The sequence below is a fragment of the Aegilops tauschii genome, chromosome 3 (assembly GCF_002575655.3).
Source record: "Aegilops tauschii subsp. strangulata cultivar AL8/78 chromosome 3, Aet v6.0, whole genome shotgun sequence".
Taxonomy (NCBI): Eukaryota; Viridiplantae; Streptophyta; class Magnoliopsida; order Poales; family Poaceae; genus Aegilops; species Aegilops tauschii.
Genome location: NC_053037.3, coordinates 226,856,196 through 226,928,284, shown reverse-complemented (window position 1 = coordinate 226,928,284; position 72,089 = coordinate 226,856,196).

The window sequence follows — 72,089 nt, the reverse complement described above, 5'->3', positions numbered from 1 at the left end:
GAAGGTTGAGATTGCGGTTGATAAGAAATCAGCTGAGACAGTCAAAGCAGTGGTAGCTACCGCATAAGAGGAAATGGCAGCTTTGTATGGTGTGTTGATTTCGGCTATCGTCAATTGGAGCAAGCAAAATCCAAATAAAGGGGCTGCGGACTTTCCCCTTTCCAACTTTTTCAGGAGCAGTGTAACGCCCACGATGCGGCTATATCTCCCACGTGTCGAGGCACGACTTAGAGGCATAACCGCATTGTGGTTTTATCGCAAGAAGGGTCATCTTCACACAATCCCATGTAATGAACAAGAGTGGGATAACGAGAGTTGGCTTATCGCCATTTCACACAATACATAAATATAATTCATACATCATCCAAAATCCACACATATAGACCGACTACGGTCAAAACCAAATGAAAATAAGATAACCCCAAACGCTAGATCCCCGATCGTCCCAACTGGGCTCCACTACTGATCATCAGGAAAAGACACAAAGTAATGACCACGTTCCTCGTCGAACTCCCACTTGAGCTCGGTTTCGTCATCTGCACTGGCATCGTCGGCACCTGCAACTGTTTTGGTAGAATCTGTGAGTCACGAGGACTCAGCAATCTCACACCTGTGAGATCAAGACTATTTAAGCTTATAGGAAAGGATGGTGTAATGAGGTGGAGCCGCAGCAAGCACTAAGCATATATGGTGGCTAACATATGCAAATGAGAGCGAGAAGAGAAGCAGCGGAACGGTCGCGAAGCTAGAAATGATCAAGAAGTGATCATGAAACTACTTACGTTCATGCATAACTCAAACCGTGTTCACTTCCCGGACTCTGCCGAGAAGAGACCATCACGGCTACACGCACAGTTGATGTATTTTAATTGGGTCAAGTGACAAGTTCTCTACAATCGGACATTAACAAATTCCCATCTTCCTCATAACCGCGGGCACGGCTTTCGAAAGATAATACCCTACAGGGGTGTCCTAACTTAGCCCATTATAAGCTCTCACGGTCAACGAAGGATAAACCTTCTCCCAGGAAGACCCGATCAGTCTCGGAATCCCGGTTTTCAAGACATTTCGACAATGGTAAAACAAGACCAGCAAAGCCACCCGAATGTGCCGACAAATCCCGATAGGAGCTGCACATATCTCGTTCTCAGGGCACACCGGATAAGCGAAGCGTACATATACCAACATAACCCAAGTAGCCAAGGGACGGTTCCGCACGGTGCTCTAGTTTGGACCAGCACTCAGAGGAACACTGGCCCGGGGGTTTAAATAAAGATGACCCTCGGGCTCGCGAAAACCCAAGGGAAAAGGCTTCGGTGGCAAATGCTTAAACCAAGGTTGGGCCTTGCTGGAGGAGTTTTATTCAAGGCGAACTGTCAAGGGGGTCCCATAAATCACCCAACCGCGTAAGGAATGCAAACTCAAGGAACATAATACCGGTATGACGGAAACTAGGGCGGCAAGAGTGGAACAAAACACCAGGCATAAGGCCGAGCCTTCCACCCTTTACCAAATATATAGATGCATTAATTAAATAAGAGATATTGTGATATTCCAAAAAAATCCATGTTCCAACATGGAACCAACTTCAACTTCACCTGCAACTAGCAACTCTATAAGAAGGGCTGAGCAAAAGCGGTAACTTAGCCAAACAACGGTTTGCTAGGAAAGGATGGTTAGAGGCTTGACATGGCAAATATGGGAGCCATGATATAGCAAGTGGTAGGTAGCGCAGCATGGCGATAGAACGAACAACTAGCAAAGAAAAGATAGAAGTGATTTCGAGGGTATGGTCATCTTGCATTAACACAGCACCGAGACCTTGAAGAGAAGCATCACAGAAAACTTCGAATGGCTTGGATTTATCAGGAGGAGTTAAGACAGGAGCTGTGACGAGTTTCTCTTTGAGAGTGTTGAAAGCAACGTCACACTCAGGAGACCAGACATACTTCACATGCTTCTGGAGGAGGTTGGAAAGAGGCTTTGCAATCTTAGAAAAATTCTCAACGAATCTTCGGCAATAGCTTGCAAGACCAAGAAAACTGCGAAGCTGCTTGACATTCTGAGGAGGTTCCCAATTCACAATTGCAGACACCTTCTCGGGATTAACAGTGATGCCCTTGGCAGAGATGATATGACCAAGGCAAAGAACTTCATCAAGCCAAAACTCACATTTTGAAAACTTCGTATAGAATTGATACTCTCTGAGCTTGTCGAGCACCAATCGCAAATGTTTGGCATGATCCTTCTTATTCTTCGAGAAGACCAAGATATCATCGAGATACACCAGAACGAATTCATTGGTATAGGGGTTGAAGATGAAATTCATCATTCCAGAGAATGTTGGAGGAGCATTGACAAGGCCGAAAGACATGACAGTATATTCATAAGAACCAAAGCTTGTTCTGAATGCTGTCTTGGGAATATCTTCTTCACGAATGCGAATATGATGATAACCCATACGAAGGTCAAGCTTGGAGACTACTTAAGCACCTTTGAGTTGCTCGAATAGCTCATTGATGTTGGGAAGCGGATACTTGTTCTTGATTGTCTTCTTGTTCAATGGACGGTAGTCGACACAAAGTCGTTCCGTGCCATCCTTCTTCTGGACAAAAAGAACACCACAACCCCATGGATATGAACTTGGTCTGATCAAACCCAGACGCTCTTGTTCATCGAGCTGGTTCTTCAATTCCTTCAGCTCCTTGGGTCCAAGCTTGTATGGACGCTTGCAAACGGGTTCCGTGCCAGGCTCTAGATCGATAACGAACTCAACTGGCCGGTGAGGAGGCATACCCGGAAGCTCTTCTGGAAAGACATCTTGGTACTCACAAACGACTGGAATTTGAGAGATGGCATTCAACTTGCCCTTCTCATTGAGAGAAAACAACCGAATGGTTTCATCACGAGCGGCATAAATGATAACATCCTCAGAAGAGTGTGTCAATTGAATTTCCCTGGCAGCACAATCAAGTTGATCCTTGTGCTTAGAAAGCCAGTCCATCCCGAGAATAAGATCAATATCCGAGTCACCAAGAACAACTGGAGAAGACAGAAATTTATAGTTTCCCATCTTGATGGAAACATCAGGAACTAATGAGTTGGCTCTCATTGACTTCCCCGGAGAAACAACACCCAATGGTTTATCCAGATAAGACCAAGTAAAATCATTCTTTGCAAAGAATGATCTCGACATGAAACAATGCGATGCACCAGTGTCAAAAAGAACTTTTGCAGGAATATCATTAACTAAGAGATTACCCATTATCACATCAGTAGATTCCTCCGCTTGAGCTGCATTCATCATGTTCACCTTAGCAGACTTTGGATTATGCTTGACCACTGCATTGCTGAAAGATCTGACAGGAGGAGGAAGCGGAAGACGCCTTTGGTTGAAGCACTTGTTAGCATAGTGACCTTTCTGCTGACACTTGTTGCAAGTCACCTCTGAGATTGGACGATGATAAGGAGCATTCGACTTTGGAGCTTGATTCTGAGACTTGTTCTGATAGCCAGAGTTGGAAGAGTGGGAAGATCGATGGCCACCTTTGTTCTTCTGCTGATAAGGCTGGCAAAACGGAGGAGGAGGAGGCAACCAGAACTTCTGTTGCTTAGCAGCCACTAGTGAGGAAGAAGAAGACTGAACCGCGTCCCTGACTCTCTTCTTAGAAGCCTCACACTTGAGCTGAGCAGCCTCTTGCTTCAGTGCCATGTTATAGAATTGATCAAACTGAGTAGGCTCAACAAGAACGAGAGCTAACTGCAGATCCTCTCTAAGGCCACCTCTGAAGTGATAGATCATGCTCTTTTCATCAGGAACGTCTTGTTTAGCGAAGCGAGCAAGTTTCTGAAACTAGATGTTGAATTGATACACAGACATGTTGCCTTGATTGAGATTGCGGAACTCCTCACGCTTTCTCTCAACAACACTTTGTGGAATGTGGTGCGCTTTGAAGTCCCGACAGAAGTCAGTCCAAGTGATCACACGACCTCCTCTAGAATCTTTGTATTGTTGATACCAATCAGCAGCTTGGTCCTTGAGCTGAAAAGAAGCGAACTTGACATAGTCCTCAGGCCTGACATTGCTACATTCAAAATGCTTGTTGATGTCCACGAGCCAATCATCGGCATCCGTGTCCTCGGCACAGTAGCTGAAAGACCTGGGCTGATTTGCGAGAAACTGGTTGAGGGTAGCGAAGTGAGGCTGATTGTTGCCTTGACCTTGATTTCCTTGATTGCCTTGCCCTTGGGTGCGTTCTTGCAGGAGTTGCAGAATCATCTGAGCATTGGCGTTGGTGGATGCCATGATAGCTTGCCATGCCTCCGGAGGCGGAGGTGGTGGCGGAGGGTTCGCCTGACTCCCTTCATTGCGTTCCGGATTCTGACACGTTGGCGGATCCATCCTGAAGAGGGTGACATCCGTTAGCATCTTGATAGACAAATAGTCAAGTTGAATCAACGAATAGAAATTGCAACATATATTCTTCACAATAAACATTCGAACCAGGATGAACGAATGAATTCCATAGTAAATCATCACACTTCCATTAAGTTGTGAAGCCACTTAGAAAAAAGTATGGAATCAACATTTGACTTCGAAGCAACTCGAATACCACAATTCAAAACAAAACAAAGTATTGACTTGCAGAGTAAGCCGGAACAAACATATGATAGAGATTTCGTCTGAAGTTTTCGTGGTGGGGCCCACACGGGCTCGATCGTACAGCACCATCATGTACAAGGCAGTGCACATGACATACGAAGCGTCCCCGAGTCGGCATAGCCAAGGACTCTTTAAGACACTGCGAGACCATTGTAAAACCAACCGTGGAAAGGCGGACCACTAGACGTCGAACCCCAATCTCATATCATGCGTCTGTCGGAAAGATATCCTAGGAGCTACTTGAATTCCCACTTATAAACTCCCGAAACTTTCTGATTATGCAATCTGGTGTTGGGGATACAGGGGACACAAAATATATCACCCAAACTAGCAATCCCTAGATCCAGCTGTATCCATCCGTCAACACATAACCAAGAAACCTTCAGAAATCGTGTACCTCAACCTTCGAAAAGCATCCATTATACTAGTTATGGCAATACTCCCGAACTCCCGCCCCAGTACTGGGTGGCGTCGAGGTGATCTCACCAACAACTGCATAAAAGAGATTTCGATGTCGGTAAAACTCAGGTATTCCAGAACTGCAACGATAAAATTGTGACGACAACACCTCGGGGCTCAACTCCCCGGGACACTGCCACAACCCCTAAATGTCAGGAGGCACCAAGAACAATGTTCTCGTCACAAAACCATCGGAACGATTCCAAGATACCCGCATGATCCGAAATTTTTTTTAGTGAAATTTGAGGAGAGAAGAGTCAAAACTTCTACGTCAGGAGGCCTCACCAAAGCGACGAAGGGACTAAGGAGTAAAAAGAATCCTACTCTCCGATATATATAATCCTAAGACTCAAAACATTTTTTGTTCTAGACTCAACAACGCCAGCGATTCGATCAAGCAGGGGGCTCCTAAGTCGGGGATGGCTCTGATTACCAACTTGTAATGCCCACGATGCGGCTATATCTCCCACGTGTCGAGGCACGACTTAGAGGCATAACCGCATTGTGGTTTTGTCGCAAGAAGGGTCATCTTCACACAATCCCATGTAGTGAACAAGAATGTGATAAAGAGTTGGCTTACAATCGCCACTTCACACAATACATGAACTTGTAACGCCCACGATGCAGCTATATCTCCCACGTGTCGAGGCACGACTTAGAGGCATAACCGCATTGTGGTTTTGTCACAAGAAGGGTCATCTTCACACAATCCCATGTAATGAACAAGAGTGGGATAACGAGAGTTGGCTTACAATCGCCACTTCACACAATACATAAATATAATTCATACATCTTCCAGAATCCACACATATAGACCGACTACGGTCAAAACCAAATGAAAATAAGATAACCCCAAACGCTAGATCCCCAATCGTCCCAACTGGGCTCCACTACTGATCATCAGGAAAAGACACATAGTAACGACCACGTTCCTCGTCGAACTCCCACTTGAGCTCGGTTTCGTCATCTTCACTGGCATCGTCGGCACCTGCAACTGTTTTGGTAGAATCTGTGAGTCACGTGGACTCAGCAATCTCACACACGCGAGATCATGACTATTTAAGCTCATAGGAAAGGATGGTGTAATGAGGTGGAGCTGCAGCAAGCACTAAGCATATATGGTGGCTAAAATACGCAAATGAGAGCGAGAAGAGAAGCAGCGGAACGGTCGCGAAGCTAGAAATGATCAAGAAGTGATCCTGAAACTACTTACGTTCATGCATAACTCAAACCGTGTTCACTTCGCGGACTCCGCCGAGAAGAGACCGTCACGGCTACACGCACAGTTGATGTATTTTAATTGGGTCAAGTGACAAGTTCTCTACAACCGGACATTAACAAATTCCCATCTGCCTCATAACCGCGGGCACGGCTTTCGAAAGATAATACCCTGCAGGGGTGTCCCAACTTAGCCCATTATAAGCTCTCATGGTCAACGAAGGATAAACCTTCTCCCAGGAAGACCCGATCAGTCTCGGAATCCCGGTTTTCAAGACATTTCGACAATGGTAAAACAAGACCAGCAAAGCCACCCGAATGTGCCGACAAATCCCGATAGGAGCTGCACATATCTCGTTCTCCGGGCACACCGAATAAGCGAAGCGTACAGATACCAACATAACCTAAGTAGCCAAGGGACGGTCCCGCACGGTGCTCTAGTTTGGACCAGCACTCAGAGGAACACTGGCCCGGGGGTTTAAATAAAGATGACCCTCAGGCTCGCGAAAACCCAAGGGAAAAGGCTTAGGTGGCAAATGCTTAAACCAAGGTTGGGCCTTGCTGGAGGAGTTTTATTCAAGGCGAACTGTCAAGCGGGTCCCATAAATCACCCAACCGCGTAAGGAACGCAAACTCAAGGAACATAATACCGGTATGACGGAAACTAGGGCGGCAGGAGTGGAACAAAACACCAGGCATAAGGCCGAGCCTTGCACCCTTTACCAAATATATAGATGCATTAATTAAATAAGAGATATTGTGATATTCCAAAAATATGCATGTTCCAACATGAACCAACTTCAACTTCACCTGCAACTAGCAACGCTATAAGAAGGGCTGAGAAAAAGCGGTAACTTAGCCAAACAACGGTTTGCTAGGAAAGGATGGTTAGAGGCTTGACATGGAAAATATGGGAGGCATGATATAGCAAGTGGTAGGTAGCGCAGCATGGCGATAGAACGAACAACTAGCAAAGCAAAGATAGAAGTGATTTCGAGGGTATGGTCATCTTGCCTGCAAGGTTCTCAGAGTTGTCGAAATCTTGATCCTCGTAAGCGTACTCAACAGGTTCCTCGTTCACGAACTCGTCTCCCGGCTCTACCCAAAACAAGGACACAAGCAACGGAACCACAATCAATCACGGGGAATGCACAAGCAACATGATGCAATACATGAATGATATGCAAGATATGATATGCGATGCATATGCGTGCTCCGGACGAAAAATGATGAACAAGGCAGTAACATGGAAAACCAAGCATGCCACTGGAAAGATGAGATGATTTCGGTCGAAATCGATATAAAGATCACCAGAAACGGATGCACGGTTTGCAAATGGCAAGCAAAACAAGAATGACACGAATCTGCGATTAACAGTATGATGGCACTTAGAATGCAACAAATAACAATACTACAGCACTCCAACATAGCAACAAAGAATATGGAAGTAATCTACAGGAGATGCTTGACAAAATATGAACACTGAGCTACGGCTAGATCACAACATAATAAGCTCAAACAAGCATGGCAATAGTGCAAAAGATAACAGGTTCACAGACTTGGTGAAATTACTGGACATGGCTGAAACAACATCAGGTAGCAATGTACAGAGCAAGAAATCAACATGCTATATGAACTTAACATGGCAAAACGAGGCATGGAATTATTCTACTAAATGCATATGACAAAAGTCCCTTACTGACCATAAGGAAAAAAGGACCAGAAGATATGATGGTAACCATGTAAACATAGCAAGTTTCGTTAACAGGTTTCAGACTTAGCAGAAAACAGAGCATGGCAGAAACAGTATTATGAAGGCAACTTGGTGAGCTTGATGCACTCAACACAAAGCAATGCATGAAAAAATAATCATGCCTACAGAAAGATGGCATGTTTTTGAAACTATCCAGGGCAAGAGCAAATACATAGCAGGAAAGGAACAACTACAACTAGCTTGGCCAAATTGAATATCATGTTAACAATCTGCCAGAAATATTTTATAGCAAAAGTAGAGCAAGATTGAGTCATGCTATGGCACACAATAATTGCAAACAAGGGAATTAATGGACCAATTACAACAATATCCACAAAACATACTTAGTGAACATCTCCAAAAGGAGCATGGATCTCTCCGTAGACACATGGATACAAGGCAACAAAATAACAGCAGTCACAGACTTAGAGAAATTACTAAATTACTAAGTCCCTGAAATCAGAAACATCACGAAGCCTAGTTTGCATGCTTGTGCTAGTCACCACATAAATTAAAAAAATACATGGCATACACCCCTGTAAAGATGGCATGGCATACATCAAAACACATGTAGAGCTCATGCCCATAAGATGCACAGATTAAATGCAACAAAAATAACAATCACCAAGATCTGATAAATAACAGCAGATAACAGCAACTAGCACTCTTGAACCAGAGATTTGGGCATCAATATGGGCTCAAATGAACCTGGTGCAATGGAACAAAGTGAAGAGCATCTCGAGACGAACATTTTGATATATTACACGCATGAAACGGAGCGATATGCTGAGAGTTATGATGCGATGAACATGAGCATGTACTGTAAAATGCATGGGACTTGGAGAAATTTCGAGGGAAGGAGAGGAAAGTCAACGTCGTGCTTGGATCGAGATCTGGCCCGAGCTGGAAGGGCGCGGCGGCCGGAGATTGCCGGAGCAGAGGCTGGCGCGGCGGAGGAGAGGAAGGAGGCGGCAGCGGAGGACGACGGCGGCGGGGTCGGCGACCGCGGGCGGAGGAGGCGCGGCGGCGGCCTCGGGTGGCGGGGCGCGGCGGCGCCGGCGACGATGGCGGCGGAGGCCGGGCGGCGACCGGCGTCGGGCGTGGAGGACGCAGACGGCGGTGACGCGGGAGTCGCCGGGCGCGGGCTTGGCGCGGGAGGAGCGGGCCGGGAGGGCCCCGCACGGGCTCTCCGGGCCGGCGGCGCGGTGAGGGCGGCGGTGACACATGGCAGCCTGCAGTTGGCTGCGGGCGGCGGGGCGATTCGTCCGGCGCGCGGAGGGAGAGGCTAGGATTTCGGGGATCCGGAAATTTCGGGGAGTCTCACATATTTATAGCTAGAGGGAGCTAGGAGACTCCAAATGGAGTGCGGTTTTCGCCCACACGATCGTGATCGAACGACCTAGAGCATGGAAGTGACTTAGAGGGGTTTTGGACTGTTTAGAGGGGAGTTTTGCTGCAACACACAAACGGACTTTGCGGTTACCCGGTTAACCGTTGGAGCGTCAAAGGACCTCCAAATGGCACGAAACTTGACAGGTGGTCTACCGGTGGTATACCAAGGCCACTTGACAAGCCTCGGTCCATTCCGAGAACGTTCAACACCCGCTCACGAAAAGAAACAAGAGGGGTGCGCCGGAGGAGGTGGGAGTGCCGGATTGCAAAACGGACAACGGGGAAAAAGCTCGGATGCATGAGACGAACACGTATGCAAATGAGATGCACATGATGACATGATATTAGATGCATGACATGAACAAAATGCAAAACGAAAAAACAAAACCCGACCACGAAGGGAATATCATAACACATAGCCGAAAATGGCAAGAGTTGGAGTTACAAATATGGAAAGTTACATCCGGGGTGTTACAAGCAGCTCATTTAGCGTTGCACCAGCACCTGCTCACGCAACCACACCTGCTCCCGCACCTGCTCATAGCAGCCCATCCTCCATCTGTGGCGTGCTCGGCGGGGCTTCGTCCTTGGCTGAGCTCGACGCCCTCACGGTACATGTAACACCGGCCCTCTTCAATATATGTATAATCTCACGTTTCCATTGCCTTTCGAATGTCTCACGTCGCAGACATGTCTTTGCAGGCCGACGTAACCCCGTGCACCATACTGTACACCATCAGCGGCTAGAAGGTGGACGTGGGAAAGGCGACGATAGTGAAGCCGAAGGAACAATTGTTCCACAGCCGGCCGATCCCCCGTGACGTCTTCAAGATTTCCGTGGCCAGTGTCGAACCGGGCCACGAGAATTTGGCTCCTCCAGTAGCACCAGGGGGAGATGACGACGAGACCCCCGGGCGGCTTGGCGATTGCAATTGTTGGGTCCTGTTGTGGCCGAAGAGTCTGCTTCGTCTGGAGGCGCCGTGAGCACACCCACGACCAAGCAGCCTTAGCATGGTATGAACACCAACACCCCACCTACCCAATTAGCATCGCTTGTCGTGTCAGGTGAGGAACAGGCTCCATTAGTGGCTGATGACGTTGCCGCCGTCAAATAAGCAATGCATGATGCCATCAACGAGGATGACGATGACCCTCTACAGTATCTCAATAAGGGTGCCTATGACGACGGAGGATTCACTACTAGGAAAAGGGCTATAGCTAATATGGAGATATGGCACACCACATATCTGGTGCGCCAGTGCTATATAGCAGTGGCGCACCATGTGTAGGTACGCCATTCGTGTCCATATCACTAATGGCGCACCACACCCTCGGTGCGCCACTACTAACATTTTTTTTCCAAAACTAGTAATGGCGCACTAGGGGACAGTGCGCCATTACTAGTTTTAACTAGTAATGGCGCACCACACACTCTGTGCGCCACTACTAACAAACTGTTTTACTTTTTTTTTCAAAACTAGTAATGGTGCACCAGGGGATAGTGCACCCTTACTAGTTTTAACTAGTAATGGTGCACCAGGGGATAGTGCGCCCTTACTAGTTTTAACTAGTAATGGCGCACTGTCCCCTGGTGCGCCACTACTAACATTTACACATCACACGTTTGAGCCTTACAAAAAAATCACCAAATGCACACCCCCCACATGGACCGCCTTTTCAGTTTAAAAAAATGATTGAAATGTCAAAAAAATAAAAGAAAATAAGATTCCCATTTGATATGTGGTCTAGTTGTTAGCAAAATTTACAAACATGAATTTTCGACTTTTTTGCAAAATCTCTCGAGAATTTGTAAAATGGGCATAACTTTTGCATACGAACTCTGATGAAAAAGTTTTTTATATGAAAAATCATCTACTCGAAAAGTTACATCCGATTTCAAGATCTGGGGAGGCAAAAAAAATTCAAAAAAAAATAAAAAAATCAAACTCAGTAATGGCGCACCTGCCCATGGTGCGCCATTACTATCTTCCCGCCTTCAAAATTCAAACTATATCAAAAATAAAAAAAGTTAGTAATGGCGCACCTGCCCAAGGTGCGCCATTACTATCATCCCGCCTTCAAAATTCAAAATAAATCAAAAAAAATAAAATTAGTAATGGCGCACCTGCCCACGGTGCGCCATTACTATGCCGTATATATGGCTGGGCGGGGTCCTCTCCTCCTTACCTCTTCATTGTTCTCCTCCACTCCACCTCTCCTCCACTCCATCTCCTCCTCTCCTCCACCATACTCCCCTCCTCCTTTCCGGCGACCTCCTCCTCCTCCTTCTCTTCGGCGACCTCCTCCTCCCTCCTCTCCTCTCCTTCCCTCACAGTTTCTCATCCCTCCTCTCCGGTGAGCTCCTCCTCCCTCCTCTCTGGTGATCTCCTCCTCCCTCCTCTCCCGTGATCTCCTCCTCCCTCCTCTCCGGTGAGCTCCTCCTCCCTCCTCTCCTCCCCTCCCCTCACGGTTTCTCCTTCCTCCTCTCCGGTGAACTCCTCTCCGGCAACCTCCTCCTCCTCTCCGGCGATGTAGGCGAGCTCCTCTCCGGTGACCTCCTCCTCCTCCTCTCCGGTGACCTCGGCCCTCCTCTCCGGCGAACTCCTCTCCGGCAAAAGAACGTACAAGATCCAAAAACGAGAACAAAATTTGAAAAAATATCGTGCAAAAAAACGAGCAAAAAAAGGGCAAAAAAAATCGCGATCCAGATCCAAATTCAAAATTCAAAAATAGCAATGGCGCACGGTGGGGGTTAGACGGTGCGCCACTACTATTTTCCCGCCTTCAAAATTCAGAAAAAAATCAAAAATATTCAAAAAAAAAGTTACCAGTGGCGCACCTGTAGAAATAGTAATGGCGCACTACAAGGTGCGCCACTGTTACCTGCAATACTAATGGTGCACCAGAGGTGCACCATTAGTATTTGTTACTAGTGGCATGGTAATAGTGGCGCACCTATAGTGCGCCATTAATGGCCAAAACAGGTGCGCCACTAATTAGCCTTTTCCTAGTAGTGATTGATGGCTCGGCAGTATGAGTACTCAGGGTTTGAACGTGATGAGTTGGTGCCTGAATTGCCGTAGGATGAACGTATTAGAGACTCACTTCCAGTAGCAAAAAGCATAGGAAGAGACCGAGGAAATGCAACAAAGCTGCTTCTATGATCTAGCCGCCTCCGCAGCCTCGAGTTCAAGACCGTATACTTATCATAGGTGCGGCAAAATGGCATAGCCCCGGTGATCTGATCCTACCTAAGGCAGCGGTAGATGCCATATACAGCGACCTAAAGAGACTTCATGACGATGTGCTGCGGAGAGAGAAAAGCATGATCGCCTTGAAAAATCTAGGATACCCGCTCTACGTGATTAACGTGCCGCAGCAAAGGTTGTACATCGACACATTCCCCACGGAGAAGTTCTTCCTTCGATTCAATTACATCTTCGACATGTTTCACTTGAAAAGCCGGATTTTATGTTTGTGTGCCTTTTTGCCTTGTACATGAACTACATCATCAAGATTGAGCAGATACCTTATATCTGTGTCGCTGGCCCGTACTTCATGCATGAGGGCTTCTTGGCAGTCTACCCAAAGCACCGTGAATACGCGAGTAACTACATCGCTGATTTCATTGTCGGCAATAAGGACAAGGAGACGATTCTGGTGCCTTATCATCCCATGTAACTCATCCGCACGGATATCCTTCCTTCGATTTCAATCATTCATTTGCACACGTGGAGGCTAATTTGAGGTGTACTTATTTTGTGCAGTGATGGGTGCGCCGTCCTCATCATCCTTTACCCCCGATTCTCCCACGCTCTTTACTTGGACTCGTCGGAGAACATGAAGAAAAAGGATTACACCCACATCAATTCTATTCTCGACAGTGCTATCTTTAGTACGGCCTACGGGGTGGAGAGATGACGCGCAAGAAGACAAGGAACTGCATGCCCGCCTTCGGCCATAAGACCGACTTCTTCTGCATCCAGCAACCGAGTGGTACTCTCAGTTATGGATTCTATGTCCTCCACCACATGCTGGAGTATAGACGGGATCAGCAGAACCTTCGCATGTCACCTAGAGCCGCCGATGCCCATATTCTGCAATGGACAAAGAACCTAGGAGATATCCTGGATCATCGACTTTGAGCGGAGTTCTATGACATCCAGCGTGAACTTGCCCAAATCATCGTGAAGGAGGTCCTCGAAAAAACAGGGATGTTCTATGAAGAATGGAAATGTCGCGGGAAGACATCCAAACACGCGTAGCCGCTCAGCATCTCGACCCGAAGCCTTTCACTGCGCTCGGGGACTATCTCCCTGACTTGGATGGATGGCACGACATGTTGGAGTGATTGACGATATATGACAATGTGTCTATTTAGTCCATACTTTCTATGTGACGAAACTTTGAGTTATGCACGACGAAACTTTATTTTTGATGTAATTAAACCATCCTCCTCAACTAGCGAAGATCACTCTAGTTAGGGCATTTTGGGTATGATCAACTTTGTTATTTATGCTTATGATATGTTGCTTTGTATTTTTCCCTATACTCTCTGTTTCTGTTTCTCAACTATATATGTTGCATATCATCGACTCATGTGACGATGCAGGTACATAGATCATCGATGGGGAAGAAGTGCTATGCCAGGAGTATACGACGAGTGGCCGGAGTGTCAGGCCCAGGTGTATCGGTTTCAGAGCGACCACCAAAGAGGGTTCGATAGCAGAGCCGAAGAGAAAAGTATTTAGTTTAGGTTCACGCTAGTGCGAGAGAGGTATACGAACCGATGAGCATACTACATTATTTATGATGAGACATGTCATGTAACTTGTATAGCTATATCGTGATTATGATGTGACGACATAATTCGTGTTGGATGATATGGTGAGACTATTATGTGTATGATATGATGAGCATATTGCATGTTTATGATATGATTAGAATACTGTATAAAGCCTATACAAAAACATCGCAAATACGTAGCAAAAAAAAGATATGAGAAAATATAGTAGTAGCGCTCTTTAGCGCTGGACAGGAAAATGCTACTGCTAAGCCACTTAGCAGTAGCGCTAGTACACACAACGCTAATGCTAAGTAGGTATAGCAATAGCGCGGTTAGAAATGCGCTACTGCTAAACATTAGCTGTAGCGCCATATCAGTAGCGCGGTGCCCCGTGCTACTGATTGCCCTTAGACCCGCGCTACTTCTAGGATTTTCCCTAGTAGTGGTGTAATGATGGACACTCGAGTGCGATAATTCTGCACTCTACATGGCACATAGTTGAATAACCAACTGTTCGCAATAATGTCAAAGATCGCTGTCGAGTCCGCTATAAAGATCATTTAGATTAATAGGGGAAAGACATTCGAGAATCGTAAATAAAATCTAAGTCCATTGCATATTAAGCTCAAAATAGCACTACCATTATACGAGTCTCATACGATGGCATTTCAATGATTGTACCAGAAAAGCCCGAAATATTACAAGGTTTGAATTCCCGAGTTATATGGCTCAAATTCGAAGATTACAAGGTTCAAACTGATATTAGAAATGAAATTCAGCTCATGCAGCTTCAAATGCCCGCGTTGATCAGCCAAACATGGACATAAGAGATGTTCAAACTGATATTATCACTTGTAACACTTGTTTCAAAACCTTGTCATTTCTACGAAGGGATCACCCACTGAGAAGTCATGTATGGGCTTGACATAATGACTTCTGATTACTCTGCCCACTGAAGTTCCAAAATGAAATTTAGCTCCTTCAGAGCCTTTTCCATTCTGCCATAGCCGCCGGCACTGATCAACAAACCATTCATTTTTTGTGAAATAAATGTAGGGCAAACCTCATTACCTTTAGCACCCTTGCTCTCACAACAAAGAACCTAGTGAATATAATCTCGAGTAAGGTTCCTTGGTAGGAGTTCAAAGTAATTTCTGAGATGCGGATCAAGGCATTCGATGTGATTGTTATATTGTATCACATTATCGACTACCGGGCCTAATCTTATCTGCAATAGAAGAGAACGTAGTAGTATCATGTACTCCCTCCATCCAGCTAGGGCCTAAGATGGTCACAATCCAAACCACCCTTACGTACGCCTACGCCCTCTCCCTCGCCCACGCGTGCAGTGGCTCGTAGGACGAGGAGATCGTTTTGGCTACAGCGCCCTCTCCCTCGCCCTCGCCCTCGCGGTGGACGTCCAGCCTTTCAGCAGTATGGGATATGCAAGTTGCTCAAAGCATACCATCAATTTCGTACGTGAAACGGTGAAATGATATTCAACTGATATAATTTTCAACTTATATAAAATCTTATCAATAGTCAAAGGCAACCTTGAAGAATACATTAGGCCCTATATATATGGATGAAGGGAGTAGTATTAATCGCAACACATGAATGCATGAGGAGTACTACAATAAACAAGAACTCTTGGCATAATAATAGAGTACAGTAATTTTTTAGAATGGACCCACTCACGGCACGACACGCCTATCTCGTTTGGTCCGTCGGTCAAAGCGATTCCTCTTCTTGGCAAACAATAGAGTACATTAATTTTTTAGAATGCTCTTGGCATGTTGCTAACATGTGGAAGTGAGTGTGAGTTAACCAACCTTGATAGACGGCAAAATCGCCAGCCCGCCGCACTTTGAGAGACACGAGTAGCGAGAAGCGATATGAGCTGGTGGATTACTAGAGCTAGGTGTCGCACGGAGGCGAAGAAATATGGTGATAGTGTGAGGTGGGTCATGTATGATGTAAACTACACTGGGCTGCCGTGTTTCAGAGGTCTGGTGATGTGGAGAAGATTGGGTTGATTTTATATTGCTGAGTATATAAAATATATTAAGAGTCCAGAACGCTCCACCGCGAGGTTCCTTGCTCCTTCTTGGTCGTTGGAAAGCGTTCTTCTTTGTTTTGCCGACACGTGGGACATCCAGCATCCAGGTCCACGGGTCATGCAAGAAAATGGAGTACGTAGTAGGAGAGACTCACCAAGGGTCACAAACGTAGGTCGAGTACGTGCATGAATCATCCGAAAAAAAGGAATACGTGCACGAAGAGAAGAGGTGGAAGCACCGACGCAGGCAATACTCTTTTGGCGAGTGTAGTAGTTGTCAGTGGTGGGTCAGGAACTAGGTGTGAACGAATCAAAGTTCGACCATGACGCAGTGGCATGTTATTTATAAATGAAGTTATTCTATTCAATGGCATGTGCACAACATTATTTTCTTTGATGGAACGTGAATTGTGCACGCACTCAATGGCGGAGCAAGGATGGTAGTACTCCCTCCGTCTAGGTGTAGATCAAAAGGGAGTTATCCCAAAACACTGGTGCACGGTGCATTAACTTTCACCTCGTTTCTTGTTTCTTGACATAAATAAAGTAATCAACCAATAAGAGATGTGGGCGTGTATGACATCAATGACTTAGACTTTCAAACACGAAATGCAGAGGTCACTTCATTGCATGCAATGCTATTAATTAGCAAATAAGCATTAAAATCTCTCTTTTTTCCTCCGTGGCCCTCCGTCCTTCGGAGTGTAAATTGTTAAGCTAATGACATGTGGGTCTACCACAAGAGGGCCCATATGTTAGTTAAGAAAAGAGAGGTGCGTACGCGTATTTGCGGAAGGGTGCTCCACTGGCAAACATGATGGCAGTACAGGGTAAGGCTGATTTAGTAACACCAACACGCTGGCTCAGCTTATTAATTGAGTGTCCCATCTGCTGCAACGTGTATTGTCACTTCACGGACTAGGTTAATAAGTAGTTATCTCTGACCGAGATGGGGAATAATGGATCGCCAAGACTTCCTATCTACAGTATCCCTATGCCTCTACTCTCATCCTAATCCAACAACAAGAACCATTGGTCAAGGCACACCTACTCCCTCCTTCTGGTTTATATGCAGGTCAATAAAAAATCATCAACCAAGGTAGTAGTAAATGATGAGTGCGCGAAAGATTTTTTTTTCAAAAGTATAGTACTCAATAATGGGTCGTTTTCCTCAAGAAAATTGTGTTTATGAATGTATTAATTAGAATGCATGTGTGCATGCCTGAAGAACAAAAGACCAAAACTTTTACATGCATCGATGAGTTCTCTCTTAATCCTTGCAGGCAATTAATAGTACAGCCAGCTGCTGGCTATATGATGTTGCCATGTCAACCATAGCCAAGCTTATAGCCGACAAGTATAATAGTAAGATGTAAAAAAGTACTACTTCAATGATATATGACCCACCCCCTCTCTCACAAAGTCTCTAGGAGCACGTGCTACAGCCGACTGTTAGTTTGTAGCCCGCTTGTCTTTTCTCTTCTCTTCTCTTTCTTCCAACTCAGCACAAATATATTATTTTAAGTCTTACAACCCGCCTATGTCACCTTATTATAGTTGCTCTAATGAATCTTGAAATATGAACATGTCAATGGGAGGGAGTAGAAGCCTCATGCATGCATGCATGCAAGACTCACACGTACACATGCACACATTGACACTCACGCATCCATGCGGCACACAACACACGACGCAACACACACGCTCGTGTTCTCAACCTACTCCCTCCGTCCGTGAAATACCGTACATATAGAGAATTACACATTGACTAAGAAGAACAAAACTCCACATCATTTAGAGCAAATACTCCCTTTGTTTCTTTCTTTGAATCGCACATCATTTAGAGCAAGTACTAGGATTCCTAAAACGTAGGAATAGGAAAAACAAAGGATTCGAGTGGCATGTCGACTTGAATCCCATAGTATTAGCACTGAGTGTTTGATGGCACAGGAGAAAGGAAGTGAAAAAAAAGTTGGAGCAGATTCTAGATTTCCAATGAAATGTTGTAGTAGTACACGTGATTCCATACTAGTAAAAATTCCTATAGGATTCAATCCTATGAATCAAACAACTAATGCACAAAGGTCCATAGTTAAGGCGGCACAGGGCAGACGCGACCTCTCACTACGTCTGCCATTCAAGCGGCGCGCTGGCCGAGGGCGCCGCCCGCTGCACGCCTGGCTAAACGAGTGTCCTCGCCGCATTCAAATGCCTACATTAAACCCATGCAGAATTCGAGAAACCTACTCCGCGTGGAAACTGGTTATTTATGTAAATGTAAATGAAATCCGGTCGTGTTTGCACGAATTTGTTACTCGAGCACAATCTGAGTGGATTGCTTCAGTGGTCATCACACGTGAGCCAATCGATTCGCACCTTTCCGTGCTCCAATTTGTCTTGCGTTACTTCCTCCGTCCTGCACGCTGACAAGTGGGCCCCATGCTCATTAATGCCAACGTGGTAGTCAATTATTTTGTCAGAGTCAGCTATCACACCCTTCCGGTGCCACATCAATGAATCCACTAGAAACAAGTCTAGACTTGTTCGGTTCAACCGCCTCGCTATGTCTTTGGAGAGGAATTTGCCAGCGCTAGGCGGTTCTATAGGTGGGTAGGCGGAATAAAACAGGGGGAAAACGCGGGAAGCAGCTGGACGAGGGAGGGAAGCTTCTACATTCGCGGGGGACGTGGCATTGGCCATTGGGTGGCAACAGGCCGTCATCCGGGTACGCCATAAATGATACAAAGAGGCATCCTATATCAGCAAGGACCAGCTTCCCTACCGATAGCTCATCTAACAGAACTCCCAAGTTAACTGTGCTAAGGATGGAGTAGTCATGACATCGGTGACCGGATGGGAAGTGGACTCGATATTAACTAATTTGATGGGTCATTATAAAGGTTTAAATTTAAACCTTTATAGTGAGCCATCAAATTAGTTGATCCTCGAGGTCTTTGTTTTGTAATTTTTGACAATTTTCGCGTTACTTTACGACATGTTTCCAGAACTGGCGATATGACCTATGTTAACTTATAAGTCATGTTTGTCAAATTAACCTTGAGGTACTTGTTCTCAAATTAACCTTTGGGCCTTGCGGGAGTGCTGAATGTGTCGGTGTCAGTTGCAAGATGAGCCACCAAGCTAGCAGTGGAGTTGACAACATGCTCAAAGTGCACACAACATTGGGTAGAAAGAAGCATGCCCAAGAAATTAATGTATGCTTAGGGAGGCCCTTTGCTCAAAGAGCAAGTACTCTTTCAGTTATACTATAACTAGGTGTCGCACGGGCTATAAGAACGACGAGCGAGAAGAACTAGGTGTCGCACGAAGGCCGATGAATATGGTGAATGCGTGAGGTGGGCCATGTATGATGTGTTTCAGACTCTTTCGGTTAAACATGGGGAGATTTGGTTGATTCTATATCACTGAATAATGTAAAATATTATGAGTGCAGATGCTCCACAGCGAGGTTCCTTGCTCCTTCTCGGTCATTAGGAATCTATGTTCTTCCACTCTTTTATTTTAGACGTGAGCTTTGTTCATCCTTCTACCAACACGCGGGACATCTAGCATCAAGGTGCACGTGTCATGCAAGAAATGGAGATAAGCAGTGCGTAAGTAAGTCGTGCACTTCGATGGCACGTACTATGCAATATTTTTTCTCCTCGATGGCACGTGAATCATGCACGTACTCAATGACGGAACACGAGATGGTAGCCATGGACATGGTTGGCGCTTTTTGGAGAGAGTACTAAATAACTTTGATGTGTCCCATCAACTAGCAGAACGACAAGAAGCTTTCTTACAATGGCCTCTCCCTCACCCACGCGCGCGCGGTGGCTCGCAGCATGAGGAGAAGCTTTTGCTTTATACTAGCGGTGGACGTGCAGCAGTTCATTCGGTGTCGGATTGCCAGAAGTATATAGTAGTACTACTGTAGTATCATCATCGTTCAACTTCTGAAACAGGCGAGGAGCCAAGTGCAAGGTCACCTACTAATCTTTAGTAGGAGTACAGTACTATAGCCAAAGCTGGGCCACCTTTCTAGAGCATGGTTAATTTATATAGGCGGCTGTTGTAGTGGCACGTCATTTAGAGCAAGTAATCCAGAGCGGGACGCCGGCCAAGCTCCTCCTTCCATTATTTTCTCCACTCTTTCAGCGGTAGCCGACGAGCAGGAAGAGCAGTTCTCCAGCATAAAAGCCGTCTAGGTGGCCCGCCGAGCCCGGCAGTTACAAGCGAGGCAGCTCGCTGCTCCAACTACCTCGCCTAGCCCGACGGAGCCAGTTGCCGCCCTAAGCCAGCGCATGGTTCGGCAGCTGGCCGCTCCAATCCTGCTCGAGGAAGAGTGACGAGTTGCTCCACGCCGGCTTGTCAGGGAGCACGACGGCACGGGCATCGTCGCTGCCCTCGATGCCGCCGCGTCATACAGCGCCTCCAGTGCTTGCGACTACGCCATCCGCCGTCGGCACGCGCGTAGCCGCGGATGTCGACAAGGTGGCGCGGTTATGAGGACATCGATGAGGTGACGGCCATCATGTCTTCGCCCGCTGCCATCATCGAGGAGAAGTAGAACACGGGAGGCCATCGCCGATTTGTATCCCATGAAGGCCACCGCCGAGGCGACGCCGGCGAAAACAGCCGATGTCTTGCACCATTCTTCTTCAGCCGGATGCTGGAGGAGGACAAAGTGATCGGCCAGCGACCATTTAGACTAGCACAACTTATTTAATGTAAATGTAATGAAATCTGTCATGTTTATATGAAATCTGGCCAGGTTTGCACGAATTTGTGTCCACGTTCGCACTCCCGGGCGAGCGCTGTCCGTCGTTGTAGTGGGACGACGGACTCCGTCTATGACAACCCTGCAAAGTGCGTCACCACCTTTGTGATGGACATGACGCGGCGAAAGAACGACGTCCTTCATTCCGAAGGTGATGGCCATTACCGCGTGCTCATCTAGACAGCTCGGTATCTCATGAAGCAGCACCGACAACATGACTTATGCGTCTAGTACTCCATTGCAGTCCTAGTTGCTGCATGCGCAACTTGGGTTGCAGTTGCAGGTGAGCAGGGCGACGCTGCATGGTCATCCATCAATAGTGGCTAGTTTGAGGATGACTTCGCCATGTGCATCCTATTTGTACTAAAAATCATGAATGAAGAGTATGAACATGTTTACGTACAACCTGAGTGGATTGCTCCAGTGGTCATCGCACGTGTAGTGTCAAGCAAAGCTTCATTTATTAGGTTATAGAGTCATTTGTTTTGGTATGTAATAGAATGAGTAACTAGCTATAAGTCACTCAATTTACCTCTCCCTCATTAACTAGTTGCCACATAGGCGAATTTAGTGAGTTGGACCCGATGCTATTACTCTTGAAGTTACTCCCACTTTGGTTAGTCTTAGGCCTTGTTCGGTTCAACCTCCGCCCAAGGGGTTTGGAGAGGAATGGAGGGGAATTTGACTTGTACATGATTTAATCCCCCACAATCCCTGTTAATCCCCGTTAAAACCACTTGAACCGCACATGCGCTTAAGGTTAAAAATGACCGGGATTACAGAGGATAGGGTACAAACTCTAGGGATTTAAAGCTGAGGGTTTGTCTCCGACGAGCTCTACAACCTCAAGGTTTATAAATCGGACTTCACTCTCCCCTCACGCACACGCACGGGTACACTCACGGTGGAGCGCATTTGCACATGAAAAGGCAGGTAACGTGACAATTTGAGACATCTAGTCATCCAGTTAATGTGGGGTCTGGGACCAAATGTCAGCCATACCAAGTGCGACCTGACGCGGTGGCACGGTTATTGATCGAGTTTCTTTTTACTAGTACGTTAAATGAAAAGATGGCTCCGCACGTATTCAATTTAATACAATCTCTACGGAGAGAAAAACAATTACTACTCCACTAGTCCACTGCGGGACTTGCTTGCTAGGGTTGCTCTCGTATTCTCACTCTCTCACCCTCTCCAGATCTAAACAAGACGGCGGTGTCCACTCTCTTTGTCTCTCTCTCCTCTCTGGTTGACATAGATCCGGCCGGATCCATTCCGCTGGTGGTCGCCGGTGGTAGGAGGAAGATGGCGTGCGCCATCTTCTCTGACCTGGTGCCGGCGTGGGAGGTCCTCCTCACCCTTGCTCCCCGCCGTCGAGTTGGGAGATCCTGCCGCCTGCCTCGCCACATGCCGCCGACCGAAGGTATAATTATTTTAGAACTGACCTTGTTCTAATGGCCCAGCTCCCCACGTCGATGCATCCTTTTTTCATCAAGTTAGATTGCTCCCCACGTCGCTACATCTGGCATGTGGATATTCTTCTACTATTACAAAGCTCCCCATGTAGCTAGCTCCATTGGCTGGTAGAACACTCGAACACCACCTAAATTTTTACTATTGGAGGAAAAAAGGTACAACAGATACTGGCTAACGAACCGATCTCTTGGTTGGAAAGGGAAATAAAGATGCTGGCCTGACCGGTCTCTTGGTCGAAAAAGGATAGGAAGTGGGGGTGTTGGGTCGACAATGCAACTGAGAATGAGCTCGTCTAGATTTATTGTGGTCACATAGGAAAGGTCACTGACGAGAACAAAAAATGCACAAATCCACACATGCCTTGCATATTTGCCGCACTCGGCAACACCTCTGCCTCACCACTTCATGCCTCGCTGGATGTAAAACGTGCTTGTGTCTCCCCTGTCCCTATGCTCTTACTGCTGCTGTTAATCTAACATCACATGTAAAATGAAACAATACCACTGTTAATGTGATGTCGCTATTAAGTAATGCTGCTATCAATCTATTGCCATTGATAGACTGAATCAATGCCACCACCGTTTTATGAGATGCTTCTATCTTGCGTTATTTCTCATAAAGAGTGTTTTGGGACGTTACACTAAACTCTGACACCGGTAACATAGTTGCATCTCCTCTGAACTACACAAAATTTAATTACACAATGGTTGAAACGACGATGTGTTTCTCCTTTCCGTATCACCTTTTGCTAGAAAGATCATTCCTATTAACCATGCACGTACGTACTGATCAATTACTACTCCCAATCTGTCATCACATAGTAATAATGCAATTGTTATGCATGTTAATGTAAGCCCCCATTAATCTAGTGCTAGTGTTGATTTGATATGATGACACTTCTTAGTTAATGGCACTTTTTCATACTGTTACTGTAATGCCATTGATAACATATGAGATGCTGCTGCTAATCATATGCCACCGCAAAAAATGACACTGCTTAAATAACCCTGTTACATATTTGTGCAAATAGGGTTATCTATCTCCATATGGTGTCTATTTGTGCAAACGGAAGCACAAACTTCAATTTTAGTGGAACCTGTTGTCAGCTGACCTCACGGTCTTCAGGTATTCCTACATTTGTAACTAGGTAGAATGACCAACGCAAGATGAAATAAGCTTATTCGTATGTTGACTTGTTGTTTGAAGTGTGGAACGAGCATGTCATGTGTGGAGGAGCAAACAAGCACTGCAGTTGCGCCGTCAACGCAAGATAAAAGAGACCGAGTCATTGATGGCCTAGCCGGCGAGTAGGGGTCATGCCAACAGCGGTGCATTATTTTAGTGGAACTACACAAAACAAATATTGGGGTTAGTTGGACAAATTTTCTAAAGCCACACGGAAGGATTGCGCTCATCGATTGCATAGAATTTCCTATGTGCCATCATAGGAGATCCCAAGGTGGAAATCAACTCATAACCTATAAAATTATGCATAATCTTCCTCACGCAGGTCAGTATCCCCTTCGTCCAGATGATCGTGTTTTGTCATGTTGAGCTATTGATATGTGCTACTGTTTTGCGACACTTTTTAAGTACAACACTTTCCTATCTGTTCACATTCACGACAATGAAGATGATTTCATTGGTACTGCACAAAATGGTCTGATGTTGAATGATCTCTATTGCCTCCTCTATTTGCTGCAATGTGTCAACATAAATTGCAAGATGGTCCATCAAGCTAGTTGTGGAGTTGCCAACATGCTCAAAGTGCACGCAACATTGAGTAGAAAGAAGCATCCCAGGAAATTAATGCGTGCACAAGGAGGCTCTTTTCTTAGAGAAGCATCGATCGTCTTTTCTTTATTTCTACCCCTTCTCACAGCTTTGTCTTGGTTATAGTCTTGTGAATCATTTAGATGCGTAAACAAGCTAAACTTAAGTGCTTGTGAATGTTAGCTAGCATGCATACCGTATCTTGCGAAGCTTAGTTTAGTGTGAATGTTGACTAGAGTGTCAACCTTTATAATCTATGTATATTATGGGCATGTTATTTGACCCCTCATTTTGCCGCACTATGACCAGTGTGAGTGTCTACATGCAGTACAACATCCTCTAATTTGGTGGTTGCTAAGCCGACACGAGAAGGAGCTATAACTTTTTTTCAAGTTAAAAAATGTTACCGACTAGGAGCCATAATTAAGCTGGAGGTGTCTCGCTTTTTTTCTTTCGAATGGGCAATAAGCTGGAGAGCTGGAGAGTGTCTCTAATGGGCTTCCTCTAGTGTTAAGGCCCTCCAGTACGAAACACGGGCAGCTGACTAGGCCGATACAAAAGCCTATCCATCTTAAAGCCCATTTGTTTTTTTTGCAAGGAAATGCCCATTTTTCTTGAAGAGGGCGCGATCCCAGAAAAAACCTCCTTCCTCAACACTTCCACTTATACTGCAGCTCGCTGACTCTACCGCTTCCGTGTCCCCCCCAATTCCCCCTGCTCCCCATCTTCCTCACTCGTACAGAAAGCCCCCGCTCACCTTAGTCCTCACTCGTACGGAAAATGCCTGCTCCTCTTCTTCCTCGCTCCTATAGAATAAACCAGCCCTCCTTCTTCCCCACTGGCACTGCCACTAGCACTATAGGAATCAGCTTTTTTGCCGTCTGCCATGGCAGACGGCAAAGGACCACAAAGTGGACGGCAAGGGGCTTTGCCGTCAGCAGCCGACGGCAAACATGCCCGGCAAAGCAAGCTACAGTAAATAGCTTCTTTGATGTCTGTTCTCACAGTGGACGGCAAAGGGCCTTTGCCGTCGGTGGCGGACAGCAAAGAACGTGGACGGCAAAGAATAGACGTTAGCCCCATTAGGTGGCTAACAAGAGGCTTTGTCGTCCGCCAGTGGACGACAAAGATGCCCTCCCCTTTGTCGTCTTTTTTCTGATGTCAGCTGGCCCATCACTACTCCCCGCTCTTTGTCGTCTTCCAAGGACGGCAAACAACCGCTCTTTGCCGTCTACCTCAGACGGCAAAGTGACCAAATTGGTCAGCCCCGGTGCTCCCAGGTTGCACAGGTTGCTGCCACATGGCCTCTTTGCCATCTGTAGCAGATGACAAAGGACCCTTTGTCGTCAGTGGATAATGGCAAAGAGGGTGCATTGCCTCTTTTTTCTGTTTTTTCTTATATCCAAGCATTTTCACAGCAAATAGATGATATATCGATACAAAAGAAACAGAGAAAGGGATAACAAGCATTCCATCAATGCAAGCTTCCATGAAGTGAATGAAATCTGCAAAATGGGAAATAAGAAAGTTAGAAGAAGAAGATTAGAAGAAGAAGAAGAAGAAGAATAAAATGAAAAAGAAGAAAATGAAGAAGAAGAAGTATATGAAATTTATGACCTAACTTAGGTAAAAATGACATTTATGAGCTAACGTAAGTTAAAAGACATTTATGAGCTAACTTAGCTAAAAATGGATCATTTTGGAGCTAACCTAGGTAAAATGGATCATTTATGAGCTAACTTAGCTAAAATGGATCATTTTGGAGCTAACCTAGGTAAAGTGAATCATTTTGGAGCTAACCTAAGTAAAATGGATCATTTATGAGCTAACCTAGCTAAAATGGATCATTTTGGAGCTAACCAAGCTAAAATGGGTCATTTTGGAACTAACTTAGGTAAAATGGATCATTTTCGAGCTAACATAGGTAAAATGGATCATTTTGGAGCTAACCTAGGTAAAATGGATCATTTTGGAGCTAACTTGGGTAAAATGGATCATTATTGAGCTAACCTAGGTAATTATGCTATTTTTGACTTAACTAAGCATATTATGCCATTTTTGACATAAGTAAGCTAAGTATGGGTATTTATTGAGGTAACTATGCATATTAGAGCTAACATAGGTCATTTTGGAGCTAACTTAGGTAAAATTTATCATTTTGGAGCTAATTAAGCTTATTATGTCATTTTTGAGGAAAATAAGCGAGGTAATATGACATATATGAGGTTACCAAGGTTGTTATGCAATTTCAAACCTAAGTAAGATAATTATGACAATTTTGACATAAGTAAGCTAAGTGTATGTCATTATTGAGCAAACCCAGGTAACCAAGCATATTGGAGCTAACTTAGCATATTAGAGCTAACTTAGGTCATTTTGGAGGAAACAAAGCTAAGTGTAGATCATTTTAGAGCTAACTTAGGTAAAATGGATCATTTTGGAGGTAGGTAAGCTAAGTCTAGGTCATTATGGTAAGCATATTGGAGAAAATCGAGCTAAGTCTAGGTCATTATGCATTTGTTAAGAAAAACACTATAGAAAACTTACCGTCATCAAGTAGGTGAAGCACCATGGTCGCTCGTGCCAGTACCACCTAGAGAAGGATCGTGCGATGCTTATTTGGAGTTACGCTGCACCAAAGATCATTTGCAATGTCTTATTAGCATGATGATAGTGAAATGTTAAGACTAGTTACAAATGACCATTCAAATTAAACTCACCGTGGTCCCAGAGCAATCTCTGGCATCAACGGAGGGATCTGACCGGCCTTCTCGCACACAGACTGCACATTTGGTTTTGACGAGTCAGTCAAAGTAGTTAGTAATGAAACGAACATTACGTGCATGATTTGGCTAATATGCAAAAGAAACTTACCACGAGGATCTTGTGCATGGCCCGGTTCTGCATGTCATTCTGTGCCCTCTCCTCCTCTAACAACTTAGCCATCCTCTCCTCCAACTCCCACTCCTTCTCCACCAGAAGCTCCTTGGTTGCCTCTCTCTCTCTTTATGAAGAGCAGCCTGCAACACCACTCCTCGTTAGCATTGTAATCATCGATGGCCGCACACACAATGTAATGGAGAGGAAAGAAATCTGAATCCGTATAACTAACGTCGAAGGCGAGTTCCATTAGCCATGGACGAGTCCCTATCTGAGGGGCGGAGCTTTTTTGGCGCGCCTTGATCTCCGGGAGAGTTCGAGGACAGCGTATAAGTCCATCTCCGATGGCTATCGAGCCATGGGACCTCCCACCACTAGATACCATCACCAGCTCTGGATCAAACTCCTAGCTCGGGTTAAAGTCCTCCCCTTTCTTCTTCTTCCCCACATCTCTGTACATCACGAGCTTGTTGTGGGAGGAGATGTTGGTGAAGTTCTTTGGATCATCGAGGTCAGACTCAGAGAATGCCTTGACCTTCTTGTACGAGCCAGTATGGGTCACGGCATAGAGGTCGAACAACTTTGGCACCTCCACCTTATTGTGTCGCCCCTGAAAGAGAGGAACAGAGTAAATTAGTTATTAAAGGGCTCAAGCTAGCATGAAAAATGAAATGCATGAATCATGAAGCAAACCACAAACCAGTTCCGCCCGTACTGAAATAAGTTGGCGCTGCCTTGATGGTGTGGCACACCGTCCATTTGGGCACGCTGGTCCTTGGCATTGTTGTGGAGGGCTAGCCATTGGTCTGAGCACCACTCATCCACCAACACCTCCCAAGAATCCATCTGATCCGCACACCATCTCAGGGGCACCTAAGTTAGTAAAGAGAAACTTGAGCGCTACGCCTATGAATCAAATCAAGGAAACTAAGTACAAGGCCTTAAGAATAGGTAATTACAACCATGTACTGCTCCTTCTTCAGATACCACTACTGCAAGAGACTGCTAATGCGACACTACGATCAGAGACCCTTTGCCAAAACTGTGTGTGATGCAATAATCGCAAACGGTGGTGTAAAAAAACCGTCAGAAAAGGTGCAAAACGTTTGCGATGATGGATGCATCAAACACGATTAAGATTTTAGTTGCGTGTGCGATGCAGGGCATACGGTTAATCCATTCAAACTGTCTGCGATGAGGCAGAACAACAGAAACGGGCAGCCATAACAATGTGTGTGTGATGCAGGACACACGGTTAATCCATTTGAATTGTTTGCGATGAGGTAGAACAACAGAAACGGGCAGCCATATCAATGTGTGTGCGATATACGGCATACGGTTAACTCGGACGAACTGTTTTCGGTTAGGGAACACAACAGAAATGGTTCAACTTAACAAGATGTGTGTGATATGCAACATATAGTTCACATGGATGAACTATTTGCGATGAGCCAAAAGAACACAAACGAGTCATGTAAACAAGTTGTGTGTGATACGTGGCAAACAGCCGACTCGGATGAACTGTTTGCGATGAGAAATTACAACACAGACGGTCAATATAGTTACTTCGTGTGTGATTCTGTGTGTACAAAAAACTTTGAAAAATGCAAACTAGTTGCTTGCGGTGGCTAGGAGTATCGCACACGATGCGCCTGCGAGTACTCGTGTGCGATGATTAGTATGTTACACATACGTTTCCTTATGTGAACATGTGTGTGAATTTGCAATATGGACAGTTAATATGCAAATGCCTTCTGGACATAGGGCACACGCTTAAACTCAATGAACTGTGTACGATGCCACTACTTTCCGTGAAAATTTATGAACTTGGGTAACAACATTTGAGTAACATATATATAGTGGTTACACTATTCGACAAAAGGAGGATCTTCGTAACACGGTTTTGACAACCATAACTGTCACATTTTAAAAGGCTAAGGGCCAACAACCATATTGTCCATATCTACATACTTAACATAGTAACAACTGTCACATTTTAAGAGGCTAAGGGCCAACAACCATATGGTCCTTATCTACATACTTAACACATATAGTAACAGCTAGCACATTTTAAGAGGCTGAGGGCCAACAACCACAATTATCCACTGGAAGTAGCTTGATCGCGGCGACTCGGCATCTCGTCAATGAAAAGGAAGAGCCCTCCTGTGCCTTGGTAGAGCAGGAGTAGAACAGTGTCTCCAATTTTCCAATATGGATGCATTTCCACGAGAAGCGAGAACTTGTTAATTTGAATGGTTCCATTTTTGCAGTAAATGCAGTACCTTGCAATCACTTTGGCGTTATTAGCAGACACAAGTGTAATTTGACCACGCCGGGAAATCTATCCAGGAACGGCTACAGGGGGCAATTTCTGTTGACATGTAGAATAAAAAACAATTGTAACATATCGTTGAAGATATATATATATATAGTTTATGAGCATCAACATTAAAATAAGACTTTTTACCAGCGCTTTGTGCACACAATTGGTCTTGTTCAGTGTGTGCACCATAGGTCTAATTAATCCCATCCAAAATCCAGCGTTCATACGCTGTGCTATCTCTGTAAGATTATCAACAAAGTTTATGACATGCTTCAAGTCCTTCGAGTGAGATTTGGTACGCTTAGTAACATACAGATCATTCACTATGCATCCAACATATCCTGCTTAAAAGGTGGAAAGGTATTATTTATTCAGAACATGGCAAAAGAATATATAGTGCACATAAATTGGTAAACAAAATTTGTTACTGCCTAGGACGGAGTTAGAATATGATATCACAATTGGTTGCTTAAATAGTAATATGACAGCATGGAGAAACTTGAAAGGACACTAACCTCGATCAGACTATGATCGCCTGATGGCGTTGGGGAAGTAAACATCCATGTTAATTAGACGAGGCTGTGGTGCACGCACTAGAATTTTATTGCCAGCTTTCAGTTCATAACACTTAGACATTTTTCTCCAAAGGTCCGCGTTAAAATAGGAGTGACCATCTTTATCAAGTTTTACGCTAGCCATCATGGTAAATCCATGTTGCGTTGTCAATATGACATCCTGGGAGTCATCAGCAAAGTAAAGCCCAAGATTTCCTTCTACTCCTGTTCTTGCAAAGCAAGGGATGTACTGCTTGAAATGAAAATTAAGATCGTAAATTAGATATATTGAAATAACCGAGCAAGATGCAAATATGCGAGTAACTCATAGAACATATCCATATATATATGCAAGCGAAATACAAAAATATAGAATTAAAAATAGATAATGTAACAAAGATTTGATGCAAATATATAGATAATGTACCGACAGACGGTATATGTTCACAAATTTAGGCCATGTCGACCGTGGTAGGTTGAGATTGAACATACCGAGCGCTCCCTAAAGTCATCCGGAATGGTGAGATAGAATTTCGTTTCCAACTGGCCACGACCACAGTTGCCTGATTTGTGCTTGCACTGTGCACACATGAATGAACACCCACGAATCAGCTAGAACAAAAATGATTCCATGGCGATTTCCGCTGGTTGATTAATAGCGACGGACGGACTACGATAAGAGATGAGTGAATATTTCGCTAATTAAGTTGATTACCTTCTCCATGAGAAAAATCCCCGGCCCAATCCCGCAGAAAACCCCAGTCGACCAGAGTCTAGAATATCGGTGCAGATAGGCGGCGGAAAGCGGTGGAGGCGAAATCCGATGTCGTTTGGAGCGCGACCTACGCCCTCCGCCAACAGCCGTCGAGCTTAGGGTGCAGAGTTGCGGAGGGTCCAAGCTTGTATGGACGCTTGCAAACGGGTTCCATGCCAGGCTCTAGTTCGATAACGAACTCAACTGGCCGATGAGGAGGCATACCCGGAAGCTCTTCTGGAAAGACATCTTGATACTCACAAACGACTAGAATCTGAGAGATGGCATTCAATTCACCCTTCTCATTGACAGAGAAAAACTGAATGGTTTCATCACGAGCGGCATAAATAAAGACATCCTCAGAAGAGTGTGTCAATTGAATTTCCTGGGCAGCACAATCAAGTTGAGCTTTGTGCTTAGAAAGCCAGTCCATCCCGAGAATAAGATCAATATCCGAGTCACCAAGAACAACTGGAGAAGACATAAATTTATAGTCGCCCATCTTGATGGAAATATCGGGAGCAACCAAACTAGAAGTCAAAAGCTTTCCCGGAGAAACAACTTGCATAACTTTGGGTAAAACTCTGTGTCAACATTGTGCTTCGATGCAAATCGGTATGACAAGAAAGAATGCGATGCACCAGTATCAAAAAGAACTTTTGCAGGAATATCATTAACAGGAAGATTACCCATTATCACATCAGTAGATTCCTCCGCTTGAGCTGCATTCATCATGTTCACCTTTGCAGACTTTGGATTATGCTTGACCACTGCATTGCTGGAAGATCTGATAGGAGGAGGAGGAGGCAGACGCCTTTGGTTGAAGCACTTGTTAGCATAGTGACCTTTCTGCTGACACTTGTTGCAAGTCACCTCTGAGAGTGGACGGTGATAAGGAGCATTGGACTTTGGAGCTTGATTCTAAGACTTGTTCTGATAGCCAGAGTTGGAAGAGTTGGAAGAACCATGGCCACCTTTGTTCTTCTGCTGGTAAGGCTGACGGAACGGAGGAGTAGGAGGCAACCAGAACTTCTGTTGCTTAGCTGTCACAAGTGAGGAAGAAGAAGACTGAACTGCGTCTCTGACTCTCTTCTTAGAAGCCTCACACTTGAGCTGAGCAGCCTCTTGCTTCAGTGCCATATTGTAGAATTGATCAAACTGAGTAGGCTCAACAAGAACGAGAGCTAACTGCAGATCCTCTTTAAGGCCACCTCTGAAGTGATAGATCATGCTCTTTTCATCAGGAACGTCTTGTTTAGCAAAGCGAGCAAGTTTCTGAAACTGGATGTTGTATTGATACACAGACATGTTGCCTTGCTTGAGATTGCGGAACTCCTCACACTTGCTCTCAACAACACTTTGTGGAATGTGGTGCGCTTTGAAGTCCCGACAGAAGTCAGTCCAAGTGATCACACGACCTCCTCTGGAATCTTTGTATTGTTGATACCAATCAGCAGCTTGGTCCTTGAGCTGGAAAGAAGTGAACTTGACATAGTCCTCAGGCCTGACATTGCTACATTCAAAATGCTTGTTGATGTCCATGAGCCAATCATCGGCATCTGTGGCCTCGGCACAGTAGCTGAAAGACTTGGGCTGATTTGCGAGAAACTGGTTGAGTGTAGCAAAGTGAAACTGATTGTTCCCTTGACCTTGATTGCCTTGATTGCCTTGCCCTTGAGTACGTTCTTGCAAGAGTTGCAGAATCATCTGAGCATTGGCGTTGGTGACTGCCATGATAGCTTGCCATGCCTCCGGAGGCGGAGGTGGTGGCGGAGGGTTCGCTGGACTCCCTTCATTGCGATCCGGATTCTGACGCGTTGGCGGAGCCATCCTAAAGAGGGTGACATCCGTTAGCATCTTGATAGACAAATAGACAAGTAGAATCAACGAATAGAAATTGCAACATATAGTCTTCACAATAAACATTCGAACGACGATGAACGAATGAATTCCATAGTAAATCATCACACTTCCATAAGTTGAGAAGCCACTTGAAAAAAGATATGGAATCAACATCTGACTTCGAAGCAACTCGAAAACCACAAATGAAAACAAAACAAAGTATTGGCTTGCAGAATAAGCCGGAACGAACATATGATAGATATTTGGTCCGAAGTTTTTGTGGTGGGGCCCACACGGGCTCAATAATACAGCACCATCATGTACAAGGCTGTGCACATGACATACGAAGCGTCCCTGAGTCGGCATAGCCAAGGACTCTTTCAGACACTACGAGACCACTATAAAATCAACCGTGTACAGGCGGACCACTAGACGTCAAACCCCAATCTCATATCATGCGTCTGTCGGAAAGATATCCTAAGGCAACTTGAATTCCCACTTATAAACTCCCGAAACTTTCTGGTTATGCAATCTGGTGTTGGGGATACAGGGGACACAAAATATATCACCCAAACTAGCAATCCCTAGATCCAGCTGTATCCATCCGTCAACACATAACCAAGAAACCTTCGGAAATCGTTTACCTCAACCTTCGAAAAAACATCCGTTATACGAGTTATGGCAATACTCCCGAACTCCCGCCCCAGTACTGGGTGGCGTCGAGGTGATCTCACCAACAACTGCATAAAAGAGATTTCGATGTCGGCGAAACTCAGGTACTCCAGAACTGCAACGATAAAATTGTGACGACAACACCTCGGAGCTCAACTCCCCGGGACACTGCCACAACCCCTAAATGACAGGAGGCACCAAGAACAATGTTCTCGTCACAAAACCTCGGAACAATTCCAAGAAACCCGCGTGATCCTAAATTTTTTTTTGTGAAATTTGAGGAGAGAATAGTCAAAACTTCTACGTCAGGAGACCTCACCAGAGCGACGAAGGGACTGAGGAGTAAAAAGAATCCTACTCTCCGACATATATAATCCTAAGACTCAAATTTTTTTTATTCTAGACTCAACAACGCCAGCGATTCGATCAAGCAGGGGGCTCCTAAGTCGGGGATGGCTCTGATTACCAACTTGTAACGCCCACGATGCGGCTATATCTCCCACGTGTCGAGGCACGACTTAGAGGCATAACCGCATAGTGGTTTTGTCGCAAGAAGGGTCTTCTTCACACAATCCCATGTAATGAACAAGAATGGGTTAAAGAGTTGGCTTACAATCACCACTTCACACAATACATAAATATAATTCATACATCATCCAAAATACAAACATATAGACCGACTACGGTCAAAATCCAGATGAAAATAAGACAACCCCAAATGCTAGATCCCCGATCGTCCCAACTGGGCTCCACTACTGATCGTCAGGAAAAGACACATAGTAACGACCACGTTCCTCATCGAACTCCCACTTGAGATTGACCCCATCAACTGCACTGGCATCGTCGGCACCTGCAACTGTTTTGGTAGAATCTGTGAGTCACGAGGACTCAGCAATCTCACACCCGCGAGATCAAGACTATTTTATCTTATAGGAAAGGATGGTGTAAAGAGGTGGAGCTGCAGCGGCAATAAGCATATATGGTGGCTAACATACGCAAAAGAGAGCGAGAAGAGAAGCAACGGAGCGGTCGTCTTCTAGTAATGACCAAGAAGTGATCCTAAACTCCTACTTATGTCATACGTAACTCAGACCGTGTTCACTTCCCGGACTCCGCCGAGAAGAGACCATCACGGCTACACACGCAGTTGATGTATTTTAATTGGGTCACGTGACAAGTTCTCTACAACCGGACATTAACAAATTCCCATTTGCCTCATAACCGCAGGCACGGCTTTCAAAAGATAATACCCTTCAGGCGTGTCCCAACTTAGCCCATCATAAGCTCTCACGGTCAATGAAGGATAAACCTTCTCCCGGAAAAACCCGAGCAGTCTCGGAATCCCGGTTTACAAGACATTTCGACAATGGTAAAACAAGACCAGCAAAGTCGCCCGATGCGCCGACAAATCCCGATAGGAGCTGCACATATCTCGTTCTCAGGGCACACCGGATGAGACATCCTACGAGTAAAACCAGACCTCGAGTTTCCAAGAGGTGGCCCCGCAGTCTACTCAGTTCGGACCAACACTCGAAGGAGCACTGGCCCGGGGGGGGGGGTTAAAATAAGATGACCCTCGGACTCGCGAAAACCCGGGGGAAAAGGCTTAGGTGGCAAATGGTAAAACCATGGTTGGGCCTTGCTGGATGAGTTTTATTCAAGGCGAACTGTCAAGGGGGTCCCATAAATCACCCGACCGCGTAAGGAACGCAAACTCAAGGAACATAATCCCGGTATATCAGAAACTAGGGCGGCAAGAGTGGAAAAAAACACCAGGCATAAGGCCGAGCCTTCCACCCTTTACCAAATATATAGATGCATTAATTAAATAAGAGATATTGTGATATCCCAACATATCCATGTTCCGACATGGAACAAACTTCAACTTCACCTGCAACTAGCAACGCTATAAGAGGGGCTGAGCAAAAGCGGTAACTTAGCCAATCAACGGTTTGCTAGGAAAGGATGGTTAGAGGCTGACATGGCAATATGGGAGACATGATATAGCAAGTGATAGGTAGCGCAGCATGGCAATAGAGAGAACAACTAGCAAAGCAAAGATAGAAGTGATTTCGAGGGGTGGTCATCTTGCCTGCAAGGTTCTCAGAGTTGTCGAAAGCTTGATCCTCGTAAGCGTACACAACAGGTTCCTCGTTCACGAACTCGTCTCCCGGCTCTACCCAAGACAAGAACACGAGCAACGGAACCACAGTCAATCACTAGAAATGCACAAGCAACATGATGCAAAACATGTATGATATGCGATGCATATGCGTGCTCCGGAAGGAAAATGATGAACAAGGCAGTAACTTGGCAAACCAAGCATGCCACTGGAAAGATGAGATGATTTCGGTCGAAATCGATATAGAGATCACCGGAAACGGATGCACGGTTTGCAAATGGCAAGCAAAACAAGAATGTCACGAATCTGCGATTAACAGCATGATAGCACTTAAAATGCAACAAGAAAAATGCTACAGCACTCCAACATAGCAACAAAGCACATGGCAGTAATCTACAGGAGATGCTTGACAAAATATGAACACTGAGCTACGGCTAGATCACAACATAACAAGATCAAACAAGCACGGCAAAAGTGCAAAAGATAACAGGTTCACAGACTTGGTGAATAACTGGACATGGCAGAAAACAGCATCAGGTAGCAATGTTCAGAGCACGAAATCGACATGCTAAATGAACGTAACATAGCAAATCAAGGCATGGCAGTGTTCTACTTAATGCATAAGACAAAAGTCCCTTACTGACCATAAGCCAAAAAGGATCAGAAGATATGATGGCAAGCATGTGAACATAGCAAGTTTCGTTATCAGGTTTCAGACTTAGCAGAAAACAGAGCATGGCAGAAACAGTAATATGTAGGCATGTTTGTGAGCTTGATACTCTCACCACAAAGCAATGCATGACAAAATAAGCATACCTACAGAAATATGGCATGTTTATGAAGCTACCAATTGCAAGAACAAAAGCATAGCATGAATGGATCAACTACAATAAGCTTGGCAAACTTGCATATCATGTTAAGAATCTGCCAGAAATATTTTATAGCAAAAGTAGAGCAAGATTGAGTCATGCTGTGGCACTCCATAATTGCAAACAAGGGCAGGAATGGATCAATTACAACTATAGCTACAAACATCCTTACTGAACATCTCCAAAATATGCATGGATCTCTCTGTAGCATCAAGTTTACATGGCAAGAAAATAACAGCAGACAAGGACTTGGAGAAATCACCAAGTCCATGAAATCAGAAACATTACGGGGCCTAGTTTGCATGCTTTTGCTAGTCACCACAGAGATCACAAAAATACGTGTCATACACCCTTGGAAAGATGGCATGGCATACAACAAAACACATGTAGAGCTCATGTCCATAAGATGCACAAATTAAATGATACAAAAAAGACAAATCTCCAAGTTCTGTTAAGAACCAGCAGATAACAGCAACTAGCCCTCTTGCAACAGAGATTTGGGCATCAAGGTAACCTCTAATGAACATTGTGCAATTGAACAAAATGTAGAGCATCACGAGACGAACAATTTGACATATTACACACGCGAATCGGAGCTACATGCAAGGAGTTATGCAACGAGGAACAGGGGCATATATCGTAAAAATTCATAGACTTAGAAAAATATGGGGGGAGGGGTCGGGGAGAGTCAAGACATACAGTAGCGGATCGAGATCCGATCGGCTCGGGCCCGTGGCGCTCGTCTCCGGCGACGGGAGGAAGGGGAGGCCGGCGGCCGGAGGAAGGAGAGAAGGAGGCGGCGCGGCGGGGCACCGGCGACGAGGCGGCGGGGTTGCGCCGGCCGGCGGGTGGCGGAGAGGCCGCGGCGGCGCGGGCGAGTGCGGCGGCGGCGGGCGCGCGGCGAAGGGCGCGAGCACGAGGGCGGCGGCGGCTGGGCTCGGCGGGCCCGCGGCGGGCCGGCGGGCCGGCGCGGCGGCGGCGGCGGGCTGATGACGTGTCGGCGTGGGATTCGCCGGAGGGCGGCGGTGGACGCGTCCGGCTCTGCCCGGACGTGTCCGGCGGCGCGGAGGGACGAGGTTAGGGTTTGGACTGCGTTTCGTTTCGGGAGGGGATGCTCTTTTATAGCTAGAGGGAGCTAGGAGGCTCCAAATGAGGTGCGGTTTTCGCCCACACGATCGTGATCGAATGACCTAGAGAATGGAAGAGAGTTTGGTGGGTTTTGGGCTGGTTTTGAGAGGGGTTTTTGCTGCACACACAAATGGACTTTGCGGATGCCCGGTTAACCGTTGGAGTACCAAACGACCTCCAAATGGAACGAAACTTGACCGGTGGCCTCCGGGTGGTATAATAGGGCCACTTGACAAGCATCGGTCCATTCCGAGAAAGTTTGACACCCGCTCACGAAAGAAAAACAAGAGGGGTGCACCGGAGGAGATAGGAGCGCCGGATTGCAAAACAGACAACGGGGAAAATGCTCGGATGCATGAGACGAACACGTATGCAAATGCAATGTGCATGATGACATGATATGAAAATGCATGACATGACAAAATGCAAAACGAAAGACAAAACCCGACCACGGAGGGAATATCATAACACATAGCCGAAAATGGCAAGAGTCGGAATTACAAATATGGCAAGTTACATGCGGGGTGTTACATATGATGAACATAAACCCTGCTAATCACCGTGTTCAAATTTGACACTTTTCCGGGTTCATTAAAATATTTAGGGGCATTTTGTAGGCATTAATGCACGTAATTCAAATTCAAACAATTGGTGCATGAAAGGGTGCACAAGAACGGTCTGGAAAAACCATACTCGTGGTATTTAGTAATTTCTCAAGCCTTTTACAAGAAATGGGCAGAGATTTCAATGGAATGCGTGGCAATAGTCAACCACAAACACGTCATTTACTAGGTTGTCAACTATAGAACAATGAAATATGTGCTTGAAAAACATGACGGCTAGCATGGTGCCATGGTATGGCCTCACCGTGCCCTGGATAAGAGCTGAGAAGGTTTGATTTATGTCGTCATGCACGCCCTTCATACATCGAACCATCACCGAGGAAGTTCAATGCTTTCGAGAGGGAAATCACCAAGATTGAAGGGGAATCCAAATTTCCGTCCTAGTTTGTCATTCAGTTTTTTCCAACGATCAACATACCGCCTCAAATGAAACGTGTACAAATTTGACATTTTTCCGAACACATTTACCATATTTAGGGGATTGTGTGCATTTTCTAGGCATTAATTATGCACATAATTCAAATTCGAATAATCGGTGAATGAAAAGGTGCACATGAACGGTCTGGAAAACCATGCTCATGCTATACAAAAAATGAAACACATGGTTGGAAAACATGACGCCTGGTGTGGTGCCATGGTATGGCCTCACCATGCCCTGGTAAAAATTGGAGAATGTTTTCCTTATGTCGTGATGCGCACCTTTCATAAAACGAACCATCATCCGAGGAAGTTTCATGGTTTCAAGCGGGAAATCACCAAGTTTGAAGGGGGGTCCAAATTTCCTTTGTCCTTTGTCCACGAGTTTTTTCTACGATGAACATACAACCTGGAAATCACCGTGTTCAAATTTGGCACTTTTCCGGGTTCATTTGCCATATTTAGGGGATTATGTGCATTTCCTAGGCATTAATGCGCATAATTCAAGTTCAAACAATCGACGCATGAAAGGGTCCACAAGAACGGCTTAGAAAACCATGCTCGTGCCATTTAGTAAATTCTCATGCCTTTTACAAGGAATGGACAGATATTTCGATGAAATGTGTGGCAATAGTCAACCACAAATGCCTGTTTGTTGGGTTTTCAACTATAGAAAAAATGAAATAAATGCTTAAAAAACATGATGCCTGGCATGGTGCCATGGTATGACCTCACCATGCCCTGGTAAAAATTTGAGAAGGTTTGGCTTACGTCGTCATGCGCGCCCTTCATAAATCGAACCATCATCGAGGAAGTTCCATGCTTTCGATAGGGAAAATCCCCAAGTTTGAAGGGGAATCCTAATTTCCGTCCAAGTTTATCATTCAGTTTTTTTTCCAATGATCAACATACCGCCTCAAATGCAACGTGTTCAAATTTGACATTTTTCCGAACTCATTTTCCATATTTAGGGGATTGTGTGCATTTTCTAGGCATTAATTATGCACATAATTCAAATTCGAACCATCGGTGCATGAAAAGGTGCACAAGAACGGTCTGGAAAACCATGCTCGTGCTATACGAAAAATGAAACACATGATTGGAAAACATGATGCCTGGTGTGGTGCCATGGGATGACCTCACCATGCCCTGGTAAAAATTGGAGAATGTTTTCCTTATGTCGTGATGCGCACCATTCATAAAACGAACCATCATCCGAGGGAGTTTCATGGTTTCTAGGTGGAAATCACCAAGATTGAAGGGGGATCCAAATTTCCTTCGTCCTTTGTCCACGAGTTTTTTTCTATGATAAGCATAAAACTTGCAAATCACCGTGTTCAAATTTGGCACTTTTTCGGGTTCATTTGCCATATTTAGGGGATTATGTGCATTTCCTAGGCATAAATGCACATAATTCAAGTTCAAACAATCAATGCATGAAAGGGTCCACAAGAATGGCCAAGAAAACCATGCTCGCGCCATTTAGTAAATTATCACGCCTTTTACAAGGAATGGACAGATATTTCGATGAAATGTGTGGCAATAGTCAACCACAAATGTCTGTTTGTTGGATTTTCAACTATAGAAAAATGAAATAAATGCTTAAAAAACATGACTCCTTGGCATGGTGCCATGGTATGACCTCACTGTGCCCTGGTAAAAATTTGAGAAGGTTTGGCTTATGTCGTCATGCACGCCCTTCATAAATCAAACCATCACCGAGGAAGTTCCATGCTTTTGAGAGGGAAAATCCCCAAGATTGAAGGGGAATCCTAATTTCCATCCAAGTTTTTCATTAAGTTTTTTCCAACGATCAACATACCGCCTCAAATGCAACGTGTTCCAATTTGACATTTTTCCGAACTCATTTACCATATTTAGGGGATTGTGTGCATTTTCTAGGCATTAATTATCCACATAATTCGAATTCGAACAATCGGTGCTTGAAAAGGTGCACAAGAACGGTCTGGAAAACCATGCTCGTGCTATACAAAAAATGAAACACATGGTTGGAAAACATGACGCCTGGCGTGGTGCCATGGTATGGCCTCACCATGCCCTTGTAAAAATTGGAGAATGATTTCCTTATGTTGTGATGCGCGCCTTTCATAAATCGAACCATCACCGAGGAAGTTTCATGGTTTCAAGCGGGAAATCACCAAGATTGAAGGGGGGTCCAAATTTCCTTTGTCCTTTGTCCACGAGTTTTTTTCTACGATGAACATACAACCTGCAAATCACCGTGTTCAAATTTGGCACTTTTCCGGGTTCATTTGCCATATTTAGGGGATTATGTGCATTTCCTAGGCATTAATGCGCATAATTCAAGTTCAAACAATCGATGCATGAAAGGGTCCACAAGAACGGCTTAGAAAACCATGCTCGTGCCATTTAGTACATTCTCATGCCTTTTACAAGGAATGGACAGATATTTCGATGAAATGTGTGGCAATAGTCAACCACAAATGCTTGTTTGTTGGGTTTTCAACTAAAGAAAAAATGAAATAAATGCTTAAAAAACATGATGCCTGGCATGGTGCCATGGTATGACCTCACCATGCCCTGGTAAAAATTTGAGAAGGTTTGGCTTACGTCGTCATGCGCGCCCTTCATAAATCGAACCATCATCGAGGAAGTTCCATGCTTTCGACAGGGAAAATCCCCAAGCTTGAAGGGGAATCCTAATTTTCGTCCAAGTTTGCCATTCAGTTTTTTTTCCAATGATCAACATACCGCCTCAAATGCAACGTGTTCAAATTTGTCATTTTTCCGAACTCATTTTCCATATTTAGGGGATTGTGTGCATTTTCTAGGCATTAATTATGCACATAATTCAAATTCGAACAATCGGTGCATGAAAAGGTGCACAAGAATGGTCTGCAAAACCATGCTCATGCTATACGAAAAATGAAACACATGGTTGGAAAACATGACGCCTGGTGTGGTGCCATGGTATGGCCTCACCATGCCCTGGTAAAAATTGGAGAATGTTTTCCTTATGTCGTGATGCGCGCCTTTCATAAATCGAACCATCATCTGAGGAAGTTTCATGGTTTCAAGGGGGAAATCACCAAGATTGAAGGGGGGGTCCAAATTTCCTTTGTCCTTTGTCCACGAGCTTTTTCCTATGATGAGCATACAACATGCAAATCACCGTGTTCAAATTTGGCACTTTTCTGGGTTCATTTGCCATATTTAGGGGATTATGTGCATTCCCTAGGCATTAATGCACATAATTCAAGTTCAAACAATCGATGCATGAAAGGGTCCACAAGAACGGCCTAGAAAACCATGCTCATGCCATTTAGTAAATTCTCATGCGTTTTACAAGGAATGGACAGATATTTCGATGAAATGTGTGGCAATAGTCAACCACAAATGTCTGTTTTGTTGGGTTGTCAACTATAGAAAAAATGAAATAAATGCTTAAAAACATGACGCCTGGCATGGTGCCATGGTATGACCTCACCATGCCCTGGTAAAAATTTGAGAAGGATTCGCTTATGTCGTCATGCACGCCCTTCATAAATTGAACCATCACTGAGGAAGTTCCATGCTTTTGAGAGGGAAAATCCCCAAGATTGAAGGGGAATCCTAATTTCCGTCCTAGTTTGTCATTCAGTTTTTTTCCAACGATCAACATACCGCCTCAAATGCAACGTGTTAAAATTTGACATTTTCCCGGGCTCATTTACCATATTTAGGGGATTGTGTGCATTTTCTAGGGATTAATGGACATAATTCAAATTCAAACAATCAGTGCATGAAAAGGTGCACAAGAACGGTCTGGAAAACCATGCCCGTGTTATTTAGCACATTCTCATGCCTTTTACAAGGAATGGGCAGATATTTCAAGGAAATGTGTGCCAATAGTCAACCATAAACGCGTCGTTTACTCACTTAACAACTATACAAAAAATGAAACACATGGTTGGAAAACATGACGCCTGGCGTGGTGCCATGGTATGGCCTCACCATGCCCTTGTAAAAATTGGAGAATGATTTCCTTATGTCGTGATGCGCGCCTTTCATAAATCGAACCATCACCGAGGAAGTTTCATGGTTTCAAGCGGGAAATCACCAAGATTGAAGGGGGGTTCAAATTTCCTTTGTCCTTTGTCCATGAGTTTTTTTCTACGATGAACATACAACCTGCAAATCACCGTGTTCAAATTTGGCACTTTTCCGGGTTCATTTGCCATATTTAGGGGATTATGTGCATTTCCTAGGCATTAATGCGCATAATTCAAGTTCAAACAATCGATGCATGAAAGGGTCCACAAGAACGGCTTAGAAAACCATGCTCGTGCCATTTAGTAAATTCTCATGCCTTTTACACGGAATGAACAGATATTTCGATGAAATGTGTGGCAATAGTCAACCACAAATGTCTGTTTGTTGGGTTTTCAACTATAGAAAAAATGAAATAAATGCTTAAAAAACATGACGCCTGGCATGGTGCCATGGTATGACCTCACCATGCCTTGGTAAAAATTTGATAAGGTTTGGCTTATGTTGTCATGCACGCCCTTCATAAATCGAACCATCACCGAGGAAGTTCCAAGCTTTCGAAAGGGAAATCCTCAAGATTGAAGGGGAATCCAAATTTTCTTCGTTCTTTCCCCTGGAGTTTTTTTCAATGACGAACAAACACCCTGCAAATCACCGTGTTTAAATTTGGCATTTTTCCGGGCTCATTTACCATATTTACCCTACTAGGGAAAACCTTATACACAGAACTTTAGCTATAGCGCGTGTTAAAAAAGCACACTGGTGCTAAGTAGCAGTAGCGCGCAGGTGTAAATGGCGCTACAGATAAAATTTTAGCAGTAGCGCACCAGAAGATAAAAGCGCTACTACTAAAATTCCGACGGCTTAGCCGATAGGCTACACATAGTAGTAGCGATCTACGTAGAACCGCGCTACCGCTACTTGCTTTGTAGCAGCGCGTTTACAATGAAATGCGCTACTGCTAAAGGAAATAAAATGAAATGGAAAGAAAATAGAAAAGTAAATGAAAATGAAAGAAATAGAAAAAGGTGAAAGGAAAAAAATAAAATGTGAAGAAAAATAAATGAAAAAGGGGAAAAAAGAGAAAGGAATAGCAGTAGCGCGTATCGAGGAAAACGTTGTAGCTAGCTTAGCAGTAGCGCAATTCCTGGAACGCGCTACTGCTACTTCTGACTTAACCGCGCTGTCGTTCTTCCCCACGGCCACTTCCCCCAAATCCAACTCCTCCGCTGTCGCCCGTCGGCCGCCCCGCGCTCTCCCGTCGCTCTCCGCACACCCTCGACGCTGCCCCCGACCCCGGATTCGACGCCGCCCCCGACCCCGACCTCGACGCCGCCCCCGACCCCAACCTCGACGCCGCCCTCCGCCGCGCGCCCGAGCCCCGACCCCGACGTCGACGCCGCCTACCCCTCCCTCGCCGTAGGCACCCAAGGTGAGCACGCCTGCTCCTCCCCCTCCCCTACCTCTGCCTAGCTAGGGTTCTTCAAATTTTAGTTGCATCAAATTAGTTAGGGTTCATCTATGGGTGGAAAATGAATCAGATACGGATGCGGCTCAGATGTTTTCTTAGATGATGAATAAACACTATTGTAATGCATAATAAAACGAGTAAAATTTGACCACTTATTTCACTTTTAAGTTGGATAATTGGAATATCCGCTACCACTTTCCACCCCTAGGTTCATCAAATTAGATAGTAATTAGGGAAGTAGTTCCTAGGTACTAATTAGTTAGTAAGAACTAGGTACTAATTAGGTACTAGTTTATTTTTATTTATAGTAAGTTTATTTTTAGTAAGAACTAGTTGAATTAATAGAACTAGTTAGTAAGAACTTGTTGTTATTTTTTCAGTTAAAGCAATTTTTCCCGCATCGACGTCGACGATGCCTATCCCGCATCCTCGTCGTCGACTCGGTGGAGGACACCTGCTTGACCAGATGGGCCATGTCCGGGACTGGGCTCCGCCGGGCTGGTACTGGGAGGCGCTACCTACTAGGGGGCGCAGCTTGGTGAGGAGCCAGCCCATCATTGACCCGAACCTTCTTTGGTGGCGGTCGCGTGGGCCAGCAACGGTGCAGAGGCTTGAGGACCCCGCGGAGGTGGTACGTCACCGTGTGAGCGAGGAGGACGTGCACGTCCGTCGCTACTTGTTTGCATTGGAGCACAGGTTCTCCAATACCTGGCAAGTTCTCGAGGGATCTCACTGGAGCTATGATCCTGTGATGGTTCCTTCTCTTTGGGTGTCCACCGCCGCGCCGATACCCGTTGTGCGCTAGGGTTTTAGTTGTATTAGTGATGTTATATGTATGATACTATTCAGGATGTATTAGTGATAATATTCGACGATGTATGGACGCATGAGATGATTTACTTTTGCTTATTGAATGCATGCTAATTTGAATACTTATTTATTTTACGATTTGGTTTTGCTTATTGAATGCTCATGTCAATATGAGTCTTATAAGATATTTTGAAATGTATATCTTGTGTTGCTCAAATAGGAAATGTGCTTGCCCAAGTGGCCGGTCATGTTTGCAGGTTACACCTCCGAGTGGCCTATGTTTTGCCGGAGTGTTGATTCATTTCCGTTCCGGCAATTTCAGGCGCTCGATATGTCCTATTTTAGCAAAGGTCATGCCGTATTTTTCCTTGAATTTTGGCATGACTTGTGCTAGAATATGTAGGAAATATCGAGTGCCCCGGATTTGTGTGTTGAGTATCCTGGTAGTTGTCTTCCATCGATTTTCGATTAATGTTTCAACTATGAACATAGGAAATGTCTGACGACGAAAAGGATTTCGGTATTTGCAAATACTGCGAAGACGAGCGCAGCCTGTGTGACGGAATCTTCCTAGATGATGATAGGCGCTTCAACATCAAGCTAGACGAGAACTTCGAAGTGGATACAGTAAGTCACAACGACAAGTATTTTTTCGTAATTAAGCATGACATCTGCTTCAACTTATAATTTAATTTTTTACTATTCTACTAGCGTATCCCCTGCCATGCAAGAGTTTTTGTCTTGGATAAGATAGGTTTCAGTCGTACTATGGAGGTAAAGAAAGTTTACTTGAAGACTGAGCATGGTTGTATTTTCCACGCAAAATTATACAACGCAGACGACTACACCTATTTTGGATGCAAAACTTGGCGAGCACTATGCAAGACTTATGCATTTGAGCCTGATATGGTTATCACCTTTGATATTCGTCCGGAAGATGATATTGAAGGTAATATCGACATCTGGATTGATGTGCAGACGCCTCCAGTTATACCATTATGTGAGTTTCTCAACCATATTTATGTCTTTGATGTTGTTTATTCAAAAATAGTTGACAACTAATTTCTATTGTCAGCTTATTTCTGTTCAAGCAAACATGTCCAGCGCTTGGTAGACAGGACCTACTACTGTCCCGGGGCTGAACTAAACTGTCAAGACAAAATTTCTTCCTGCACTTAGAAATGTTAGTACTCAAAATGTGCGACCAATGGTGTTCGTACTGAACTACGGTCACATCTATTTAGGAAAGATGGTAAGATTTTTACTATTTGTCCTCAGTGCATCTTTTGCATACATTATTTTTTAAGCTAAACTTCATTGCTAAGTATGTTATTATACGATGTTCTTCAACAGGGACTCCCGATGAATGTTGTGCCTCATGGGATCGAGACTAAACGTACCATGAGTATTGTTAGCTTACGACCAAGATATCCTACAATGCACTTTAGTGCATTCAGGATTTCTAATAGTGAGGAATGCTTAATAGTGAAAGACTGGAGCAAAATTGTGAAGGAGGAGTGCAGAGAAGTACTAGGGGCAGCAATCAGAAGCGCAGCCCACGATTAGGAGACAGGTTCATCTGCATGCTCCAACTTGATGGAGGAGTGCTACACATGTTTTATATTATTTTACCTGAGAGAGAGCAGCAGGAGTGATTAGCTAGCTAGAAATAAGTTTGAAGATGATGGTGTGCTACACTATGACTATGATGATTAAATAGCTAGTGTTGGTGGTAATGACTATGATGATTATTATTAGCTAGTGTTGGTGGTGATTAGATAGCTACCGCATCTAGTGTTGGTGGTGATTGCTAGCTAGAATGAGTTTGAAGATGATGATGTGCTACACTATGACTATGGTGATTAAATAAATACTGTTGGTGGTAATGACTATGATGATGATTAAATAGCTTGTGCTGGCGGATTAGATTCAAGTGGAGGCAACATGTGGTGCACATCGAAAGTACTACTAGTCCAAACTAGATCATGTTTGGATTAGTAGTATACTTTTAACATGCACCACATATTGCCTCCACTTGAACCAAATCCACCTTCATTTGACATACTGTTATAGACATAATGATATAAACCTCATAATTGGTATTGTACAAAATTTGTATAATGGCGTATAAATACACTAAAAATAAAAAAGTGAAAAAAAGAATACTAGTAGCGATGGATAGTAAACACACTGCTACTAGCTAGATTAGCAGCAGCACGGGAGAAAACAAGCGCTGCGGCTATGTGTCTTAGCAGTAGAGCGTGTCGCATGCGCTACTGCTACGTAATTGCTGCGCGTGGATCATCGTTCGATCATGGCGCATCCAACGGTGCACACGCTCGATCTGCGTGGCTGGGGTTCCGGCCAATCATAATGCAACACACAATAGGCTCAGCGCACACTGTTTCCGGAAGCGATGGAGATGAACTGTGTGCGATAATGAACGAGAAAAATGGTAAGGGAAGCCAAATTTCTGTTGTCGTTTGTTGTTGAGCTCTTGAATACCACCGCACTGTACGGCTGCCCGGCCCCTCCGTCCCAGAGCTCTCTCCAGGCGTCGTCCATGGCACCGCGGCGCACAGTAACTGGTAAGGAAGCGATGGCATCCCGCCGCACCGCATTCCTCGCCGCCCGCGACCGCACGCATGGTAAGGAAGCGATGGCATCTCGCCGCGCCGAGTTCATCGCCGCCGGCGGACAAACAGTTACATGGGCGGACTTTGAGGCTGCCATGGCCGAATGGGTGGTGGATCTAGAGGCGGCGAAAGCCGCACAGAAGGAGCGGAAAAGGCAGAAAGCAGTCAAGAAAAGAGAGTCCCGCCACCGAAAGAAAAAAGAGGCCGCACCCCGTGGTGAGGAGAGCTTGGCGGAGATCGAAGCACGGTGGGTTGCCACCTACAAGGCCGGGAAGGAGAATGCCGGCGTCTGGCAAGCATGCCCTGATGGCAGCATGTGAGAAGTAGTTTAAGTTTGTAGTATTAGAGCAAATTACCAGTAGTACTTTAAGTTTGTAGTATTAACGTAATGTCGGTAAGAGCATCCTTTGAGGGCTTTGAGCATTGATTAGCATGTGTGCCCGTGTGCGTTTTTTGCGTTAATCATTAGAAGATCACAAAACACACGGTTTCTATGTCGTACCCGTCTGCTTTTTTGCGTTAATGACCCATAAGTCAGTTACGTGTGCGATATTTCGTAATAAACCAGGCGTACCATTGACCGAAAAAAATCAAGTACACATGTACATTTTTTTTGAGATGGGATCTGCCAACTTTCTTTCTTCTCGCACACGAGTATTTTACGCGCTTCGTCTGCGTTGTGTGTTTCCCCCGCCCAAGTTTCAAATTTCGCACCGAAATTTTCATTAGGCGCGCGATTTCAGAATTTATTCCTCCAACCACATCCCCTTCCCCTCAATATCCCCCCTCCCTCGCGCCTCCCCCTACCGGCATCTCAAACCGCCGCCGCCGCAACCACAACTTCAACTACATCTACGTTCTGCTCGGATCCAGTCAGGTAACCCACCGATCTCTATCACGTCCCCGGCCTAATTGCTTAATTGGCATCTGCGAAATATCCTCATGCCTCCAAATCCCCCCCGCCAGGAGCTGATGGCGGTCCATGGCGCGATGGCCGCTGTGCGTGTTGACCTAGAGGAACACCTCGCCTCCGCCGCCGCCGCCGACATGGTGCAGGCTCTGGCCCAGATGAAGTCCCCCAGCGACTACTACCCCCAGGACTTAACAGGTAAGATCTGACCAGCTAAATCTTACCGATACCACTTGCAACAGCTATGATTTGTACGGTTGATGTATTAAGCATGTTCATGCCTTGTTTATTTAAGTACTACACACTGTTTGATGTTCAAATATTACCGTGTCCAGCTCAATTTCACCAATACCAGCAACAAACTTACAATACATGACTCAGGATATCACTAGATATGCTGCCCATTTGCTATTTTTAGTTGATGCTAACCCTATTGCACTTAACATGCCTGTCCATGTACTTACGCAGGGTCATAACGGCCGATGCTTTTGTTTGCTGTCGAGGTGAGCTGCATCCCATGTCTTATAGTATTTCACATAATTTGTGCAATTGCAGTTTAGCTTCTACCCATTTACTGGTTGCCTGTAGGTACACATGTCAGTGGCACTGATCCACGCTTCGACCCGAAGGAACAACTCGCCTCCGCCGTCGCTGACTTTGGGCGAGCTCTGGCCAAGATGAAGTGCCCCAGCAACTACCTCTCAGGACTTACCAAGTATGTACTCACCAGTTCAATCTTACCAATAGCAGTTGCAATTAATGGCTATGTTCTGTACGGTCGATGTATTAAGCATGTTCTAGTTAACATGCCTAACACGTTTTTGCTACTTCCCCTACCATTTCATAGACATCTGGGCCATTCTCTGCTCTGGGATCACCTGCCTTGTGATGTTTAACTATGCCAATTGCATTTTTATCAGTACCGGTTTCAATGTCTATTAAGCCTGTTGCAATTAACAGTTGAATCCATTTTTAAACAGTTGCATTTCAATGGCTACAAACTTACAAAACATGACTTAGGATGTTGTTAAGCTTGTTGCAATTAACAGTTGTATCCATTTTTTAATTTGTTCATTTGCTACCATGCTACTCTCCGGAATGATAGATATACTAGAGATGCTGCCCCATTTGCTATTTTTGGCGGATGCTAACCCTGCTGTACTTAACATGCTTGTCCATGTACTTACGCAGGGTCATAACGCCCGATGTTGTTGTTTGCCGTCAAGGTTAGCTGCACCCCATGTCTTACAGTATTTCACATCATTTGCGAAATTGTAGTTTAAGTTCTACCATTTACTGGTTGCCTGTAGGTACACATGTCAGTGGCACTGATCCACGCTTCGACCCGGAGGAATAGCTCGCCTCCGCCGCCGGTGACTTTGGGCGGGCTCTAGCCAAGATGAAGTCCCCCAGCAACTACCTCTCAGGACTTACCAAGTATGTACCCGCCAGTTCAATCTTACCAATACCAGTTGCAATTAATGGCTATGTTTTGTACTGTTGTTGTATTAAGCATGTTGTAGTAAACATGCCTAACACGTTTGAGCTATTTTCCCTACCTTTTTATAGACAACTGGGCCATTATCTGCTCTGGCAGCACCTGCCCTGTGATGTTTAACTCTGTCAATTGCATTTTTATCAGTACCGGTTTCAATGGCCATTAAGCCTGTTGTAATTAACAGTTGTATCCATTTTTAAAGAGTTGTATTTCAATGGCTACAAACTTATAAAACATGAATGAGGATGTTGTTAAGCCTATTGCAATTAACAGTTGTATCCATTTTTTAATCCGTCCCTTTGCTACCGTGCTACTCTTTCGAAATGAAGATACCACTACAGATGCTACCGTTTTGTTACCATTTGGTATTTTTGGTGGATGTTAACCCTGTTGTAGTTAACATTGGCTTTCCATGTACTTACACAGGGCTACAATGGGCGATGCTGTTGTTTGCCGTCAAGGTTAGCTGCATCCCATGTCTTATACACCATCTATTCCTAAATATAAGTATTTTTAGAGATTCCAATATAGACTACATAAGGAGCAAAATGAGTGAATCTAGATTCCAATCTAAACTATATCTATAATTCTATATACATCCGTATGTAGTTCATATTGAAATCTCAAAAAAATACTTGTACTTAGGAACATAGGTAGTTGTATTTTACATCATTTCTGCAATCTCAGTTTACCTTCTAACATTTACTGGTTGCTTGTAGGTACATATATGAGGGGTACTGATCCACGTTTCGATCCCTTTTGCGTATGGGGCAATGAGATATTCATGAACAACCGTCAAGTGAGGAAACTAAGAAAGATTGTTAGGCGAGAGAAACGGGTGATTGGAATTAAGCTCTTTATTTACACTTTGTCGAAGACAATAGTGAACATTAGGATGGTAAGTAATGTGTTGCCTTTTCCCCCTGCCCACAACAAGTTACTCTATTAGACCTCAGTATCTGATATTTTTCTCTTTTCAGTGGTTTCCGAAGCTATTTACTGATGATTACCATGCAAACTACATGACCGGAGTGGAGGTAACTAAGGTTAAAGTATATAATTCATGCTACCATGATAATGCTCTAGAAGTCTTCCTGAAGGCGGTGAAGGATGGGCGGGCCATCGTCACAAGGGGTTGGACAAAAGTGGTTCGTGCCTATGGCATGCAGGAAGGCACATTATGGACATTCAGCTTCTTCAACACCGTCGCAGTCAAAATGATTTACACTTGTCTCTTCACCTTTACCACCTTTAAATACTGCGGTTCATCATAGTTAATTGCCGCCTAATCCTATAATTACTGAACATATTGTACTGGCAATTTTATTTATGGATTCGTTGTTGAACCATTGTGCTGAGAATATGAATTGCACGTTTCGTATTTCAAAATTTCCAATTAGAATAATAAAGTACAGGCAAAAATAAAAATAGAACAGACGGTCATGGACCTTTGCAAACGGTTCTAGCAGTAAAAGCGCTTGCGATGGATAGCCCAATGCCACACAGTTTTCTACATCAAATCGTGTGTGATGTAGTTAATGAAAGCAAACAGTTAACCAAGGCAGACCGTGTGTGATAGTTACACCTTTCACACACGAGCGTATAAATAAAACTGTGTGGGATGGACATCCGAACGGAAACGTTTTCCCTGGATTGACTGTGTGGGATGTACATAAGAACGGAAACGTATTCCTTGGATTGACTGTGTGTGATATACGTATGAACGGAAATGTTTTTCTGGGACTCACCGTGTGGGATGTACATACCTACAGAAATGATTTTCTCGGATTACCGTGTGGGATGTACATACATATGGAAATGATTTTCTCAGATTACCGTGTGGGATGTACATACCTACGGAAATGATTGGGTTTCGATGCCTCGCCCGATCGCCCATGACCCCAGCCTGGGTCCCAGGAGGTCCTATCCCCGATGATTTCTGGGTCGTGTGGGAAGGACACCCTATCGCACAGACTCACGTGGCGACGGTTCCAAATGCCATCGCGCAAGGGGGTAAAAAACCGTTTGTTTAGGACCGACGTGCACGAGTGTACTAGTCGCGGCATGCCAGCTTGGGCTTCTTAATACCACGCGAGGCGTAGTAGTCTTGAACAGCCTGCACCCGAGCCTCATGTCGTAAGTTTTATAGTAGGCGCCTGCACTCGGCATCGATAACCTTTGCCGCGGCCTCCTCGTATCCCTCCACACCTGTAGAAGGTCTGCAATCAAACGAGACAACAATGATTAGTACAATAACTAGCTATTTGAAGATTTTTAATTATTTAAAGGAGAAATTACCCAAAACTTTCTGATCACCATCTGTGCCCTCGTGTGGCACAAGAAACTGTCGATCATCTCCTCCGGTGGGGTCGGTGCAGCCAAGTAGTGCTCCTAGCTCAATCCTAGCTCTGGAACTTGACCCTCACCGGGCAACGTGACAAAGCCCGGGAAGTTTTGCCAGCAAAGCACACCAAGGACGTTGTTGGGCCTGCAGACATCATTAGCGTGGTGCCAACCCCTGCATCATGACAAGGCGAACGCATTAGATATTTGAAGAAACGTGAAGGCAAATGGTAAAGAGTAAATGCACTTACCTCTCCCCATCAAGGTAAATCAACCACCTCTGCTCGTGGGTCGCCGGCACAGTCGGGAGCCGTGTATGATGACCCACAAGTATAGGGGATCTATCGTAGTCCTTTCGATAAGTAAGAGTGTCGAACCCAATGAGGAGCAGAAGGAAATGATAAGCGGTTTTTCAGCAAGGTATTCTCTGCAAGCACTGAAATAATAGGTAACAGATAGTTTTGTGATAAGATAATTTGTAACGAGCAACAAGTAACAAAAGTAAATAAAGTGCAGCAAGGTGGCCCAATCCTTTTGTAGCAAAGAACAAGCCTGGACAATTTCTTATATGAAGGAAAACGCTCCCGAGGACACATGGGAATTATCGTCAAGCTAGTTTTCATCACATTCATATGATTCGCGTTCGGTACTTTGATAATTTGATATGTGGGTGGACCGGTGCTTGGGTGCTGTCCTTACTTGGACAAGCATCCCACTTATGATTAACTCCTATTGCAAGCATCCGCAACTACAAAAGAAGTATTAAGGTAAACCTAACCATAGCATGAAACATATGGATCCAAATCAGCCCCTTACGAAGCAACGCATAAACTAGGGTTTAAGCTTCTGTCACTCTAGCAACCCATCATCTACTTATTACTACCCAATGCCTTCCTCTAGGCCCAAATAATGGTGAAGTGTCATGTAGTCGACGTTCACATAACACCACTAGAGGAGAGACAACATACATCTCATCAAAATATCGAACGAATACCAAATTCACATGACTACTAATAGCAAGACTTCTCCCATGTCCTTAGGAACAAACGTAACTACTCACAAAGCATATTCATGTTCATAATCAGAGGAGTATTAATATGCATATAGGATCTGAACATATGATCTTCCACCAAATAAACCAACTAGCATCAACTACAAGGAGTAATCAACACTACTAGCAACCTACAAGTACCAATCTCAGACTTAGAGACAAGAATTGGATACAAGAGATGAACTAGGGTTTGAGAGGAGATGTCGCTGGTGAAGATGTTGATGGAGATTGGCCCCCTCCCGATGAGAGAAGTGTTGGTGATGACGATGGCGATGATTTCCCCCTCCCGGAGGGAAGTGTCCCCGGCAGAACAGCTCTGCCGGAGCCCTAGATTGGTTTCGCCTTGTGGCGGCGGAGTCTCATCCCAAAAGCTTTCTTATGATTTTTCTTCGGACGAAAGACTTCATATAGCAGAAGATGGGCACCTGAGGGCCAACAGGGGGCCCACGAGGCAGGGGGCGCGCACAGGGGGTACGGCGCGCCCCCCACCCTCGTGGCCAGGGTGTGGGCCCCCTCTAGTATTTCTTCTGCTCAGTATTTTTTATTATTTCCAAAAACAACTTCCGTGGAGTTTCAGGACTTTTGGAGTTGTGCAGAATAGGTCTCTAATATTTGCTCCTTTTCCAGCCCAGAATTCCAGCTGCCGGCATTCTCCCTCCTTATGTAAACCTTGTAAAATAAGAGAGAATAGGCATAAGTATTGTGACATAATGTGTAATAACAACCCGTATTGCAATAAATATCGATATAAAAGCATGATGCAAAATGGACGTATCAACTCCCCCAAGCTTACACCTCGCTTGTCCTCAAGCGGAAGCCGATAACGATAAATATGTCCACATGTTCAGAGGTAGAGGTGTCGATAAAATAAAATACGGACATGAGGGCATCATGATTATTCTCATAACAGCAACATATATGGATATTGTCATTTGATTTCTTATGCTCAAGTAATAATCTATTCACAATGCAAAGTATGAATCAGAAACTTTATTGAGAACTAACAAACTATAATCTCAGTCATTGAAGCAATTGCAATTTATCATAACATCAGAAAGAGTCTATGTCAGAGCTTTTTAGCAAGTCCACATACTCAACTATCATTTAGTCTTTCACAATTGCTAACACTCACGCAATACTTGTGGTTACGGAGTTTTAATCGGACATAGATAAAGATAGGGGCTTATAGTTTCGCCTCCCAACCTTTTACCTCAAGGGTAATGTCAACAATAATAACTAATGCTAACTTAGATCCAATTAGATATATATTAGGATCTTTCCAACACACTGTGCTTGCCAAAGGATATTGTGTAAAAAGGAAAGGTGAAGATCACCATGACTCTTGCATAAGGTAGAAGATAAAAGTAAAAGATAGGCCCTTCGCAGAGGGAAGCAGAGGTTGCCATGCGCTTTCAGGGTTGGATGCAAAAAATCTTAATGCGAAAGAACGTCACTTTATATTGCCACTTGTGATATGGACCTTTATTATGCAGTCCGTCGCTTTTATTTCTTCCACATCACAAGATCGTATAAAGTTTATTTCCTCCACACTAATCAATCATACATATTTAGAGAGCAATTTTTATTGCTTGCACCGCTGACAACTTACCTGGAGGATCTTACTCAATCCATAGGTAGATATGGTGGACTCTCATGGCAAAACTGAGTCTAAGGGTATTCGGAAGCACAAGTAGTATCTCTACTTGGTGCAAAGAATTTGGCTAGCATGAGGGGGAAAAGCAAGCTCAACATGTTGGATGATCCATGACAATATAGTTTATTCCAAATATATGAAAACATAACCCATTACGTTGTCTTCCTTGTCCAACATCAACTCTTTAGCATGTCATACTTTGATGAGTGCTCACAATCATAAAAGATGTCCAAGATAGTATATCTATATGTGAAACCTCTCTTTCTTTATTACTTCCTATTAATTGCAACGATGACTAAAAGTATGTTTGTCAACTCTCAACAACTTTTAATCATCATACTCTTTATATGTGAAGTCATTGCTCTCCATAAGATCAATATGATCTCTTTGTTTCTTTTTATTCTTTTCTCTTTTCTTTTGTTCACTCAAGATCATAGCAAGATAATCAAGCCCTTGACTCAACACTAATCTTTATTATATAGCTCACGAAAATCGATTACATAAAGGGATCATAAAGCAAAACTCAAAACTAGATCATACTAAAACTTTATTCTACTAGATCAAAATATTACTAAAAGGATTGAACTAAGAAAACCGGTAAAGATAGAGATGTGTTGGTGATACGATACCGGGGCACCTCCCCCAAGCTTGGCAGTTGCCAAGGGGAGTGCCCATACCCATGTGATTATGTCTCCCTTGCTGGTGAAGAAGATGGTGGTGATGATGGGTAGTCGCACATCGAGCGTAAGAGATCCTCCAACTTGCGGATAATGCCCTTGAGTGCAACGATATGCTCCTTCAACAAAATATTTTCACGTGTGAGATACTTGTTTTGTATATGAGCTAACTCAATCATCTTGAAAGCTTCGATCTCTGTTGGGGTAAGAAGATTGTGATCAAGTTGAAGGATGTCTTCTGTTGCCGGAACTTGGTCCTCCGTGGCCTTCTTGATCCCTTCATCCTTGTTGATCTCCATGGGTTCTTCCCTCTTCAGCTCTATCTTCATTAGCCAAGCATCGTTGTCACCATTGTTGGAGGAGGGAGACGACATGATGCCTGGCCTTGACAACCCTGACAGAAAACAACTCGAAACAAGAGCAGAGAATAATTGCGTGATACGATGGTCAAAACCTTTGGGAGATTATATAATGAATTTTTACCCATCGATAGAAGTATCGTGCAAGAAAACGGAGTCCGGAGAGCACACAAGGTGCCCACGAGGTAGGGGGGCGTGCCCAGGGGGTAGGGCGCACCCTCCACCCTCGTGGAGCCCTCGTGTCCTTCCCGGACTGCTTCTTATTTTTCTATTTTTCTAAATATTCCAAAACGGAGAAAAATTGCCATTAGAATTGTTTTGGAGTCGGTTTACTTACCGTACCACATACCTATTCCATTTCAGAGTCTGAAATGTTCCAGAAAGTGTCCCTTATGTATTCCTCCGGGGTTACGGTTTCAATAACATTGGTTTCAACATTTATAGGATTACCTGAGATATAATGTTTGATTCTTTGACCGTTCACCACCATCGGATTTGTGCCTTCGAAGTTGTTGATTTTTATGGCACCGGAACGATAGACCTCCTCGATAACGTAAGGACCTTCCCATTTAGAGAGAAGTTTTCCTGCAAAAAATCTTAAACGAGAGTTGTATAGCAATACATAATCACCTACATTAAACTCATGCTTTTGTATCCTTTTGTCATGCCATCTTTTAAATTTTTCTTTAAACAATTTGGCATTTTCATAGGTTTGGGTTCTCCATTAATCAAGTGAGCTAATGTCAAATAACCTCTTATCACCGGCAAGTTTGAAATCATAATTGAGCTCTTTAATAGCCCAATAAGCCTTATGTTATAGTTCGAGAGGTAAGTGACAAGCTTTTCCATAAACCATTTTATACGGAGACATACCCATAGGATTTTTATATGCAGTTCTATAGGCCCATAATGCATCATCAAGCTTCTTGGACCAATTCTTTCTAGATCTATTAACAGTCTTTTGCAATATTAATTTGAGTTCTCTATTACTCAATTCTACTTGACCACTAGACTGTGGATGATTAGGAGATGCAATTCTATGATTAACATCATACTTAGCAAGCATTTTACGGAAAGCACCATGAATAAAATGTGAACCACCATCAGTCATTAAATATCTAGGGACTCCAAACCTCGGAAAAATAACTTCTTTAAGCATCTTAATAGAGGTGTTATGATCAGAACTACTAGTTGGAATAGCTTCTACTCAATTAGTAACGTAATCAACAACAACTAAAATATGTCTATACCCGTTAGAGGCAGGAAAAGGTCCCATATAATCAAAGCCCCAAACATCAAATGGTTCAATAACAAGTGAATAATTCATAGGCATTTCTTGACGTCTACTAATATTACCAATTCTTTGACATTCATCACAAGATAAGACAAACTTACCGGCATCCTTGAAGAGAGTAGGCGAATAAAAACCGGATTGCAATACCTTATGTGCAGTTCTGTCTCCAGCGTGGTGTCCTCCATAAGCCTCGGAGTGACACTTGCGTAGGATCTGTTCCTGTTCATGCTCAGGTACACAACGTCTAATTACACCATCTACTCCTTCTTTATAAAGATGTGGGTCATCCCAAAAGTAATGTCTCAAATCATAGAAAAACTTTTTCTTTTGTTGGTATGTGAAACTAGGTGGTATAAATTTAGCTACAATGTAATTAGCATAATCAGCATACCATGGAGTAGTACAAGAAGCATTTATGACATTCAGTTGTTCATCAGGAAAGCTATCATCAATAGGTAGTGGGTCATCAAAGAACATTCTCTAACCTAGACAAGTTGTCTGCAACGGGGTTCTCAGCTCCCTTTCTATCAATAATATGCAAATCAAATTCTTGTAGCAAGAGAACCCATCTAATAAGTCTAGGTTTAGCATCTTTCTTTTCCATAAGATATTTAATAGCAGCATGATCAGTGTGAATAGTTACTTTAGAATCAACAATATAAGGTCTGAACTTATCACAAGGAAATACAACTGCTAAGAATTCTTTTTCAGTAGTAGCATAATTTCTCTAGGCATTGTCTAGAGTTTTACTAGCATATTGAATAACATTTAATTTCTTATTAACTCTTTGCCCTAGAACAACACCTACAGCATAATCACTAGCATCACACATAATTTCAAAGGGTAAATTCCAATCAGGTGGCTGAACAATAGGTGCAGAGATCAATGCTTTCTTAAGTATTTCATATGCTTCTACACAATCATCATCAAAGACGAATGGTATATCTTTTTGTAATAAATCAGTCAGAGGCCGAGAAATTTTTGATAAGTCCTTAATGAACCTCCTATAAAAACCGGCATGACCAAGGAAACTTCTTATACTTTTGTTGTCCTTGGGACACGACATCTTTTCAATAGCATCAACTTTAGCTTTATCCACTTCAATACCTCTCACAGAAATTTTATGCCCCAAGACAATACCTTCATTAACCATAAAGTGGCACTTCTCCCAACTCAAGACAAGGTTAGTTTCTTCACATCTCTGCAAAACTCGATCAAGGTTGCTTAAGCAATCATCAAAAGAGGATCCATAAACGGAGAAATCGTCCATGAAAACCTCACAAATCTTTTCACAAAAGTCAGAGAATATAGCCATCATGCATCTTTGAATGGTAGCAGGTGCATTACATAAACCAAAAGGCATATGTCTATAAGCAAAAGTACCGAAAGGGCAAGTAAATGTGGTCTTAGCTTGATCATCAGCTGACACAGGTATTTGAGAGAAACCAGAATAACCATCTAGAAAGCAAAAGTGTGTATGTTTGGATAGTCTTTCTAGCATTTGATCAATAAAAGGTAAGCGGTAATGATCTTTTTTAGTAGCCTTATTTAATTTGTGGAAATCAATTACCATCCTATAACCTGTAATAATTCTTTGCGGAATCAATTCATCTTTATCATTAGGAATGACGGTAATACCTCCCTTCTTAGATACACAATGGACAGGACTTACCCACTGACTATCAGCAACGGGATAAATTATACGTGCCTCAAGGAGCTTTAGTATTTCTTTTCACTTCTTTCATCTTAGGATTCAGTCGTCGTTGATGATCAATAACTGGTTTGGCATCTTTCTCCAAATTTATTTTGTGTTGACATAGAGTGGGACTAATGCCCTTAAGATCATCAAGAGTATATCCAATAGCAGCACGGTGCTTCTTCAGAGTTTTCAATAATTTTTCTTCCTCCTTCTCTGAAAGGTTAGCACTAATAATAACATGATATATCTTCTTTTCATCAAGATAAGCATATTTAAGAGTATCAGGAAATGGTTTAAGCTCAAACACAGGATCACCCTTGGGTGGAGGAGGATCCCCTAGGATTTCAACAGGCAAGTTGTGTTTCAGAAGAGGTCCTTGTTTAAAGAACACTTCATCTATTTCCCTTCTTTCATTCATAAACATATCATTTTCATGGTCTAGCAAATATTGTTCTAAAGGATCACTAGGAGGTACGACAATAGAAGCAAGACCAATAATTTCATCCTTACTAGGCAATTCCTCTTCACGGTGTTGTCTACGAAATTTAGAGAAATTAAACTCATGAGACATATCACCTAAACCAATAGTAACAACATCCTTTTCGCAGTCTATCTTAGCATTAACAATGTTTAAGAAGGGTCTACCAAATATAATGGGACAAAAGCTATCTTGTGGGGAACCAAGAACAAGAAAATCAGCAGGATATTTAGTTTTCCCACACAAGACTTCAACATCTCTAACAATTCCACGATATAGTATCTCTATTGGCAAGTTTAATGGTGACATCAATATCTTCTAACTCAGCAGGTGCAATATCATGCATAATTTCTTTGTATAAGTCAATAGGTATTGCACTAGCACTAGCACCCATATCACACAAGGCATGATAACAATGATCTCCTATTTTAACAGAAATAACAGGCATGCCTACCACAGGTCTATGTTTATCTTTAGAACAAGGTTTAGCAATTCTAGCAGTCTCATTACAGAAATAAATAACATGCCCATCAATATTATCAGCCAAGAGATCTTTAACCATAGCAATATTAGGTTCAACTTTAACTTGCTCAGGAGGTGTATAAGTTCTAATATTGCTTTTACGAACCATAGTTGAAGCTTTAGCATGATCTTTTATCCTAATAGGAAAAGGTGGTTTCTCAACATAAGCAGTAGGAGCAATAGGATCATTATAAGTGATAGTCTTTTCTTCAACTTTAATAGGTGCAGCTACTTTTACTTCTATGGGAGGATGATATTTAAACCACTTATCCTTAGGGAGATCAACATGAGTAGCAAAAGATTCACATAAAGAAGCTACTATCTCAGAGTCAAGTCCATATTTAGTGCTAAATTTACGGAAAACATCGGTATCCATAAAATATTTAACACAATCAAACTTAGGTGTTATACCTGACTCCTTATCTTCGTCGAGGTCCCAATCTTCAGAGTTGCGTTTAATTCTTTCCAATAAATCCCATTTGAATTCAATAGTCTTCATCATAAAAGAGCCAGCACAAGAAGTATCGAGCATGGTGCGATTGTTATCAGAAAGCCGAGCATAAAAGTTTTGAATAATCATTTCTCTTGAGAGCTCATGATTGGGGCATGAATATAACATTGATTTAAGCCTTCCCCAAGCTTGAGCGATTCTTTCTCCTTCGCGAGGCTGAAAATTATATATATAATTACGATCACGATGAACAAGATGCATAGGATAAAACTTCTGATGAAATTCCAATTTCAATCGCTTGTAGTTCCATGATCCCATATCATCACATAGCCTATACCATGTCAATGCATCTCCCTTCAAAGATAAAGGGAAGACCTTCGTCTTGATAACATCATCGGGCATACCTGCAAGCTTAAATAATCCACAAACTTCATCCACATATATTAGGTGCTCATCAGGATGTAATGTTCCATCTCCTGCAAAATGATTAGCTAGCAGTTTTTCTATCATACCAGAAGGAATTTCAAAGTAGACATTTTCATTTTCAGTAGGTTCAGTAGGTTCAGTAGGTTGAGGAGCAACTCCTTGCTCTACCGGTCGGGGCGAAGATACCCCGAACAAGCCCCTCAGAGGATTACTTTCTATAGTAACAAGTGACAGTAAATTTCAGCACACAATATAAATTTTTCCTTACCAATTTCCACCTACCAAAGGCGCTTCACTCCCCGGCAACGGTGCCAGAAAAGAGTCTTGATGACCCACAAGTATAGGGGATCTATCGTAGTCCTTTCGATAAGTAAGAGTGTCGAACCCAATGAGGAGCAGAAGGAAATGATAAGCGGTTTTTTCAGCAAGGTATTCTCTGCAAGCACTGAAATAATAGGTAACAGATAGTTTTGTGAGAAGATAATTTGTAACGAGCAACAAGTAACAAAAGTAAATAAAGTGCAGCAAGGTGGCCCAATCCTTTTCGTAGCAAAGAACAAGCCTGGACAATTTCTTATATGAAGGAAAACGATCCCGAGGACACATGGGAATTATTGTCAAGCTAGTTTTCATCACGTTCATATGATTCGCGTTCGGTACTTTGATAATTTGATATGTGGGTGGACCGGTGCTTGGGTGCTGTCCTTACTTGGACAAGCATCCCACTTATGATTAACTCCTATTGCAAGCATCCGCAACTACAAAAGAAGTATTAAGGTAAACCTAACCATAGCATGAAACATATTGATCCAAATCAGCCCCTTACGAAGCAACACATAAACTAGGGTTTAAGCTTCTGTCACTCTAGCAACCCATCATCTACATATTACTTCCCAATGCCTTCCTCTAGGCCCAAATAATGGTGAAGTGTCATGTAGTCGACGTTCACATAACACCACTAGAGGAGAGACAACATACATCTCATCAAAATATCGAACGAATACCAAATTCACATGACTACTAATAGCAAGACTTCTCCCATGTCCTCAGGAACAAACGTAACTACTCACAAAGCATATTCATGTTCATAATCAGAGGAGTATTAGTATGCATATAGGATCTGAACATATGATCTTCCACCAAATAAACCAACTAGCATCAACTACAAGGAGTAATCAACACTACTAGCAACCTACAAGTACCAATCTCAGACTTAGAGACAAGAATTGGATACAAGAGATGAACTAGGGTTTGAGAGGAGATGTCGCTGGTGAAGATGTTGATGGAGATTGGCCCCCTCCCGATGAGAGAAGTGTTGGTGATGACGATGGCGATGATTTCCCCCTCCCGGAGGGAAGTGTCCCCGGCAGAACAGCTCTGCCGGAGCCCTAGATTGGTTCCGCCTCGTGGCAGCGGAGTCTCGTCCCGAAAGCTTGCTTATGATTTTTCTTCGGACGAAAGACTTCATATAGCAGAAGATGGGCACCGGAGGGCCAACAGGGGGCCCACGAGGCAGGGGGCGCCCAGGGGGGTCGGGCGCGCCCCCCACCCTCATGGCCAGGGTGTGGGCCCCCTCTGGTATTTCTTCCGCTCAGTATTTCTTATTATTTCCAAAAACAACTTCCGTGGAGTTTCAGGACTTTTGGAGTTGTGCAGAATAGGTCTCTAATATTTGCTCCTTTTCCTGCCCAGAATTCCAGCTGCCGGCATTCTCCCTCCTTATGTAAACCTTGTAAAATAAGAGAGAATAGGCATAAGTATTGTGACATAATGTGTAATAATAGCCCATAATGCAATAAATGTCGATATAAAAGCATGATGCAAAATGGACGTATCAGTGTACAACCACGCTGGTAGACGGTGGCCCCCTTAACCACCTCGCCCTCGCTATCAGCCGGATCCCCGCCACCATCAGCATGGCCACTCGGCCCCTTAGGCGGACACGTCCAGGTACCCCATCCGGACGTCTCCTGGGACGTACCCAGGTCTGGAGTCTCGTGGGGCAATGTCTCGTGGGCCGAAGGCCCGTCGACCAGAGGCTCGTGGACCGGAGTCCGCGTAGCTTCCTCCTCAGAGGTGTCTACAGTAGCAGTCTTGTGCCTCGGTGAATCATTAGGGGGTGGCGGCGAGGAAGGCGCAGGAGCATTCCTACCTCTCCCACGACCACGTCCTCCCCAACCTCCTCTCTTCCTCCCTCCCTGACCTCCTCTCCCAGCGGGAAACAACGAAATTAGTACAACATAAAAAGTCGAGTGACATAGCATTATTTTTTTGCTAAGTTGTAAAAAAACCATTCGCACTGCTCGTTCCTTGATCCTCGAGTGGCCGAGGGGTCGAGGATCGAGGTGTCGAGGGGTCGAGGACCGTGTGTCGCCATACCCGAGGGAGCCTGAGGACGAGCGGGTTAGGGCGTTCCTCGGCCTCCCGCAGCAACAGTTCTCGGGGCCGAAGGCGGTCGAATACGAACACCTTGCTGAATTTGTCTAGCATTCTCTGTGATGAGGATTAAAAGAAAAGTTTTGAAACTTCAAACAACCAAACAAACTCATGAAAAAAATCAGGGCATAGAAAGGGAAACGAAAGACAAAATAGTACATAGTGAGAGGTTGTGCAACTAGGAAGATTTTCTGTACCATCTTTTTTAGTGAATTAGAGAGGATGATGGCGAAGAACTCAAACACCGATGGATTTAGAGTTCTTCACCATCATCCTCTCAAATTCCTTAAAAAATCTGTTATAGAATATCATCCTAGTTGCACAACCTCTCACTACGTTTTGTTTCGTCCTTGGTTTCTCTTTCTACGCTTTGATTTTTTGTCATGAGTCAGTTTGGGTGTTTCAAGTTTCAACACTTGGCTTTTAATCCTCATCGCAGAGGCTGCAAGACAAATTCGCCAAGGTGTTCGTATTCGACCGCCATCGGCCCCGGGAACTGTTGTTGCGGGAGGCCGAGGAACCCCCTAAACTGCTTGTCCTCGGGCACCCTCGGTTATGGCGACGCACGGTCCTCAACCCTCGATGCTCGACCCCTCGACCCCTCGACACCACAATCCACGACCCTGGACGCCTTGACCCCTCGACCCTCGACCACTCGACCCTCGACGGCCCTCGACCCTCGACGCTTCAGCGACCCTCGGAACTCGACTCCTCGGCGACCCTCGACCCCTCAGTGACCCTCGACCCTTCGGCGACCCTAGACCCTCGACCCCTCGATGACCCTCGGCGACCACCGACCCTAGACCCCTTGATCCTCGATCCTCGACCCCTCGACCCCACCGCGACCCTCGATTCTCGACCCTTCGACCCTCGACCCCATTACCCCTCGACCCCATTACCCCTCGACCCCTCGACACCTCGATCCTCGACCCCTTGACTCCTTTTCCCCTCGGTCCTCGACCCCTCTAACCTAGACCCTCGACCCCTCGACCCATCAACCCTCGACCCCTAGGTGACCCTCGACCCTCGTCCCCTCAACCCTCGACCCCTCGGCGACCCTCGACCCTCGAACCCTGGGCGACCCTCGACCCTCAACCCCTCGGCGACCCTCGAACACTAACTAAATTACACTAAAATAGAACACTAACTAGCTACAACTAAACTAGATTAACTAAACTATACTAACTAACTAAACTACACTACACTAACTAAATTATAGTACACTAACTAACGAGACTACACTAAATAAAAAACAGTAACTAAACTACACTAACTAATCAACACTAACTACACTAACTAAACTACTCTAACTACACTAAGTAAACTAACTACTATTAACAGAGAAAACAATTAAGAAAAAAGAGAGGGGGAGGGGGCTCACCGGAGTGGGGGAGGTGAAGGCCGGCGTTGGTGGAGGTGCAGGAGGCCGACGCCGGCGGGCCGGTGCGGTGGGGCGTCAAGGGGTGGGGCGGGCGGCGAGCCGGGGCGGCGTGCCGGAGTCGGGTTGTCAGGGGGGCCGGGGCGGCGGCGGGGTATGGTCGGGGTGAGTTTGGGGTGGGGGCGGCGGCGGCGTGGTGTCCGGGGCGGCGTGGTGTTGGGGGTGGCGGCGGGGTGCTGTTGGGGGCGTGGGCGGCGTGGGGTCGGGGGTTGCGGCGGCGTGCGGTTCGGTTCGGGGGCGGCGGCGGGGTGCAGTCTGGGAAGGGGCGGGGGCGGCGTGGGGTTGGAGCGGCAGTCCGGGGCCAGCAGGATGCGGTCGGGGGTGGCGGCGGGGTGCGCGTGGTCAAGGAGAGGGAGAGAGAGAAGATAGAGAGAGAGGAGGGGCGGGTGGGTATAACGGCCCATTAGGTAGTGCCTACTTTGCTAGCTACTAGTGGACGACAAAGAAACTTTGCAGTCAGCTAGCAGATGGCAAAGAGGGGGATGGGCCAGGCCCCACGCACTGGCCTCCACTGGACCCCTGTCACAACCCTAGAATAAGGCTTGTAATTAGTTGCATCAGTGAGCATCATGCATCATGTTAATTTCAAGAAACTTGAACTGAGTAAAGTGGAAGCCTCAAAAAATTTAAATAAAGGGCAAGAACCTTGAAAATGCATTCAGTGAATCCAAAATGCCCTAAAAATAGTTCTGAGAATTTTGGCAAGAGTTATATATCAAACCAAAATTTTGGAACATTTTTAAGGGATTATTTGGGCTCTAAATTTAAATCACTACTGTATTTAAATTTGGATCTATATTCTTAATATATGGAATATATTTCCAAAAGTCTCTGATATATTTTATGTGCCTTTGGAATATTCCGGAGAAGTAACATAAAATTGTTCAGAATGTTTTGGCATTGTTTGAATTTTGTTTAAATTCAAAACAATGGCTAAAGAAATTAAAAAAAAAGAACAGAAACAAAGAAACAGAAATAAAGACAAGAACTTAGCTGGACCAACCCCTGTAGCCGGCCCAGCCCACCGCCTGGCGCTGCCAGTCGTCGTCCAGCTCCCGCCAGTCCAACGCCGCGCGCGTGGTCGCTGCGCGCCGACACGCGCCCGAGCCACCTCCTGCTTCCGCCGACGCTGGAGGCTGGCTGGAGACGCCACGCAACCCCCCGACCACTCTGGCCTATCCACTCCTGCTCTCCCCTCCTAAGCTCTCTCCCCGCAGCGCAGCCCAGCGCTTGTCGCCACCGCTCGCTGCCACCGCGGCCACCGGCCACCACACGCCTCGGCGACCCGCAAAGAAGCTCCGCCGCGTCTTCCTCATCCTCTCCACCGACCTACGCGACACCCGAAGACCCTGCTTCATCGCCACCAACATCTTCTTCACCGTCGGCCGCCGAAGATCCGCCTTGCCGCTTCGCCAGCTCCGATGCCTTCCCGAGCCCGCTGAGCAGCTCAACGCAATCACCGTGAGCTACTCCCCTGAATACCCCTCTCCTCCGTCTCGTTTGCATGTCGTAGCTGCCGCCTTGTCCGCCGACGATGCTCCGGTGACCATTTGGTCCCAGGCGCGCGTCCAATATGCTCACCGCCGTGCGTAGAGCGTCACTAGCGCCTCCTTTCTCTCATATGTGCACTGCATCATTGATCCCGCGCGCACCCAAGCTCCGTCCGTCATAGCCGAGCTCGCTGGCGTCAACTCCGGCCACTACAGGCCCGGCCGCCACCACCACTCGATGCAAACGAGTCTCCGCAACCCATAGGTGACCTCAGCCATCCATTTGGACACCGGTGGAGCAATCCGGCGGCAGCTACGGCGTGCAAACAAGACAGCGGAGAGGGGTATTCGGGGGAGGAGCTCACGGCGATTGCGTTGAGCTGCTCAGCGGACTCGGGGAGGCATCGGAGCGGGCGAAGCGGCAAGGTGGATCTCCAGCGGCCGACGGCGAAGAAGACGGTGGTGGCGATTAAGCAGGGCCTTCGGGCGTCGCGTAGCTCGGTGGAGAGGATGAGGAAGACGCGGTGGAGCTTCTTGGCGGGTCGTCGAGGCGTGTGGTGGCCGGTGGCCGTGGTGGCAGCGAGCGGTGGCGACGAGCGCGCTCGAGTGCGCTGCGGGGAGAGAGCAGAGGAGGGGAGACGATGAGTGGATAGGCCAGAGTGGTCGGGGGGTTGCGTGGCGTCTCTAGCCAGCCTCCAGCATCGGCGGAAGCACGAGGTGGCTCGGGCGCGTGCCAGTGCACGGCGACCACACGCGCGGCGTCCGACTGGCGTGAGCGGGACGACGACTGGCAGCGCCAGGTGGCGGGCTGGGCCGGCTACAGGGGTTGGGCCAGGTAAGTCCATTTCTTTATTTATGTTTCTTTGTTTTTGTTCTTTTTTATTTCTTTAGCCATTGTTTTGAATTTAAACAAAATTCAAACAACGCCAAAACATTCTGAACAATTTTATGTTATTGCTCCAGACTATTCCAAAGGCACAATAAATATATCAGAGACTTTTTGAAATATATTCCATATATTAAGAATATAGATCCAAATTCAAATACAATAGTGATTTAAATTTAGAGCCCAAATAATCCCTTAAAGATGTTCCAAAATTTTGGTTTGATATATAACTCTTGCCCAAATTCTCAGAACTATTTTCAGGGCATTTTGGATTCACTAAATGCATTTTCAAGGTTCTTGCCCTTTATTAAAAAAAATTGAGGCTTCCACTTTCCTCAGTTCAAGTTTCTTGAAATCAACATGATGCATGATGCTCACTGATGCAACTAATTACAAGCCTTATTCTAGGGTTGTGACAACCCCACCCCACCTCTTTGCCGTCTACTAGCTGACGGCAAAGAATCTTTGCCGTCGGCTAGCTGACGGCAAAGAACAGGCTGATGAGAAATAATATCTTTGCCATCAGCCAGTTCTTTGCCGTTTGTTTTTTGTAAGCAGACGGCAAAGAACTGGCTAATGGGAAATTCTCTGATTCCAGTAGTGTAGGCTCGTGTCTAGCTACTCTGCTCAAAACCGCGAGCTCGGCGCGAAACCGCATGGAAAATGGAGTCGGCTGGACCTAGTGCCATGAAGATGAGGCTCCCGCCAGCGGCAACACCGATTGTAGATCCCGCACCCGCCAGTGCGGGAAGAAGCGGCGAGCCCCCACCCCCAATGGATCTATTGAACCCATAGAATCTCGGGTGGACCGCATCAGCGATCTCCCGTACGACATCGTTGGGGAGATCATCTCGCTTCTCCCCACCAAGGATTGCTGCGGCACCCATGTCCTCTCAACTCGGTGGCGCCCTCCATGGCGCGCCACAACGCTTAAACTCGACTATCGTCACCTACCTGTCATTCCTGATTTTGAACTCCTCAAAGCCATCATCTCCTCCCACCAGGGCTCCGTTCGACGCCTCTGCATCCCGACACGCTACCTGCTGACCATGCCCTGCATGGTGGACGCCTGGCTGACATCCCCTGAATTCGAAAAACTCCATCAGTTTGAGTTCTACCATTACCACAAAAATTACATACCACGAACCGAAGGCCAAGAATTTGTGCCCACACCACCGTTGCCCATCTCGTGGTTTTCCTCCTCTCTCCACACCGCCACCTTCGCCCGGTGCCATCTACCAGACGATCTGGTACAAATTCTTGGACTCCCACTCCTAAAAAACTTTCTCTTGTGGTGGTTTATCTGTCAGAGGCCTCACTGCACAACATCATCCACTCCGGTTGCCCTGCCCAGGAGCGCTTGTTGATTATTTTGGGAATAGAAATTCCTATCAGTCGTCTCCAAATAAAGTCGCCTTACCTTAAAAGCATTGGAATATTTTTTGAAGGACAGCAACTCATCATCGAAGATGCCCCTTCACTTCAAAGGTTAATCCTTCCTTATTGTTATATACCTTCGCAAATAACTGTCGTCTCTGCACCTAAACTTGAGTCCTTGGGTGTAATTCCTAATCCATTTAATTATCACAAGTTGGTGTTTGGCTCCACACTTATTCAGGTACCGTATATTATCATCTACACATTTGTAATCATAAGCTGCATTTTTCATTTGTGCTCATAAGTTTTATATCATCTTGGAGCACACTTTGGGTACTAATATTATGTTATATGCTCAATGAAGAGTTCGTCCATGGATAGCCTATCAATGGTGCTAGATTCTGTCAAGATCTTATATATCAGAATGTTTAGTTATGATCTGAACACAATTATTGGCTTCCTGCGGTGCTTTCATTTCTGGAGAATTTGTATATTAAGGTGATGATTTCATGCACATTGAAAGCTCATATATATTGTACTAGAATTAACCGTTCAGCTATCGCTCTTTCGACATACTCTTTTTTTAGACCTTAACTGTTTTCAATCTTCATGTCTACTTAGGCACTAACACATGGAGAAAAACATATAACCAATCGGTGGTGTAATAAGCACCAGGATTTTCTTAGTTCTCATGACATTCGTTTGAGGACAATAACGATGAAAGGATATGCATGCAACTAGACAAACAAAAGCTTTGTCACATTCTTCCTGTTGAATGCGAGGTTACTATTGTCCATGAGGCTTAAGTTTTTCAACAGGAAATTTCTCACGAATGGATATGTTGAACAACAAAAAAAGAAGTTTCAGGTGGGAAAATTGGGCTTCTGATCATGCTCGGCTTCTATTTACAACAACTAGTCATCATGTTCCATTAAATGTTTCCGCACAGGATGTTGATTTTATGGATCTGACCGATCCATGTGTTTGTGACTGCCAAAAACAATGGTTGGGCTAGATGTTATTGCCATGTTCAATCTGGGTTTTCTCTAAATTTAATGAACAATTAATCCTTTGGATTTTGTGCCGTTCATAAGCTTGAGTTAGATGTTGTTGCCATTTTTAACTCGACTGTGACTGTCATTCATTGAAACAAGGCAAATGGCTTGCCATTTCCTTTATTAAAGAGAGAAATACTGTAACAACAGGGACCCAGCAGCTCGCCCAGTTGTTTTTTAGTTTTAGAGACGGAGCAGGTTATCAACTGCGTTGTGCGGGGGCTGTGATCCGTTAGCCCAGGCTTTTATTTAAGCACATGACGAACCCAGTTGATATATTTTTCTTTCTGAAAATGGCTAGCCCGGTTCTATTTTTTTGGACAATACCCAACCTAGTCCTACTTACTTTTCTCAGCCTTGCTGGGCTGCAAATCTTTAAAGACGAGGAAATGAATTCGGCTTCCCCAGAAAATGGGCTATAAGCAGTAAGAAATGGGTTGTAAATTTTAAAAGCACAAAAAATCAGCAACTAGATTCAAATTTCATTTTTTTCAGGATTTCAAGATTTGAAATTTCATTAATTTTTGCGGGAAAAATTTCGTTGTATTTTAATTTGAAATAAAATTATCTTTATAATTATTTTTAATGTGACTCAAAATTTTGTGATCAAAAATTCGGACCCCACCGGAATATGCAAAATTTTGTTGAATTTTTTAGCAGTTGCCAGAATATGGTCTGTAATGCTAAAAAAAAGAATACGGGCTTCAAAATATCATTAACAATTAGCAAATGGGCTGTAAGTTATTAAAAATAATGGCAAATGGGTTGTATGATGTGTTCCACAGATTTGAAGGCTGACTTGTGGGCCTACTAGATTGACGATGACGCTCTCCTAATTTTTTTATGTGTACGCAAGGCTTTGTCAACTTATTCAACACATAGCAGTGACTGTTGGATGTCCATCCAACCGTCATTGTGCTTCTTATATCTCTGATCTTTCTGCTCCAGCCGCCCAAACCAGCACTGGCAGGACTACCTGCTCCCTCCTTTCGTGGCCGGCTGTGCTGCCGCGCAAGCCTCACTGACCCACCCTACTCCCACCACTGGCAAGGACATCCCTCTACCCACCCACACCTCCTGTTATTTTCCGGCGATGGCAGCCTCACCCTGCAAACGACCAGTCATCCCTCGTAATCCCCTCAGCGTGGGCATCCACTTATGTGGCTTCACCAGCTCTGGGTCATTCCCTTCCTGGGCCTCACCGTCGTCCACCATGTTTTTCTTTTTTGACATGGGTCGTCCACCGCGTTGGTGCTCTAGGTGCGGCGTGGTCAACATGGTCAACAAACAATAGCCATCGGAAGAGTGCTGTAAGTGGAGAGGTTGAAAGTAGGGACCCACACAAGCAAGTGGCTCCTTATTACGTGAAAAAAATTGATTGCTCCTGTTGACGGCTGGGACCCACCGGCAAATCTTTGCACGAAGGAAGTGCCTCCTTATTAGGTGCAAAAGACTATTCCTCCCGATGACAGCTGGGACCCGACAGATTTGGTGGCTGACTTGTGGGCCTATTAAGCTGACGCGTACACATGGCTTTGTCAACTTAGTCAACAAATGATTCTAGCAGCTCGACCGTTGGATGTTAATCCAACAGCCATGCTGCTTCTTCAACCTCTGATCTTCTTGCTCCAGCTGCCCAAACCAGCGCCGGCGGGACCGCCTGCTCCTGCCTCCCGTGGGCGGCAGTGCTGCCGCGCAGGCCTCCCACCGCCGGCTAGAGCTTCCCTCTACTCACCCACACCCCGTGTTATTCTCCGGCGATGTTAGCCTCACACCGCAGCGGAACCAGAGAACCCCTCATACTCCCCTCCGCGTGGGCATCCAGTGCCTCACCTTCCTCGGCTCTGCATTGTTCCCTTAGCAGGCCTCGCCGTCGTCCACCGCCTTGGTGCTCTTGGCGCGGCGTGGTCAATGTTTTCAATGAACGACAGCCATCGGAAGACGACTGTGCACGGTGAGGCTGACAGTTGGACCAACCACCTACATCTTTGCACGCAAGGAAGTGCCTCCTTATTATGTGCAAACAAAATGATTCCTCCCCTTGACAGCTGGGAACCACCACATATATCTTCACACGCAAGGGAGTGCCTCCTTATCCTCCCTCACGGTTGGGACCCACCCGGTCAAACCGTATGTAGGTTTGTCTTTCTGGTGCGAACGTGTATGTACATACTGGTCGATCAGTCTATCTGCAATGATTAATCATGGACGAGCAAGCGGCGGCACGTGTAGTAGTAGAGCCCCCGATGTAGCAGTTCAGGTAGTCCCTTCTAAACCGTGTACATGTACGTACAACCAGATGCCAAAACATACGGCCACGTACGTACATACGGGCGGGGTCTCGAACACGTACTCGCTCGTACGTACGGCCAGGGCTCATGTACATGGAGAGGCAACGGACGGCAGCAACGGCATCGTGTTCATCGGGAGCCAACCGGCTTGGACGGAACATCCAAAACGAGGACTGGCGTACCGCACAACGGAAGAAACGGCCTTCTGTTTGACCGCGTATCATGTTCATCGGGAAGGGTCTGGCATACCACCAAACGGAGGAAACGGACTTCTGTTCAA